The 72089-nt window shown below is 40.0% G+C and overlaps 4 protein-coding genes, 1 non-coding gene and 2 pseudogenes across 5 annotated transcripts; all 7 read left to right on the top strand.

Annotated features, from left to right (window-relative positions):
* The first annotated feature begins 1646 nt into the window (after positions 1-1646).
* Positions 1647-2600, top strand: LOC118986884 (olfactory receptor-like protein OLF3). Its single transcript, XM_037045947.1, has one exon. It carries the CDS (start codon positions 1647-1649, stop codon positions 2598-2600), a length of 954 nt encoding a protein of 317 aa, XP_036901842.1.
* Positions 2601-13323: 10723 nt separating this feature from the next.
* LOC118986872 (olfactory receptor-like protein OLF3) lies at positions 13324-17295 on the top strand (annotated as a pseudogene).
* A 13460-nt stretch (positions 17296-30755) lies between these two features.
* On the top strand, positions 30756-31691 carry LOC118986871 (olfactory receptor-like protein OLF3). The gene has a single exon (XM_037045936.1). It carries the CDS (start codon positions 30756-30758, stop codon positions 31689-31691), a length of 936 nt encoding a protein of 311 aa, XP_036901831.1.
* A 10526-nt stretch (positions 31692-42217) lies between these two features.
* OR6B1 (olfactory receptor family 6 subfamily B member 1) lies at positions 42218-43901 on the top strand. The gene has a single exon (XM_037045946.1). It carries the CDS (start codon positions 42236-42238, stop codon positions 43187-43189), a length of 954 nt encoding a protein of 317 aa, XP_036901841.1. The 5' UTR covers positions 42218-42235; the 3' UTR covers positions 43190-43901.
* A 9217-nt stretch (positions 43902-53118) lies between these two features.
* Positions 53119-54048, top strand: LOC118986870 (olfactory receptor 2A25-like; annotated as a pseudogene).
* A 633-nt stretch (positions 54049-54681) lies between these two features.
* On the top strand, positions 54682-54788 carry LOC118986888 (U6 spliceosomal RNA). The gene has a single exon (XR_005066477.1). It is a non-coding gene; the product is annotated as a U6 spliceosomal RNA (small nuclear RNA).
* Positions 54789-68615: 13827 nt separating this feature from the next.
* On the top strand, positions 68616-69569 carry LOC118986869 (olfactory receptor 13-like). The gene has a single exon (XM_037045935.1). The coding sequence runs from the start codon at positions 68616-68618 to the stop codon at positions 69567-69569; it is 954 nt and encodes a 317-aa protein (XP_036901830.1).
* Positions 69570-72089: the final 2520 nt, after the last annotated feature.

Genomic DNA, 72089 nt, shown 5'->3' with positions numbered 1-72089 from the left:
CCTCTCCTCATTTTTTTTTGAATTCTTGTTTCTTCATTCTTTTCTGATTGGTCATTTTTTTTCTTCCTTCTGGTCCACTCGATTGATTTTAGTCCCAGTTTCCTTCCTATCACTGTTGGTTCCCTGTGCATTTTCCTTCATTTCACTTAGTTTAGCCTTATTTGTTCATCTAATTTGTGACTAAAATCAACCAGTTCTGTGAGCATCTTGATCACCAGTGCTTTGAACTGTGCATCTGATAGGTTGGCTATCTATTGGTTGCTTAAAAGTATTCGCTCCGGGGCTTTGAGCTGTTCTTCTTGAGCTGTTATATTTTGGTTTTTTTCGCTCCTATTAGGCATGAAGGGGTAGCCTTAGGTGTTCACTGGGGTGGGGCAACCCAGTCGCTGGGTTGTGACACTGTATGTGGGGGCAAGATCAGAGGGAGGCAAGGGCACTTTTTTCATGCTCTCAGATTTTGGTCCCCTCTGCCACTTCTGGCAAGCAAATCAGGCCCTTCTGGTGCTGGTTCCCAGATGTGTGGGCTTGTGCACCCTCCAGGACCCTGTGGGTCTCTCCAACAAACTGTTTGTGAGCCTGGGAGCTTCTCCCGGCACCTCGACCCTCGAAAGTTTTTCTAGTTGGTGCTTTTAGGCTTTAATTCCTGGTGCTGGCGCCCTAGTTTGCACGGTCTGTCTCACTGCTCATTTCTTTGCCTGGTTTATCTGCATGCGAAAGTGTGAACTTCCTTAGTCAGTCAGCAACCTTGCACCCTCACTGGGTCTGCCTGTTGCCACCCCATGCCTGGAATCGGCCAACAACCCCCTAAGCGCCTGGGTCTGTCTGGCCAGTTTTCCTGCTTGACAGTTTTCTGGGAGCCACTGACTCTGCCCCTCTTATCTGTCTTGCTGAATGGTTTGTTGTTATCAGACTCATACAGTTCAATTTTTGTCTGTTTTGGTTGTGTTTTTGTTACTAAAACTTTGTTGTCTTTAAACTTGGTTGTGCAAGGAGGCACAGTTTTTCCACCTATACCTCCTTTTTGGCCCCCTCATAAGTTTTTTTATTGTGCATTTGAGCCTAAATATATTTGTGAGTTATAAAATATTATCTTCTTTCACTTATAAAAGTTTGTCACTAAACCAGAATCACATAACTATTAAATAAAATGAGGTTTCAAACTTAGGCGCTCTGATTCTAGAACTTGTCACAAGCCTGACCCCTTCCCAATCTCTTCTTTTCTAATGGATTTATCCATTTCATTATGATAAGTCTACTTGATATATTGAAGGCAGCTTTTATACCTTTCCAACAGGGTTTACTTCATTGTTTATCATGTACATGCCATTGTCACTACCAGGCTCTCTACACCTGAAACCTGATGTAAGTTGATGAAGATGTTGAGCTCCTGAAGTTGGGCTGCATGGTCTCCAGGCTGAGCTGGTCTTCCAGAGGCCACATCATGTCCTCATCTAGGTTCTGGCCTGTCTCTGATGCATATCAGGATACAGCTTGTGGTGGTGGCCCATAAGTGATCTGAAACACCTGGCTGAGGCTGACCAGTGACATACAGTAGGTATTCATAGAAAGTTGTTTTTACTGTTCTCTCATTCAACAGCTTCTGTTCTTTCTGACTCTCTGCAGATTCATAATCCTGACATTTTTTAATGGGAACAGACAACCAGACGTGGGTGAGAGAGTTTATTCTCCTTGGCCTGTCCAGAGACTGGAACACTCAGGTGTCTCTCTTTGTCCTGTTTGTGGTCATGTACCTGGTGACAGTGCTGGGGAACTTCCTCATTGTCCTTCTGATCAGACTGGACAGCCGACTCCACACTCCCATGTACTTCTTTCTCACCAACCTCTCCCTCGTTGACGTCTCTTATGCCACAAGCATCGTCCCTCAGATGTTGGTTCATTTTCTTTCTGAACAGAAAGTGATCCCCTATGTGAGCTGTGCAGCACAGTTATTTTTCTCCCTGGGACTGGGTGGCATCGAGTTTGTTCTACTGGCGGTGATGGCCTATGACCGCTATGTGGCTGTGTGTGACCCCCTGAGGTACTCAGTCATCATGCATGGAGGGCTCTGTACTAGACTGGCCATCACCTCCTGGGTCAGTGGCTCTGTCAACTCTCTTGTGCATACTGTCATCACCTTTCAGCTGCCCATGTGCTCAAATAAGTTTATTGATCACATATCCTGTGAAATCCTAGCTGTGATAAGACTGGCTTGTGTGGATATCTCCTCCAATGAGATCGTAATCATGGTTTCTAGCATTGTCCTGCTAATGTCCCCATTCTGCCTGGTTCTCTTGTCCTACATCAAGATCATTGCCACCATCCTAAAGATCAGGTCCACAGAGGGCAGGAAGAAAGCCTTTCACACCTGTGCCTCTCACCTCTCAGTGGTGGTCCTGTGCTATGGCATGGCCATTGTCACTTACATCCGTCCCCGCTCTGGCCCCTCTGTCCTCCAAGAGAAGTTGATCTCTCTCTTTTATGCCATTTTGACACCCATGCTGAACCCCATGATTTACAGTGTAAGGAATAAGGAGGTGAAGGGGGCCTGGCAGAAACTCTTAGGACAATTATCTGGATTAATGTCAAAACTGGCAACTTGATGAATCATGAACATCAGTTAGAGAGAAAGACTTTAACTGTGTGTTCTCCCATTTAACGCAGACATGACAGGCATCAACTGCATCGCCCTGGCAACCAGGAAGAAGATGCTGTAATGTGTACTGGTGATGTGGGTAGGAGGCTGAATGGTTGGGTGTGGTGTGAAATAGTTGGGGGGCATTTTTAGGTCCCAGTGGCATGTTCAGTGGAGTTAAGCACTGCTGTTCTGGAGCTCACACTTACTCAATTTTCATTCATATGGCCTGTGAGGAATGAAGAAAATACCATTTTCTGTTTTGACTCATCACATTGTTTATTACCATGGACCTAGTCATGGATTTAATTTGCACCACTATTTATTGTTCATCCAAATTTTGTACAAGGTTACCATTTTGTGTTGGGAACCATTGATTTTCATATGTGGAGACTCACTTAAGATAATGTGTGGCATATGTAGCCATATCCAATAGTTGTATAAGTTACTATTGTTAGGAGAATGTTGCTATCAAGGTTGACTAAAATGAACATACCTTCCTCTGTCTGATAATGAAAATAATTGACTGGAGAAACATCAACTAATTTACTCTGATAAGGATGTAACCAAAGGTCATTTGTACACAATGAAATTATTGGGTAAGGAAAATATGAAATTCAGTTACCACTAAAAATATATGAATAATTTAACAAGAAAGTTACTGCATATACATGGGGTTTTATTCAAAGGAAATAACTAATTTCTGAAAATCCAGCAAAGCTATTCTCTGAAACTTTGGAAACAAAATAAGCAATTAAACAATGCAGTATATATACAAACTATCAGAGGCATAGTTAATTAAATGAAGGAATTTCCTTACAGCTTTAATATGGATTTTGGGTTATCAGAATAGGTCACTCTGTCATGTAGGTGCTACTCTCAAGTGTCCACTAAGAGCTTCGTAACTCCCCTCCCCCCAAGCCCCTACTCAACCTTTGTGAATCTAGTGAGCTGGCATCGCCTGTGCCAGCAAAACTAGATAAGGTGAAGTGGAGAAGACAAGATTAAACAAGGAATAGGTATGAGAGAGAAGAGAAAGACTATGATGGTAGTATGTCTTCACACTCTTTTTTAAAAGTCTCAGGGTGGGTCCCTCCCTCCTTTCCCTTGCCTCTTCATTTAGGTGGTTGATTTGGTTGATTTGCATCTGGGAGTTGGGCAACGGGAGTCGAATGGTGTCTGGTGGCCCCTATTTTTTCTGTGAAAGGAGATGCAGTGCCCATTGCTCTGAGTCCAGAGGAGGAAGTGCAGGAATAAGAGATTTGGAAATGACAAAGGTTATAAGTTCATGAGTTATAGAAAACATGTCCCCTTAAGCTGTGTGCACCACTCTCCACAAAAGTGTCTCAAGTTTCCTCCTGGTATCTTCAACTGCAAGGCCACAATGGTCAAATTTTTCCTTTAAAGAGACTAACTTTATCTGTATTCACAGCCTTTTCTAACAAAGTTACGGATGATCAGTTTTTGGGCATCCACTTTGGTGAAGACACTGCTATAGGCACTGTGGAAGTGTCAGAGTTGTGTTTAGATACAGCCATTACCTCAGGAAATTGACAGTCTTCTGGGGCAGGGATTGGAACACCATTTTTGAAGGGGCCAAATAGTAAATATTTTAGGCTTTGTGGGCCATACAGTCTGTTACAGCTACTCTACTCAGCCACTGTAGCGCGAAAATGGCCAGAGGCAGCATAGAAATGAAAGAGTGTGCCTAGCACCATTCATCTGTCTGTGGACACAGAAATTTGACATTTATATCATTTTCACAAGTCATCAAATATTACTCTTCTTTTGATTTTTGTCAACCATTCAAAAAATGAAAAGCATTCTTTTCTTGTGTGGCATACAAAAACAGATGGTGAGTAAAATGACTTGTGGGGTATAGTTTACTATACAATTTTAGGGCAAATAGGGCAAAATGCAGAATTATAACACAAGATATACACAGAAAGAACTCAGGGAATTCAAAAGAAGAGTTTGCTTTTCTTTTTTTTCCCCCTGGATGTAGACTAAAGGTTGTATTGGTGAACTGTTCTAAGAGAATATGCAGCTATTCTCACTCCAGTTTGCATTTCAGAAAGCATCTCATTTATCACAGTCATTTAGGTTCAATTGCCCAGGATCTAAGCACTCCATACTAATGGGTAAATCATGCATTGAACATCTTGAGATATGGGTATCAACACTACTTTTATTATTGTTAATTTGAGCAATATTATTTTACATTAGAATAGTTTTGATTTTTAGAGTGTTTTGATATCTGTTGTCTCACTTCTTTTGCTTTGTTGATTCACTGCAAGGGCTTCCAGAACAAAATACTACAGACTGGATGGCTTAAGCAATGGAACTCTATTTTCTCACAATTCTCGAGACTAGATGCTTGAGGTCAAGGTGTCGGCAGAGTTGCTTTCTCCTGAGACTTGTCTCCTTGCCTGGTGATGAGCATCTTCATATGGTTTTCCCTCTTCATGTCTGTGTCTTAATCTCCTCTTTTAAAAAATATTTTATTTTATTTATCTTTAGAGGGGAAGGGAAGGAGAGAAGGAGAGAAATCTCAATGTATGGTTGCCTCTCGTGAGTCCCCTGCTGGGAACTGGCCTGCATCCCAGGCATGTGCCCTGACTGGGAATTGAACCATGATCCTGTGGTTCACAGGCCCGCGCTCAATCCACTGAGCCACACCAGCCAGGGCTTAATCTCCTCTTTTAAGGACACCAGTCATATTGGATTTGGGCCCAACCTAATGACTTCATTTTAATTTAAGTATCTCTGAAGACCATTGGGTCAGGCACACACCATTCACATATTTAGTAGAGATATTGCTGTTACTGGTATAGCCCTTTCATTTATCCTTAATCCAGTAAGGTCAAGAGAACTGGCATTGGCATTCCCAAAATACGAGGAAAACAACATGAGAAGAGAATTTGGAATAGCTAGAAAGGATTTAACTTGCTTTATATTTTATTTTCTTCAAATTACTGAGGGTCATTCTAAGGCAAGTAAAGGTCTTTAAAATAAATTTTCATTGCAGACAACTTTAAAGAGGTGCAAGGCTTCCAAGGGCTGTCATGAGTACTAAGTGCTATTTAATTCCTACTTAAGTATTTCATAAGTATTATGTAAGACCTCTGTGTGAATTCACTAATGCTAAGTCCTATCTACTATTACTAGAGGTCAAGTGAAAGGCAAATTTGTGGTTATCTGAGAGCACTGAGAAAGTCCTAGGAAGGCACATAAGAGGAAGGAGACAGTGTAACTTGGAACAATTCTTTGCACTTTACTGATTTTTCTTATATTTTTGAAATATAAAGACATGATCGGATGGCACATTTACATTGAAATTAGAAAGAAGAGCCAGTTTACGGCAAGACGATGATTTTGCTTTAAGATAGATTGACTATGTGATGTAGACAGGGGGTAAATGTATACATCATGTGACTCAGCCCTCTACTGTCAGTAGAGGGCTGGCAACTGGGCTGACAGCTCAAGTAAAATCGCATGTCTTGGTCCATTGACACCAAGGCACCCCTTCAGGGTAACGTCCCATGTCAGGGCCCATCCCCTGCCAAGTCAATCATGATTCTATTGTCTTACTTACTACCTCATCTCTCTACCTTTGTGTATCACACAGCTACACACTTTAGCTCCACACTCTAGCTACACACTAGAGCTACACACTTCAGCATCACACTCTAGGTAAGATGCAAATGATTCTATTTTGTGAAAATTTGATGGAAAGCACCCAACTAGCTATCTTTATAGAAACACTTTTAATACAAGTTCCATATCTTTAATGTTTGTTAGATTTTTTTCCATGATATCTTATATTCTATCAGTTTTTGGTAAGTTATATTTTATCAGAAATTTACCTGTTTTGTTTAACTTTTCAAATTGTTGACATAAATTTATTCATAGTTTTGCTTTTTGTCCTTTGAGTTTGTAGTTATACATTTTTTTTTCATTTTGACATTGTTTATTTGTCCTTTACCACTTTTGTTTCTTAAACTCATGTTTATTGATGCAAAGTTTATGTGCAGAAAAATTAATCATTTTAAAGTGTACAGTTGTATGAGTTTTGACAAATGTTTACAACCAACATAAACAAGATATAGCATATTTCCAAAAGTTCCTTCATCCCAATTTGTGATCAATACCCTCTTCTCCCTGCAGCCATTGCCACTGCTAATCTCATTACTGTGCCTTCAATTTTACCTTTTCCAGCACATTAAAATAATGTCACCATATTGATTGCAAGCATTTGTGTCTGTCTTCTTTCACTTGTAATAATACTGGTGTGACTCATGCATACTGTTGTACATATCAGTGGTTTGTTTATTTTTATTGCTGAGTTGGTGCCCCATTGTATGGATGTACCACAATTAGTTTAGATATTCACCGGCTGATGGATATTAGGCAATTATAAATTAAGTTGATATATTCATCAGTTACAAGTCTTTTTGTGGACACATATTTTTGGTTTGTCAGACTATAAGGCAAGCATGTGTTTAACATTATACAGATTCACCAAACTCTTTTGCTAAGTGGCTGTGCAATTTTGCATTTTCACCAGACATGCGTGAGAGTCTTACATGCTCCATATCATCACAAAGACCTGGTATTGGTAATTCTTTAAGTTTAAGCATTCTAATAGATGTGTAGTGGCATCTTAATGATTTTGCTTGCAAGTTCCTAATAACTACTGATGTTGAGCACCTTTCAGTTACATTTTTGCCATTTAGACTCTTCTTTTATTTCTTTTTCTTTCCTTATTACAGTGACTAGAACCTCCAGTACAGTGTTGAATAGGAGTGCTGAGAGTGAACATCCTTGATTGTTTTTGACCTTCACCATTAAGAATGATGTTGTTTATTAGAACTTTGTTAATGTCTTTTTTATAGGCTGATGAAATTCTTTTTCATTTATGGATCCTTAGTTATTATCATTAACGAATATTGAGTTTTGTCAAACATTAATGAATTTTGAGTCTTGCATACACTGAGTGTTTACAAGTGTGCATGTGTGTGTATAGATATAAAAATCTCTATGGTAAATTACGTTGGTTGGTTGATTTTTTTTTAAAAAAGGTTTTATTTCGAACTCATTTTAGACTTAAAGAGATTCTACAAATATAGCATAAGAAGTTTTCCCAAAGTTAACATCTTACATAACTGTAGAATAGTACAATAACAGACCAGGAAATTAACATTGGTAGAACTGTTAGCTATTTTCATTTTTAGCTCAATTATAATGCTTGATGTAATTTTATCAATTTTCTCACTAATTGCTTTTTGAAATGGATCTTTTTTCTTGAAGATGCTATCCAAGATCTGCTGCATTCGCTTGTTACTTATCTTTAGCCTTCATTCTGTAATAGTTTCATTTTTTCCTTGTCTTTCACATATTGGCACTTGGGGACTATTGGTTAATTGAATGCTGTATTAACTTGCATTCCTGGAAAAACTCCAGTTGGAAATAATAGATTTAATTTTTATACACCTGGAGTCACTTTACTAATATTTTAAAAGCATTTTGTATCTATAATCATGAGAGATTTTTATCTGTAGTTTAACAAAATTATGATGGTTTTGTCTAGTATTTTTACATTATTTTTTATTGTATTTTTCCATTGCCATTTATCCCCCCATCCCCTTTTTCCCCTTCATTCATACCCACCCTCCTGCAATCACCACCCTGTTCATGGTCATGAGTTCTTTCTTTCTTTTTTTATTAATTCCTCCATTCTCCCTGACCCCTGAGTTGTCAGCCTGCTTTCTGTTTTTGTCTAGTTTTGATGTCAGGGTAATACTTAAATAAAAAAAATTGGGGAAAGCTATTTCTTCTTCAACTTTATAGAAGACTATATATAGATGGAATTTGTTAATATTTCTTTCTTTAATGTTTGGTACAATTCACTAGTGAAGTTATTTCTACCATTATTTACATTGTGAGAAGATTGTAAACTATGAATTCAATAACTTTTATACATGAAGATAGAGGACTATTCAGGTTATATATTTATTCTTATGTGAGTTTTGGCAGCAAAATCTATAATTTTTTTTCCATTCCATCTAAGTAGTCAGAGTATTGACTTGAAATATATTCAAGAGGTTTTGTTTTTATCCTTTTGACATCTGTATGCTCAATGGTGATGTCATCCTTTTCATTTTTAATATTGATCATTTATATCTTCTCTTGTCCTTAATCAGCCTGGATACAAGTTTATCAATTTTATTGATATTATTAAAGAATAAGGTTTTGATTTCCTTAATTTTCTCTATTTTTCTACTTTTCATTTCACTGATTTCTGTTCTCATTTTTATTGTTTTTTTCCCCTTTAGCTCATGTCCTTAACTTTGCTTGTAATTCTTTTTTTCTGCCAATAATGAATACTTTTATCATTTGCACAACTGAATATATCTTTATTTATATAGTTTTTCTCTTTTGCAGTGTCTAATCTTCTATTGAGTCCATCTAGTTTATTTTTCATTTTAGATATTGTGTTTTTCATCCTTATAGTTTGAATTGGGGTTTTTACATCTTTGGTTTCTTTCCTCATCATTCTTCATCTTTCCATTATCTTCTTCAACATGTGAGTATACTTATAACAGTTATTTTAATGTGCTTATATTCTAATTATGTCATTTGTGTTATTTCTGTGTATGTTCCTATTGATTGCTATTTTTTCCTTGTGGCTTGTTTGAGTTTCCTTGCTTTGTACTGTGGCCTGGAAGCTCTCCTGCCTCTTAGCATGCATGGAAAGATTTTTATGAAATTGCAGATATTGTGAGTTTTATGTTTTTGTGTGCTAGATATTTTTGCTTTCCTTTAAGTATTTCTGCACTTTTTTTGATGTTTTGGGGCTTTCTTTTAATGGTCTTAAAGACTGGATCTAGAACAGGCCTAAGTGTGGGGTCATCTTGTACCATGACTAAGGTCATTGTTTTCTGAGTGCTCTGCTCAATGGCATGGGTGTTACAGGCCTTTCCTTTCTGACTGATATGACCATGAGCTGTCTTGGGCCCCACATTCCCCCTAAAGATAATTCCATCTGCTGTTTTCTGGTGGGTCTTTTCTTGGCCTTGGAAGGTCCCTCACAACAAGTAAAAATTAGTTGTCAGCAAAAGACTTAAGACAACCAGTATTCAGGTATTAAATGTCCTGTTTCTTTGCAGCTGCCTCCTTTTTGGTACTCTGTCCCAGACTGGGAATTCTGTCTTTGCAACTTAGGGTGACCACAAGCTCTGTCTGGGTTTCCTTTCTTCATCCTGGGGCCTGGAGCGGGGCGTTTATGCCTCACCTCACTTGTTTCCCACCTCTCAGGGGATCACTGTCTTGCACTGACTGTTGTCCAACATATGAAAACCATTGCTTTGTGAATTTTATTTAATTTTCTAAATGGGTAGGTAGGAGGATAAATACCATCTGTGTTGTTCCATTATGGCTCATAACAATTCACAATGACTTTGGGTATTGATTTATGTAATCCATCAGGATTTTCTAAAATCCCTAGAAATGGGTTTGCTATAATAGCTCTGGTCCTTTCAGCATCCTAGGGCCCTGATTCTCTGGTTCTATCCTGGAGATAGCTTAAAGGAGCTATGTATTATCTTGTTCTGTTCACATGTATTTTAGGATGTTTGATTTCTTTTGTGGTTTTTAATATTTTTCTTTTTTTAATGGAAATTTTATTTTTTTGTCTTTTAACTTTATTTTTATTGTTTTTTTAATTTTTAATATAATTTTTATTTAATTCTTGTTCAAGTACAGGTTTCTGTCTTATATTCCCAACCCTGCCCGCCCCCCGCCCCATGCTCCCCGCCTCCCTCCGCTTTCCACCCCCCACGCTTAGTTATTGTCCATGTGTCCTTTACACTTGTTCATGTGAGTCCATTCCCTTTTCCCCTATGATTCTCTCCCCTCTCCCCTCTGAGAGATGCAAATTAAAACCACAATGAGATACCACTTAACACCAGTCAGATTGGCTATCATAAACAAAGAAACAAACAACAAGTGCTGGAGAGGTTGTGGGGAAAAGGGGACCTTAGTTCACCGTTGGTGGGATTGCAGACTGGTACAACCACTATGGAAAACAGTATGGAATTTTCTAAGAAAACTAAAAATGGACGTGCCTTTTGACCCAGCAATTCCACTCTTAGGAGTATATCCTAAGAATCCTGAAACACCAATCCAAAAGAACCTATGCACCCCAATGTTCATAGCAGCACAATTCACGATAGCCAAGAGTTGGAAGCAACCTAGATGCCCATCGGTCAATGACTGGATCACAAAACTATGGTACATTTACACAGTGGAATTCTATGCTGCAGAAAGGAAGAAGGAACTAATACCCCTTGCAACGTCATGGATGGGACTGGAAAGCATTATGCTGAGTGAAATAAGCCAGGCAGTGAAAGACAAATATCATATAATATTTTTCTTTTAAGGAAGGACTTTTTTTCTTGCTGTTACCTATGAAATGGTATCTGCTAAGGGATGAGATCACCCTGTCATTTGCTCTCCTTTCACCAAATTATATTTAAAATTTGTTATAGTACACCAAAATCCATTGCCAAGACTAATGAAAAAGAGAGAGAAATGGAAGAAATAAACAATATTAGGAAAGAGAAAGAGACATTACTACAGGGTCTATGTACATTCAAATTTTATAGAAAAGTATTAAATTTAGGCTAATAAATTTGGAAAGTTAGATGAAACAAATTCCTAGAAAAATAAGCTTACCAAAATGAACACATGAAGAAATAGAATACTCCTTTATACTAAGATATTTGAGTCCATATTTAAGAATTTTCTATCAAATAGAACTTCAGGTCAGGTAGCTTCACCAGTGAATTCTGCCAAAAAATGTAAAGAAATGACACCAGTCATCCACAAAAGTCATTTCATGTATACATACTTAATATATAAAAGCCAATTATATTTTATATAATGTAAAAGATACTATTTAAAACAGCATGGCAAGGCATCACACCTAGGAACAAATCTAATGAGAGACAGAGAACATTTGCACATTGAGAAAAAAGAACAGATATTAAATAAATGGAAGAATATATGTTTTCAAAGGACTGGAATGCTCAAAAGCACAGAAATGTGACTTTTCCCAAAATCGATTTTTAGAAAAAATCCCAATTAATATATATTCAGCAAGTTTTGTTTTACTGGAAATATTTGAGCTAATTTTAGAATCAGATAAAAAATTCAAATGGCCATAAATAGCTAAAACAATTTGAAAATATGGAATCAAGTTGAAGGATTTATACTATAGTACAAGGTTTATTATAAAACTATACAGTAATTAAGAAAATGTATTTTGCAACAATAGATAAGCCAGTGTGATAGAAATAAAAATGTCAAAACTTACCCACAAATATAAATTGAAATTTTATTTATGGCAACACAAAGAATAGCAGGAAAAGAGTGGACTCTCAATAAATTTGGATATTCACATAGGAAACAAGTGAATGTGGGTTCCTGTCTCACATTATACACAGCAATAAATTCCAGATATATTGTTGACCTAAATCTGGAAAAGAAAACATCAAAGCTCCCAGAAGATAACATTGAATAATATAATTTCATGACTTGGGGTAGACAAAAGTTTCTGAAGACACAAAAGAACAAGAACTATGTGAAAAACAATTGATAAGTAGCACGATGTTGGAATGAAAAACATCTTTTCATTAGGGACACCATTTAGGGAATGAAAAGTTAAGCCACAGTGTAGTATAAAATATCTGTGATACACATAAATGACAAATGACCCATATTCAAAATATTAGAATAACTAAAATCAGTAAGAAAAGGAGGGGTAACCCAATGGAAAATGGACAAGAAGTTGAACACTTCAGAAAATGGAATCTCCAAGTCACCAATAAATATTTTTAAAAAGCACAACCTTACTAATCATCAGAGAAATGTAAAATGTAGTAACAATGAGTTATCACTATACAGACCCATGAGAATGGCTAAAATGAATAGGACTTACAATCCAAGGATAGAGAGAGCTTAGAGCTGTTTTCTTTTTTTTTTTCCCTCACCTAAGGACACACTTATTAATTTTAGAGAGAGTGGAAGGAAGGAAGAGAGAGAGAAAGGGAAACATCAATGTGAAAGAGAAACATTGGTTGCCTCTCCTACATATCCCAACAGGGATTGACCCTGCAACCCAGGCGTGTTTCCTGACTAGGAGTCAAACCTGTGACCTTTTGGTTTATGGGATGATGCTCCAACCAACTGAGCCACTCTGGCCAGGGCTGCTACAACTGTTTTGACAAAACTGACAATATTAGCTGAAACTGGACATGCACATAAACTGTGATGGGCCAATGCTACTATAGGGCAATAGAAGTCAATATATATTGGACAAAAGATGAGTGTGTGTATATGAATGTTCCTAGCAGTGTTGTTTGCAATAGCCACAAACTGGAAATAACCTAAATGTCTACCAGTAGAATGGATATATAATTTGAGATGCTTAAAGTGGGTAGTAATTTTCTGTAATAGATGCAGAATATGAGGGCAGACATTTAGAAAGAAAAGTGGTCAAATAATTTGACAATACCCAGTTAAAAGGAGCCTTCTAACAGTGACCCATAATGGAGAGAAAGCTCATGGACAACTTAAGCATCACATTACAGAAGATACTGTTTGAAGGTCTCAGACATGGCCCATGAATAATGGAGGACTTTAGGTCAGATAAGCCAATCGTGAGTACATGGATAGAAAGTCATAAGCAAGTTATAACTTCCTCCAAGTGAGAGTTCAGCAAAGATTTAGTAGATATCTCCAGTGAAATCAGGGCTTTCTTTCTGGATCTGGAAAATGAAATTCCATTAAATGCAGGTGAGAGTTTCAGGTGAGGGAATCACCATACATAGAAGTAACTGAAGTCTAACAAGCACAACATAATTGGTCTGCAGAGATTTTCTCTCTGAGGGAAAAGAAAGCTACTTCTTCCAAATGGCACATCCTGCTCAGCTCTGCTCTTCCTGGACAATGCCAGTCTTCTGTCCTGAAGATGAGGCTGTCCCACTCAGAGACCCTCCAGTGGGTTCTGAGACCTCAAGCCAGGAAACCAGGGTCTCCTTACCATACAGCTGCTTCCTAGTCTCGTGTGACAACTGTACTGAATTTGGTTACTGGAGAGAAAAATGTCCCATTTTGGCAATTGGTCTTAAGGAAGCTCATTGTGAGTAGCCAAACTGAGGAGAGAGTTCTTTCCGATAGCTCTGAGAAATGAAGCACCTAGTACAGGTCTTTGACCTCATTCATAGGAGTCCCCAGACTTAGCTGCAACAGGTCATGTTCCCTGCTCTGCATGGTGCCCTCAGTGCCTGCCCACTGGAAATCTGGACCTGGAGGACAGGTCTGTGCTGACCAGCTCATTCTGAAAGGGTACTGGTCCAAGCAATATAGGTATGGAGAAGGAAGTTGGGTTGGGCTGGGGAGAACAACTTTGCCAATTAACATTTTGGGGAAATCTCGAGGTTTCCAGGTGGCTTTCTATTTCAAGAAGGACACTTGTGATTTTTAACTTCAAGAAGCTTGAATAAGCCAGGCGGTGAAAGACAAATACCATATGATATCACCATTAACAGGGATCTAAACAAAACAAACAAGCAAGCAAAATATGACCAAAGACACTGAAATAGGGAACAGGCTGACAGGGTCCAGAGGGGAGAGGGGAGAGAATCATAGGGGAAAAGGGGATGGACTCACATGAACAAGTATAAAGGCCACATGGACAATAACTAAGGGTGGGGGGTGGAAATGGGAGGGAGGTGGGGAGCATGGGGCGGGGAGTGGGCAGGGTTGGGAATATAAGACAGAAAGCTGTAATTGAACAAGAATTAAATAAAAAAATTATTTAAAAAAAGAAGCTTGAATCATGATTCCAAGAAGATAGGGTGGGAGAGGATGCTGTTTGTCTTTACTGTCATTGTCAGATACTACACCTCCACCTTACTCCTGAAAATCTGTTGTAGCTTGTGTTTATATGCCAAGTGTTCAAAAAGTGTTTTAAACATTTTCTTCTACTTCTTAATTTTTTTTTGTTAAAAAGTCATTCTTTTCACCATTTGTGTTACATCCTTATTCCAACTTTTCTGTCTCCAATGAATTAAGTCAGACCTAAAATTATGTTTCCTTTGCCCAGAAGAAGAAATTAGGTCTGGGTAAAGGAAACAAAATTGAGAGTTGAACTGGGAAATTCAAGTTCATTGGCAAAGAAGTTCATTCAGTCCCAGGGAGAGGCACTTTACAAAACATGATGATGATACAGAAACATGATATCCTAACCATAGGTATTTATATTTGTAACCAATCCCTAGGTGAGCTTTTAAGGGAAATTACTGACCAAGGATCAGGGATTACATTCTCTTTGTCAAACCCTTAACTAATTATTAGTTTTTACAACAAAGCTGTGCATGGATCTCACTTTTTCTGCCCAAAGGACAGGGAAATTAGAGGGATGGTATGTGGAAAATCAAAAGTGGGATTTCTTGAGTCCTTGAGATTTTTGGAAATCACTTGTGACTCAAATAAGGTGCAAGCAGGATTACCAAGAGTTCCCAAGAGAATTCTAGAATGCCTGAGCTTTCTGACTAGTAAGCTATCAGCAGGATTAGAGAGCCTGGGGGTGGAATTGAGCAGACCAGCTATTTCTCTGTTGTGTGAATCATAGTATAGGGAGCATAGCTCAAGGATGAGAAAAAACAGTTTTCTGGTGGGTGGTGGGTGTAGTCAAGAATTTTGGATAGGGATTAAAGTAAGGGTAAGAGGGAACATCAATAGTCATTTCACTGAGTTAATTCCAGCTACCTTCCCTCACTTTATAGTCTCCAAACCACAACTATCACTATGCAGGATACATACCAATTGAACCAGCAAAAATGGCAGCCAGCTTTCATGATTTCTTCATTAATAGGATAATGTACACAGCAAGTATTTGAGTTCTCTTCATTTATTAGGGAAGATAGTTCACGTATCCTTGACTGATTTGTTTCTTGACAGCCATCCCCTCTGTCGACCATGCTCTGTGGCTCTTCTGAAGGAAGAGGAAATAATAGATTCTTTCCTCCCATCCTCTCATCCAGATAAAAGACAAGCAGGTGAAGATCTTTCGAGATGAAGCCTGTTGGCCCAGGTCTTTGTTCTTCATGTCACTGACTTTGAAATGTGACTTTGACGATTTTCTTTGCTACCTAAAATATCTACTTTATATTTGCCACCTTCTAACTTGTAACCCCAAGTTTCTGATTTTAAAAGGGTGGAAACTGAGTGTTTCATTTTCAAAGAGAATCCAGAGGTTTAAAAAAGTCCATTTTAAAAGCTGTTTCTGTCTGTTAGGTTCCACTCCCTACGGAATTTGAGAGAGTCAGGAGGGGGAAACCAGTTTCCAACAGAGAAGTAAACAAACTTCAGGGTTTGGAATTGGCTCTAAAGAAGAGAAGTGTGTATTAAGTTTTTAGCTCTACTGTCTAAACATCTTAATCAAGCTTTTCATACTTAAGGAAGGAGAAAAGCAGAATTTTGTTTTCTCCTTGACCCTGAACCACAATGATGGTCCCAAAACCTTGAAGGAAACAATCTAGCAAACCTCACCATTTAATATTAGGTGGTTCTTTGGTCTGAATGATTTCATCTGGTCCTCTGCTACTATCAGTGTCCAGTGTTGATTGATTTATAATTTGGGTTTTTTGTCTTCAAGCTCATAGGCAGGGAAAACCAGACGTCGGTGAGGGAGTTCATCCTTCGGCGCCTGTCCAGCTGCTGGGAGCCTCAGCTGTCTCTCTTTTTCCTTTTCCTGGCTGTGTGTCGGGTGATGTGCTGGGGAACTTCATCATCATCCTCCTTATCACACTGGACGGCAGCCTACAAACACCCATGTACTTTTTCCTCAGCGTCCTGTCCTTTGTGGACATCTGTTATACCAACAGCACTCTCCCACAGATGCTGGTTCACTTCCTGTCGGCCCAGAAGTCCATCCCATTCCACAGCTGTGCGCTCCAGCTCTGTGTGTCCCTGACGATGGGCAGCTCTGAGTTCTTCCTGTTGGGAGCCATGGCCTATGGGAGCCATACCACTATATGGCAGTGTGCCACCCCGCTGCACTACACCATTATCATGCATGGGGGCGCTGTGCCTGGGGCTGGCTGCTGGCAGCTTGGTGGCTGGTTCCATGAATTCTCTGATACAGACAACCATCATCTTTCAGCTGCCTTTGTGCCATAATGTCATTAATCACTTTGCTTGTGAGATGTTGGCCGTGCTGAGGCTGGCCTGTACCAACATCTGATTGAACAGGGTCATGGTGGCCATCTCAGGGTTTCTGGTCATCATGCTTCCTTGTTCCCTGGTCCTATTCTCCTATGGTCATATAGTCTCTGCACATTCGCTCTGCTCAGGGATGTAGCAAAGCCTTTGGGACCTGTGCCTTTCACTTCACAGTGGTGGTCATGTGCTTTGGAATGGCCATCTCCACATACATGAGACCCACAGCCAGCTCCTCAGCAGAACAGGAAAAGATGGTGGCTCTCTTGTACGCTGTGACAACACCAACACTGAATCCCTTAATCTACAGCTTGAGGAACAAGGAGGTGATGAATACCCTAAGGAGAGTACTGTGAAAACTTAGTGAAAACAGGTAAAGATTTATAGAACTTCTATTTCCTCCAGCAGCCCAGAGAACATTGCAAACAAAAAGGGAATGATTGACAGACCCTTTCTTCTTAGATTTGCCGAGAAGGTGGCTCATGGTGAGCCCATTTTTTTAATTGACTTTTCACGTTAGTCCACATTTTGACTATATATCATCGCCCTATTATATACATGGCAAAAAATGCCTTCAGTTATTAAACAGGGGTCTGCTGGGTAATCCTTCTTCCTGGAAGTCACATTCTACTTGCCATTCCTGTTTCTTCCACATATTCCCTCACAGCATACAATGCAGAAAATGACAACTTTCAGACTGAGAACACCCCCCCTTCACATCTTGACCCAACCTTCACCAGCAATGCAAAAAGTAAGCTTGATATCTCTACCTCCAATTTCATCAACTACAAAGAGTACTATCTAGTATCTGTTATCATCTTGAAGAATATGGGTAATCCATGTAAAATACCATGTAGTAGAGGGGTGGCATACAGTAAATATTCAACTATTTTGAAACAGTTTTTAGGACACAGTTACAGGACTAAGCATCATGCGGCTTTCTCTTTTTATACAATTATTCAAAATGAGGTTTTTTTCCCTATTGCTTTGGATGTAGTTGATCACTATTCTATGTCTGCTCTGGGTGCTTTTACCCAGAGCCATGGCATTTGCCCATCCATCCATCCATCCATCCATCCGTCTATCTGATCTATTTACCCTCTATTTATCAGTCAAGGCTAAAGTTCTTATTGTCCTTATCTCCAATCCAGACAAGACCTTTCTCATGAGCTCCAAACACACTTGTCCAAGGGGTTGCTTAATAACTTCACGTGGAGCATAGGAATCTCATTTCTAACATACTTAAACTAGAACTAATGCTCTTGCTTTCTCCAGCCCAAGCTATTCCTTTTCCTCTTGTTCCAAGATACTTCGACTGTATTAATAAAAGGAACCATCATACACTCAGACTAATTCTTGATTCTATTCTTTCATATCTAATTCATCAATTGATTCCGTGAGCTTTGTTAACATAATACATGATCGGTGTTCTCCGTCTCCACCTCTTCCTTCTGCATTTTATTCTTTATGCTGCAGCTTCCACTTTTTAATTATTATTAGTTCTCACTTTATGTTGTAAAATAAAACACAGAGGCAGAAACCACACTAAACATATGAGTAACTTAGTGAATTATATAAGACAATGCCCCTTGTAACAACCACTCAAGTCAGAAAACAGAACTGGCAGCCACTACAGAAGCCTCTCCATGTGTTTGTGCTAATCAGAACTCCCTTTCCCCCCAAATGACTGCTACCTCGACCCTTGTAGCAAGGGCCCCTTTCTTGTACTTCTTTATGCCTTTATTACCCAAACAAACATTCCTAGTCATTGTAATTGTCTTGCCTAACTTTCAACTTGTTATGTCCTTGAACTTTCCATCTATAGTTTCCCTCCAACTCTTTATTTTCCCTACAACTTATTTTCATGGCCTGGGCCATTTCACCTGCAGAAGGCACCTTTACCTTAGAAAATAAACCAGGTCACCCCTTTCTCCTGCTTTGAATAAAATGCAAACTACACACACACAGGGTTATCTGCCAAGGGAAGAAAACACATACATCTGTGTAAAAGGAAAATTCATATTTCTACAAGTCACACCTATTCATGGGCAAAACAGTCAGTAACATGTCATTTTCTTGTGCATGAAATCTGAGACTTATACAACGTCTCAATGTACTACTACATACTAATAACTTCTTCATAAATAGTGACTTTCATGGGAAATTCTGAGTCCTATTCATTAGCACCATGAACAATCGTGCTCACATTTCTGAATAATGTCTCCAAAGCAAAGGCATTTTTGATCTCCCACTTTTCAGAAAGAAGAAAATTCAAGCTTCTCCCTCGGGAAAGGCTGTCCTGTGCTCAGCAGCCTGTGAGCTCCTTGAGAGAAAGGACTTCATAAGCACGCCTACAGGCCCAGTGCCTGCACAGTGCAAACAGTTCTTGCTCATTGAATAGGTTATTGACGGAAACTTTCTTTACTGTTTGTTGCAGGAGCTGACTTTCCTGAAGTATATAAAGACCATATAGGTTGTAATTTATAATATTAGTAAATAAGACTTTAAAAAAATCTCAGGTGCAGAGTTGAGTTAATTGATTGATAATACTCCTCAGTACATGGAACATTCACCAATTGTGCAAGGCCTCTCTTATTAGGGCTTAAAATTAATTCTTTTATCCCATTTTCTCTTATTTTTTCTTGCTTATGGCTCTCTGTTCTACTTTGTTTAAGGCATTTAGTTGTGTTGAGGTACATTTATGTATTTTTAAAAAGTGCATTATATTGTTAACTACTCATCCTGTGTCTATATTATAGAACACTATATTTAAAAACCCATACATGTCTTTAAGAGCCATACATGTTGCTGATCTGTTACTTCTAGCTATTCATAGTAATCTATGGTGTTCGCCACATTTTAGCTGTCACTCTTTGTCATGGAACCCAACTCCCCGGCACCACTGATAACTCCATATTGCACATCATAATATCACAGGTAAGGACCCAAGTGAGAATTTATTTAGAGAATATACACAGCAGCTCAGTTGCTAGGTCATGGATAATTCTCTCCAGAATAGCTTTAAAAGTCTACACTCCTACTTTAGTGTGTAAGCGTTCTTATCTGCACACTGCCAGCATGCTTTTAATTTCTTCTATCCTAAAAGATATAAACTTGCTTTATTTTTTATTACTTGGTAAGTAATTGATATGAACATGTCCTCACATGCTGATCTGATTCCCACCTCAGTTCACCATAAATCCATCACTGCTGTGATTAGGCCATTGACCACTCTTTCTCTCACAAACGGTACAAACGTAGAAGAACAGCATCCTATCATCTCTACTTTCAAAATATACACAGATCACACTCACTTCTGGTCTTCTTCACTCTTCCACCCTGGTGTGTTCTTGCAAAGGCCTATAGCTATTTTTATGCTTCTGTTCTTCTATTCCAGCACACAGAACAATTCCTGTACATAACTCAGATGCTGCCATTCCTCTTGTGAGTTTTAATATTTTCTCCACAGGTGTTGGACAAAGATTTGTGAAGTACATATTATGTGCTAGACACTCTTCTAGCTGTTACAGATACAACAATAAAAAGCAAACAAAGCTGTGGCAGGGTAGCTCAGTTGGTTAGAGTGTTGTCCTTATATGCCAAGGTTGTGGGTTTGATCCCCGGTCAACCCATGAATGCATAAGTGGGACAACAAAAATTGACCTTTCTCTATTCCCCCCCTCTCTCTTTCTCTCTCTCTCCCCCTATTTTTCTCCTTTCCTTTCTACTTCTCTAAAATCAGTCAATAAAAACATTTTTAAAGCAAACAAAAATCTCTACTTTCATGGAGATTACATTCTAGTTAAATGAGATAGACAATACATACAATAAATAAGTAGTATATGTAGCCTGTGTGTGGTGTTCATTGCTATAGAGAAAAGCAAAATAGGAAGGTAGCTAGAGAAGACGGGGACGACTGGAGGCTTTGGCAGAGCCCTGTGTAGAGCACATGCGCGCTCTCCATTAAGGAATTCCTAATATTGCAGAGTTTGTGTTGCTGTTATAATTGGCATTTTATTTCATTTTATTTAGATTTATTTAGTTATTGTTCAGGTACAGTTTTCTGTCTTATATTCCCAACCCTGCCCCCCACCCCCCAGTGCTCCCCACCTCCCTCCCATTCCCCGCCCCCCACACCTTAGTTATTGTCCATATGTCCTTTATACTTGTTCCTGTGAATCCTTCCCCTTTCCCCCTGTGATTCTCTCCCCTCTGGTCCCTGTCAGCCTGTTCTGAATTTCAGTGTCTTTGGTCATATTTTGCTTGCTTGCTTGTTTTGTTGTTTAGGTTCCTGTTAAAGGTGAGATCATATGGTATTTGTCTTTCACCGCCTGGCTTATTTCACTCAGCATAATGCTTTCCAGTTCCATCCATGCTGTTGCAAAGGGTAGGAGCTCCTTCTTTCTTTCTGGTGCATAGAATTCCATTGTGTAAATGTACCATAGTTTTTTTGATCCATTCATTTCCTGATGGGCATCTAGGTGGCTTCCAATTGTGTTGCAATGAACATTGGTGTGCATAGGTTCTTTTGGATTGGTGTTTCAGAATTCTTAGGATATACTCCTAACAGTGGAATTGCTGGGTCAAAAGGCATGTTCATTTTTAGTTTTCTTAGAAAATTCCATGCTGTTTTCCATAATAGTTGTTCCAGTCTGCAATCCCACCAACAGTGAGTGAACTAGGGTCCCCTTTTCCCCACAAACTTTTAATTGGTTATTGCTAATATGCAGAAATGTTCTTGGTTTCTCCAAGGTGGTCTTGTATCCGGTTCTCTCTCATTAAGTCTAATAGACTGTTGTTGTCTATAGACTGTTTCCCTAGCTATATAAGCATATCACCTGTAAGTGGTGGTAGTTTTCCTTATATTTTGGAACATCTTCATTTGTTCTCTTATTCACAGGCCAGGACCTCTAGTGTCGGACAGTGGCTGTGATGGCAGGTGTCCTTTCTTGTGCCTGATCTGAGGCAAGTCTATATGTTGTCCATTACATGTACTGTTTGCTGTGGGTTGAGGGCATTGAACTTTTACTAAGTTAAGTTTCTGAGAACAAAGTGTAATAAAGTGAGGGAGTACCTGCCTTTGTATATAATAAAACATATTATAAAGTAATTATAATTAGAACTGTGGTATTGGTATAGAAAAAGACATGCATCAATAAATCACAATACAACCCCTCAAAGAAACTTTTGTAGTTGAGAATTTAGTTTGTCATAAGAGCATAGTTACAAATCAATTTAGGAAAATATTTCTACTAAATAAATGATTGTGGGACAAATGCTATAGTATCAGTAAAAAGAAATGTCATCTATCCTATTGTATGGCATAAGAATTAATTTATAATATATCTAAAGTTAGGAAACACATTTTACAAATGAGTTTCAGTCTGTTCTCTTCCCTTCTAAAACAGTAAATAACGGTAAAAAGATTTTAAAAAATGAGATACTAAGTCCACAAAGTAAAGAGGACAATAAGTAAGAAAGGGCTTAAGAAGAAGAAACAGGTAGTTGGAGAATGGTCACGGGATGTAAAGCACAGCACGGAGAACATAGTCAACAACATTGTGATAACTATGGATGGGGCCAGGTGGGTACTGGATTTATCAAGGGAATCACTTTGTGAATTATATAAGTACCTAACCACTGTGCTACACCCCAGAAATTACTATAAAATAATATTGAAAGTCACCTGTAGTTGATGAAAAACCCAGTATTTTATGAGGAATTAGAGGCTAGAAAGCAACTTTTGGGGTATCTTCTGCCTTCTGAAGGTCCAAAGCTAACATAGCCGCTATTACACTTCCCCTTCCCACTGCAGCCCTCACACAGGTAGCCTTCTGTCTCCTTTGTTCAGAAAGTGGGCTGGGAGGAGATGCTGTGGCCACCAGCTCCCAGAAAAAGCCAGGGAGAGGCTATCACAAGCCCTTTCCTGGGACAACACCAGGTGGACNTAGTTGATGAAAAACCCAGTATTTTATGAGGAATTAGAGGCTAGAAAGCAACTTTTGGGGTATCTTCTGCCTTCTGAAGGTCCAAAGCTAACATAGCCGCTATTACACTTCCCTTCCCACTGCAGCCCTCACACAGGTAGCCTTCTGTCTCCTTTGTTCAGAAAGTGGGCTGGGAGGAGATGCTGTGGCCACCAGCTCCCAGAAAAAGTCAGGGAGAGGCTATCACAAGCCCTTTCCTGGGACAACACCAGGTGGATCAGGTCCTTGAGGGGAAATCGTCACTCTCCATTGTGGGGAAAGAAGGGAGGTAATCCCTGGGCCTCCCCACACTTCACTGCATAGTGCTTAACACACTCAGTGTGTTCTTTCACACGGGATGACTGGAGTGCATTGACAGTTCTGAACACTGAAAATCCCTCAGTACATACCAGGGTAGGGAAGGATGTCTTCCTTAAAGTGAAAGGAAAGGCCAAGTTCCAAAAGGTTACAAGATGCGGCGGTGGGATTGCTGAGATGGGGAGCAGCATCTGTCTAGGGACTGGCACGTAAAGGTCTCTCTGCCTGTGCTCAGATAAGACAGTGTCCCCTAGGGCGCCCCAGGGATGTCCTGGCCCATGAAGTTATTGCTCAAAGGAATGTGGAAATGGGCAAGTTGGAATGAAGGTGTCAAGATGGAATCACGGCTTCATGCTTGTGAAGTGGGATAAAGTCCCCACCATTTTCATGTTGATGACTCAGACATGCCCCCCCCCCCTTGAGAAATTAAAGTTTGGTGAGCTCCTTCCCACACTCCAGGGACAAGGCAACGAAACTTTCATTGGCAAAGTTGAAATCTAGGTTAGAGTATTAGGTGCAGAAGTGACTGGATGGGGGGGGGAAATAAAATAAATTTAATAAACAAAACATAATTGGCCCCTTGAGACATCATCACTAAAGTTAAAGAAAGTTACCTTATCCGACTGCACTTGCTTCAAATGATACAGGTGTCCTGGCCTCACACAGGACTGCTGCCTCCTCTCTACGAAGGTGGGTCTGGCATTTTTCAGTCTTTCTGCAGCACCTATTTAGGAGCATGAATTACAAAACTGTGTCCTGTAATCCATGGCACCTTCAAGCTAAGCCATTTGGTGGTTCCATATAATTGTTCTCTAATAACAATGTGCCTTCAGAAAAATGTTCCGACTCTTGAAGTCAGGAAGCCAGGGTCGTTCAAGTGCTTTATGTTTAAGGTCTCCTCACTTGTGGTCAGCCTGAGAATGACTCAGGGCAAGATTCAGTCTTTATTTTATAGGCAACACTATTACAGGTGTCCCCCATTTGCCCCCACTGTGTCCCCCTCCACCCAGCCTCCCCTGCCTTTACCATGTGGTTGTTTGTGTCCATGGGCTATGCATACATGCATGTATGTTTTTTGGCTAATCTCTCCCAGTTTCCCTCTCTCCTCTGACAGCAGACAGTCTGTCCCATATCTCCACGCCTCTGTTTCCATTTTGCCTGTTTATTTCGTACACTAGATTCCACACATAAGTGAAATCAGACGGTATTTGCTTTTCTCTGACCAGTGGCTTATTTTGCTTCACAGCATAATCTCTGCCTTTCATCGTCTCCTGGAAACAGTGGTCCAGCACCAGGTCTTCGTGGATGGGCCTTTGCTCTGCTGATGCCAGTAGAAAGGTGACCTGCAGAGACTAGCTCTTTTCCCTCCATACAGAAGTTCTGTTTAGGGGACACATTTTTAAAGTAACATCCCCATCTGACTGCCCATCTGGGGATAGGAAGAAATATAACGTAGCTTCTCTAGGGCCCAGTGTCCACACTCGTATGCTAAATAGGTCACTTTGCTGGTGCATGTTTTTAAAACAGTATTATAGTTTCAAGTTTCATTCTCTTGTACATCAACCAATTTTTTAATTGTATTTATTTATGTAATTTTTGTTAGTTTTGTTACTGGTAGGTAACTATATGTATTTTCTTCTGGGCCAGGGATTATTTATGCCTCATAAATTAGGAGAATGTTTGCTTTTTTTTGGTAAAGCATCGGTCCAATGGAAAGGGTCTTTCAAAATGAAAATAAAATGTTTGAGTTGCATAAAAAATACAAAGAAACCAGTCTGTTATTGGTGATGATAAATGCAGGTATTCTACTTGAAACAAAAATTGGTATGGGCTACTCACCGGGACTGGCTCTAGCTCAATGCTCATTCACCAACTACTTTGGGGCAAAGACTAGAAAGCAGCCCAATAATGGCAAAGGGCTGAAAAAGGGCTGAGCAGCAGGGAGGGGAGACCGTGCCCCGGGGAGGCAGGCTGGCCCAGATGCCCTTGTTTCTTCTCCACCCCAAATCTGTGCCATCTGCCCCACTTTTATGCTTCTCTCCTTGAATTTTACTTGGTCTCATCTTCTTCATCCTGTATCAGTCTTCTCTCAAAACTGTTCTAGAAACTCTGGGTAAAGGGAGATGGGTCTGCGCGGCACAGCCATACTGTACTTTGACAACACAAAGATGATTCTGGTGGAGTACTTGTTCCTGTTTTACAAAGCAGATTATCATAATGGGGCTGAACAACAGAAATGAAGCTTGTGTGGAAGTAAGTCAGTAACGCCAAGAATGTACCTTAGCTAAGTGTTTCTCAGTCTTCTATCTTTTGGTGGGGAATTTTTTAAATGTAACTGAGAAAAAAATTGTCCTGAAGATTTGTGTATGTGTGTGTGGTGGGGGGGAAATTGTCTTGAAAATTATCACTTTTCAAAATTTCTAGGGACTCACTCATTTCCTCAGTAAATATATTTTGATCGAGATTTCCACCATGATAGAACCAAATTCTAGAAAAATCCCACTGCAAGGAAGGACTAAACACCACACTCCAGGACTGAATACCAGGATAAATAAAATGTTAGAATCCCTGATGTATAAAATATTAGATAACTAGCAATGTATAAATTGACTAAATGTCAAAAAATGGTATTTATAAATGTTAGTTTTAATTTTATTTCCTTTCATTTTCATGATTTCCACTTCTTCCTCACTTGGTTTTATTTTTATTGCCTTGGTTTCTTCATTGTATTCTTTTTTTCTTTGTCTTCCTCTCTGGTTTTCTTTTTTCCTTTCTTACCACTCATTCTGTCTCTAGCTTTTAATTTTGTTCCCCAATTAGCTTTTCATAACTTCTCTCATTTATTTATTCTTTTTTACATCTCAACATCCTCTTATTTTCTTTCTGTTACCCATTTTACACAGCTTTCCCTTTCAGATACTTATTTATCTATCTAGTATTTATTCATTTAAGTTTGGGCTAGTTTTCATTTTTTTTTGAGGAAGATGTTTAGAAAGTATATATCACCACTCTGTGAAGATATTTTTAAACATTGAGGTGAAATTCACATAACACAAAATTGACCATTTTACAGCACACAATTCAGTGACACACAGTGTGCTTACAATACTGTTTTGTTTTATATTTGTGAGTGTACAGCTAAGTAGGTATAGAAGGATTCTTCACACAGCTTGGGCACATGTGAGTGTGCTTGTGTGTGGGACCCAAAGGGGACACCGGGAAGAAGACATTCCTATGACCACTGAAAGAACCCCTGGCTCTCTTCTCCACCTCCACGGTGCTTTTGGCTTCACTACAGGGTTGCTCAACATTTTACCTCTGCCTTTGATGCGGTTGCCAAATGACCCAGAAACATCTCTTTTTATGTTAATGTGACAATAACTATTTTCACAACAGTGAGGGACATGGAAACACTAATTATAAGCACACACCTCTACGGAGAATAGATTCCAAGTTCCTCGGGTTGGGGGGAACAGCTCAGAAGGGACAAGTCTTCTCAACGAGGCAGGACTGGTCCCCACAGTCCAAGGTCCTTTGTCATGCCTCACCTTCCACCTGTGAGGGATATTCTTTGAGTGAGACAAAAATATCCTTAGGTTTGGATCTTGCTTGCAAGCTGATCTTTAGAAATAAGCACTCAATTTATCTGTTTCTGATATTGTGCATAATCAAAGCCCTCCTTTTTTCTTAGAGGAAGAAAAGATCTACTCTAAGCTGCTGTATCCAACACAAAGTAGAAGCATGATCACCTTTTCAAGTTCACGAAAGAGGCCAGTTAATCAAATACTACAAGAAGAGAATTCCTAATGGGGACACATGCTGCATTCCTCTCCCTTCTGGTCATGTTGGTGATGTGGCTGAAAAGCCAGACTTCAAGTTCACTGGTGAGTGGGAGGGGCCTACTCTGGGCCACGATGGCTCTGAAGTGAAAGGGGTCAAAAGTAGGAACTCAGTCCTCTTGATGTGTCTCCTAATCTTTGTGTTTGGTGAACCCACAGCCTTCAAATGACAGCTACCTCTGTGCCGTACACACACAGGGCCATGTTGTGCATAGGAGCAGCATAGGGACGGCCCCAGGTTATCAGACAGTTGGTTTACCAGCTGCCTCCCCCACTGTTCTCTCACTCCACCTCTTTTCTCCATTGGCAAAATAGAGATACTAAGCAAAAGTTCAGTGTTGTGAAGGCCATTATACTACATTACATTATGTCATATTATATAAATAGATATGTGAAGTATTTAATAGAATGCCTGATACAGAATAGGTATTCAGCAAATAAAGTGTTTATATTGACTTGATATAGAAAAAGTACAGTTATGGTATTAAGTTCTGAACATTCTTCCCGCCCCAACAAACTTTTGTACTTTGGCTTAGGGAGAGTACTTCAGGAGCTGGTTTGTTTTCTTCCCACTATCTGCCACCAAAATAATAGACAAGACCAAGAAGATTTTCTGAAATTGAACCTAACCTTTCAGTAATTCACAGGGCAATCAAGTTGGGTAAGTTATCTGAAACAGTTTTACAAAGAGACATATTTTACTTTGACTTTAACAGATCACTTTTTAAAAACATCATATGTATTTTATTTTAAAAATTGCTTTCACAGGTAACGTGTCACTTGAAGTACACCTGTATGACGATATAAGTGAGCAAAGACAATGTGGCTTTAAGCACAAATAGTCTCCTTTGGATATGTTTTTGGAAATAGGTAGGAAACGCCACTTGGTGTTTGATTGATTTTTAAAAACTGACCTTTCTTTAAGTCCTGGTTATAGAACTGGTATACACAGTGTGAACAAATCCACCAATAACCAACCCCTTCACACCCACACCACCTGTGTGCACATACGTACCTGCTGATACGCCTGGAGGAGTTGCTGCATCACGGTTCCATCTGAGCCCCGGGCAGGCAGGACTGGAGAAAGGTTGTTTGGAATAAGTCTCACATACAATGCTGGACAAATCACCGGTGATTTGTCTGACATACAAATCACTGGTATACCTTAAGGAACAGGTCACAGTAGAAATACTTCTTCGAAACAATTTATCCCCCTTTGGTATATTTAGGTTTCATGATTTGCATAGTCCTTTAATTTATTTCATGAAATCCTAACACAAAGTAGGAAGTACAACATAACTGTTGATTTCTTCAACACCTATGTTGTCAGCAAGTTTTGAAATATGTGTGTATACATGTTTCTGTGCCAACTGTAGCCACCAGGATATTAAGTTGGAAGGAGAAAATAAAGGGAAAGGTAAACATATGTGGAGAAAATACAGTTCAAATATTTAGATTTAAAATGATATCCCTAGGGAAAATAGTTATAATGAATTTTCCAGAAAACTTTGTTGCCTATCAACAAGGACCTCATGACCCTGCAATCCAAATATTCTGAAAACCATTAAGTATAGGGAGTCATATCTTGGGAACAAAGCAGTTGGATGGGTGGGTCTTGCTTTTAGCTGTATTTTGTAGTGTGTTCCCTTTAGCTTTTGGTAGATCTCTAAAAAGCATTAGGGTGTCTGTAGTCCATTTACATAAGGCTAAGAAAGCACTGTAAACATTACTTGTCCATATTTTTTTTAAAAGATTTTATTTATTTATTTATTTTTAGAGGGGAAGGAGAGAGGGAGAGAAACATCAATGTATGGTTGCCTTTTGTGCATCCCCTGCTGGTAGTTAGCCTGCATGGAACCCGCCTGCAACCCAGGCATGTTCCCTGACTGGGAATCGAACCATGATCATCTGGTTCGCAGGCCTGTGCTCAATCCACTGAGCTATGCCAGCCAGGGCACTTGTCCATACTTTTATCGAGCTCTCACAACAAGGAAATGTTCCATGAAGTACAATGACAATATTTCCTATTCCAATGTACAAAGTAGCATAACAAAAAGAACTTGATATGCAACTAGGTGTGATGCAAAATAAAACTACAAGGGAAGGACAATAAAAAATTAAGACCACACCATTGATTTTTAGCCATGAGGCTGAACAACCTATTAATACAGAACCTTCTAGAAAAATATCATTCTTGATTATAAACTACCTATTTGTCATGAAGATTTTGAATTCTTTATTTTATCTTTCCCCACAGTGAAGAATCTTGCTGACATGTGTAAGCATGTCTTTGCCAGTCTCGTAGTTCAGTATCACATTACAGCTCATTTCGGTGTGAGTGACAGGGGACGCCAGGGCAGGGCCTTCAATGTGGTGTCTGACATTGTTTGATCACTTTTACTGTGTGACACTCACCTTCTGAAAGCTCTGTGTTTAATAAATTTCTTGAAATTTTGGACCTTATTCAACACAATACTAAATTTTCAATATTTTATGACTAACCATCTGAATATTGCTATCTTTACAAGAATGAACTATAATCTTAAGTCCCCCAAACCACCTGTGTCATTAGTGACTTGATATCTAACAATCACTCTAAAGATGGAAACTGGAAGCTTTTAGTAATAGTGACTAGTCTGGGGTTCATCTCTGATCATAGCATGAATAGTCTAGAAGCCATTCCAATAATGATCTTACAAGTATTGTCACAGAATCATCTCCCAGACCTCAGACTCCCACCTGTATCCTTTAGTTGTGGATCACTCATTTCCTTCTGTGGGTGAGCAAACATAAAGAAATTGTTTGGGGGTCAAAGAACTACTATAGTTTATGACCGTGGGTTCTATAATTGTGTCCTGAACTTCTATCCTTCTGTCTTCACTGGTGAGGACATATCGATGTTACACTGTGAAGGAATGAGCTCTCCTCTCCTTAAGAGAATACAGTTATTAGGTAATTACCTGACACCAATAAACATGACATTAAATTCCTTGTGGGAGCATAAGAGATGAATTTTAGAAGCTGTGTATACACCTTTTCTATGCAACACCTGATTCTTGACTTAGATAGACCCTCCTGGTTTGGTCTTGCCTGACCTGGTCACCTGTGTGATGTAGATGGAGAAGGGGTCTCCCATTTGACACTATGAAAGTAAAAAAGCAAGTTACAGATGATAATCAAAACCAGTTAGTGAAAAAAAATGTCCTGTAAGAATATTTTATTTAAAACACTTAGGATTTCATAGAGACATTCCACGGTGGAGAGGTAAGTAGGGTTGTGTCAGAGATGTTTAGAGAGGAAACCCAGGAAACAAAAAGTGGTGAAATGGTACTGCTGAACCTTTTTCAGAATTCTATCTTTCATGTGGACAAACACTTCTTCACTAGGAGGACAGGGATTTCCCTGCCGCAACTACTAAATGGAGTAGAGATGTAAGGCTGAAAATGTCATATTCTCCTCCTGTTTAAGAGCCAGTGTTTGGGGGAAATTATGTCCCAATAAACTGAATTCCAAGAATGTAACCTCTTCTCCTTGCTCCCCAGCTGCACAGCTGACCCTGTTGTGTTTTTCGTCTGTGGATGTGTTCGGGCACAGTTTGGCTGAGATGTTGTAGGGAAATGTTAAGTTCAGATGGGTTCCAAAAAGTTCTATAAGCCTATCCCAAGTTTCCCTGACTTGTTACATTAGCATCTTTAGTTTGGTTCTCAGAAGCTCATGAACCAGGAAAATAAAACCAAGACTTGGGTGAGAGAGTTCATTCTGCTGGGGCTGGCCAGGGACCTGGGAGCTCAGGTCTTGCTCTTTGTCTTGTTCCTGACCATGTACTTGGTGACCATTGTGGGAAATGTCCTTATTCTTCTCCTGATCAGACTGGACAGCAGGCTTCACACCCCCATGTACTTCTTCCTCACCATTTTATCCTTTGTGGACCTTTGTTATGCAAACAGTATCGTCCCACAGATGCTTGCCCACTTCTTCTCAGTCCAGAAGTCCATTCCGTTCCACAGCTGTGTGCTCCAGCTCCATGTGTCCCTGGCGATGGGCAGCTCTGAGTTCTTCCTGCTGGGAGTCATGGCCTATGACCGCTATGTGGCCGTGTGCCACCCGCTACACTACACCGTCATTATGCATGGGGGTTTGTGCCAGGGGCTGGCTGCTGGCAGCTTGGTGGCTGGTTTCATGAATTCCCTGATGGAAACGATCATCACCTTTCGGCTTCCCCTGTGTCACAATATCATTAATCATTTTGCCTGTGAGACCCTGGCCATACTGAGGCTGGCCTGTGTGGATATCTCATTCAACATGGTCATGGTGGCCATCTCAGGGTTTCTGGTGATCATGCTTCCCTGTTCCCTAGTTCTATTCTCCTATGGTCACATAGTCTCTGCCATTCTGCGCATTCGCTCTGCTCAGGGACGTAGCAAAGCCTTTGGGACCTGTGCCTCCCACCTCACTGTGGTTTGCATGTGCTTTGGGGCTACCATCTTCACCTACCTGGGGCCACGCTCGGCTTCCTCAGTGGAAGAGGAGAAGACGGTCGCTCTGTTCTATGCTGTGGTGGCACCTATGCTGAACCCCTTAATCTACAGCTTGAGAAATAAGGATGTTATGGCTGCACTCCAAAAACTCTTAAGAGAAATTCAGAGATAATAGGTAAAAGTTGTAAGACCTTCTCATTATCTATCATCAAAACAAGATGGAGATCACATCTTGTTTGTGTGGATGGGACTTCCATGTTTACACTGAAGAAGACTGTTATGGTCAAAAGCTTGAAGTGTTCCTCCATCTCATTAATGAATTGTCTTCCACAGGTCGATACAGGGTGGTTTATGTCAGTGAGCCACGAGAGAGCCTCGTTGTAGATCTCTTGTCTTGGGTGTCCACTGGTATTTCGACTTCATCTGACCCTTTTGGTTTTACTGGTGTATCAACATCGGAAGGAATGATCTGTGGCTCCATCAGACAGGCCTGGTATTTGGCATCAAAAGATAAATGACTTCCACAGATTAGGGCTTCTTCTACCTTGTGGAACAGAGTGGATAATGTCCGTCCCTCTTCCACTGGACAATACTCCTTATCTGTAGAATAACCTTATTTCCACCACAATAATCAGAAATAGTTTCTCCAACTCTTTCTTAAATGACAGCAATTTTTTAACTTCCATCACCATTTGTGTCTTCATCTAGAATGTGATGTCATATCCTGCAATAAATAATACATGAACACAATACTTGTTCAGACCAGCATATTGGATCTTATTTGCGTTTCAAGAAGCAGTTTTGCTTTTAATATGCAAAATACCTGTGGTTTTACTATGACCTTTTTTGTTGTGGTAAAATATATGTAACATAAAAGTTGCCACATTAGCCACCTTTTAAGAGTACAATTCAGTTGCATTAATTGCATTCAAAAGTGTTGTGTAAACATCACCAAATCTATTTTCAAAATTATTCATGATCATAGTCTTTTATTTAACTAATTTTCTAAGATCTATTTTCTATAAACTGGATACAAAGTCTCCACACCTACTGCAGTCTTTTTTTAAAAACTTAAATGTAGGTGCATATATTTAGCTCTGCTAATTGTTGTTACTGATTTTCACATATCAAACCAACCCACCAAGATTATTTTGAAGTTTGATCCTCTAATTTATTCTACTTAATTTACTTTCTTTTTCTGTTCCATAAGTATAATAAGCAGAAAAAGTTGTAAAAAAAGAAATACCCAATAGTACATGTCAATTGTATCTCACTGCAAACCTACCTTTAGGTGGCAAAAAGGTAGATGACTCTCTCTTTAGGGTCCAGATATTATATAATTGACATCATAGAGTATGTAGTCTTTTCAGATTGGCTTCTTTGTCTTAGTATTGTACATTTAAGTTTCCTACATGTCTTTTCATGGCTTAAAAATTCATTTCTTTTTGGAACCACATAATGTTCCATTATCTGTATGTTCCCCAATTTATCCATCCACCTCCCGAAGGACATCTTGTTTGTTTTAAGCTTTGGTAATTATGAATAAAGCTGCTGGGCTTTGTGTAAACATACTTTTGACTTCTTTGGGTAAATACCAAACACATAATTGTTGGATCATATGAAAAATATATGTTCGGTTTTATAAAAACCACCAACTGCCTTTCAAAGTGGCTGTACCATTGGGCATACCCACACACGAGGAATGAAAGTTTCTATTGCTCCATCTTTCACCAGAAGTTGGTGTTGTCAGTGTTCTCAATTTTGGCTACTCTAACAGGTGTGCAGTAGTATTAAATTATTGTTTTAATTTGCATTTTCCTGATGATATATGATGTGGAACATATTTTCATATATTTATTTCCATCTGTGTATCTTTGATGAGGTGTCTGTTTAGGCATTGGACCATTTATAAATCAGGTTCTTTTCTTATTGTGAAATTTTAAGAGTTCTTTGTATATTTTGGGTAATATATTTATCAAATGGGTCTTTTACAAAAACTTTCTTCCAGTGTGTAGCTTGTTTTTTCATTCTTTTGACATCATTTGCTTTGAATAATGACATAAATGCATAGGCAAGAATTTAATAAAATTATTACTCATTTATCCTTTAAAAGATGATTACAATTATAACAAAAAATGTAAGAAGAACTATAGGCACCAAAAATGGCTTAAAGTAGAAAACTGGCAGCATAAAAACTAAGATGTGATAGGACAGGCAACAAGCTAAACCCTTCTAAACTGAAGCTTTAAAAGCTATACATTGTCATGTGTTGAAGGTGAAGAAATCAAAGCCAGAGTGATAAGTACAAAATAAAGCTTCCCTTCCTACAGGTTATGAGGACTTGGATAGTGCCCAGTTGAGAAAGTGGGTTTAATTAGATCTGGTTAATCGCCTTCCCTTAAGAGACTATCCCAGGCAATTTTGTCATGCCTCACAGCCTGGCTTCTGTGAGGCCTGGCATGAAGTCCACACTTCACAAGTTGTCCTTCCTCACCTGGACTTTTCTCTCACTTTGGCCTAATGCTAACTTCCTGTGATACCACAATCACTCTTAATTGTCACCTGAAACTTCCTCTCTGTTTTCAACAAATGGCTCTCTCTTTTGAGTGTCTTCCTTGAAGGCAGTCTTCCCTTTCTTGTTCTATTTGAGCCTGACTGAGCACACTGAGTCCCCTCCGCCCTCTTGAACACAGACGCTCTGCCTCCCGTATTTCCTCTTCTGACAGTGGGTGGAGTGGGGAAGAGTGTGCCTCTCCTGCTCCTCTGCTCTTTCCGGACCTTTCTACTTTTGTCTGAATAACCCCAGGTCCTTTGATGTATATGCCATCAAACTACAGCACTATCGCACCCTCTTTTTCTCATCTCTTACCATCTGTCCTCTTCATTTTATTGGGTTGGCCAAAAAGTTTATTTAGCTTATTCTGTAAAATAAAAGACACATTATTCATTTTCACCAATAACTTTATGGATTTGGATATTTTGAGTATGTCAGCTATCTCCTGCTAGTGACTTCTAGTGGATAGAGGCTAGTGGTGCTGCTAAACATCTTCCAATGCAAAAGACAGTCCCACAGCAAAGAAGTATTTGGCCAAAATGTCAATAGAACCAAGAAACTTCTCAAACCACTTTTGACATGTTTGATTAGTCACAGCACCTTCCCCATCTGTGCCATTTGACATGGCACAAATTGTTTTTTGCTTTTCAGTTGTATTTTTACATTTCTTGAAATAATACAGGATAATATGCTAAAAGTGTTATCTGTTTTCTTCCATCTTCAACATTAAAGTGGCTGCACAAAAATTCACCAATTTTGGTAAGTTTTTTAATGTATGCTAATATGACAGCTGTCACAATACAATCTAACAAAATTATTTCGAATGAAGCTAAAGACAATTAAGTGCTATTACAGCCATTTTCTACATCTATGCAGATCCATTTGGCATCCTGGCCTCTCAGTTGGTTGACTTCTTATCTCTTTCCAGTGTCTGGACCTCTAACCCATTCTTGGTCATCTATTTCTGTGATTATACCCTACGAGCCATGTCCAACCTTTTGGTGTCTCTGGGCCACACTGGAAGAAGAAAAGCTGTCTTGGGCCACACATTAAATACACAAACACTAATAAAAACTAATAAGGGAAAATATTATAAGTAAATTTATGATTTTGTGTTGAGCTGCATTCATAGCCATCCTGGGCCTCGAGTTGGGCACCCTGCCTAGACCTTTCTATGTCAATCATTGTACTACCTTTGGCTTTTTCCTGTCAAGTTCCCCACTCTGGCCACTCACCCTGATTCCCCTCTTTCCAGTTAACTCCATACGGTATGACTCCAACACATTTTACTTCTACTTTATTCACCCTAGCACACCTCTCTCATCTGTTACCAGCCCCCCATACCTTGTCTTGTTATCCCTCTTCCCCATACAAATGTGTGTGGTCACTCCTTCCGTGTACTCTGTGGTCACTTCATGGACATTGCATCTACAGTTAGCTAGTTCTCCTCTCCTACATCTGGAAGCAGATTTGCCATCAAGCTAATGACCTGGAGCTTCAGGACTCCTTACTTGGCCAAATGGTGACTAGATAACAAACTGTGATAATGCTCTGCTCAGCAATAAAAATGAATAAATTTCCCCTTATGATTGAAAATCCTGGCCATAATACAAAAACAGAGAAAAAACTGCGGGGGCGGGGGGGGCGGGAAGCTGACAACCAGAGACCAGCCTGGACCTGAGGGACAATGCAACAGTGATTTCTCAGAGTTTCTTGATTTCCTCCCATGTATCCTGGACAGGGATCTGAAAAATTCTCCAGTTATAACTATCAACAGGCATAGACAGAAATAGCTTCCAGATAAGCCTGTGAATCCTGGAATAAGATAGTGTCAGTGCATCATGGACAATAGCCAATCTGTACCTGTTGACCATCTCTAACCTATTTGAGATTATTTGTATGAAATTCTGACCCCAGCCATCTCGTATAAAGGGTCACAGTCACAGTAACACACAGAATCCTCTCACAATGGATGGGTATACTTTGGGGAAGTGTACTCCCCAGTCCCATTTCCTCCCACTTGTCATGTCAGCACAGAGGTGACCACACATGGTTAATGCAACTATCCTTTGGTGGACACTGTCATTTCCATTTCTATTAGTGACCACCACATCACAATATATTTAAGATCCATGTTGCAAAATTGTGGATACCAAATTGTACATTCCAGAAGCTGTCAGAGTTTTCCAGGATTTTGAGATAAATCGAAGCTGATGTTTTGAAAGAATTGCCTTATTTTTATTTGCTGCAGTTTGGTTGTGACATTGCAGTTTGCAAGAGAAACTATATTAAAGGCTGTTTATGCCATTAACAAGAGCGGCAGATTGAATTGATTAGGACTGTTCATATCCACATTTCCATCGTGGAACCACAGTGAACATGACAACTTTCCTTCCTGTGAGGGCGGCTTTGCAGTCCACCAGGTTACAGTGAGGTGATGTTTGGTAAACGAGAGTTTTGTCCTGGAACATGCAGTACTGCTCAAGTGGCTGCCAAAGGCAGTTGATACAGTCAGTGCTGATCTCCTCACATGATAAGTTTATTTACACTCAATTATGGCACAAACATTTATAACAAAACCTTTAATCCAAAATGTACTAAAGTGTAGCAGTATAAGTCTACTTTGGGTGTCAATATCTCCCTTAGAACACTGATAAGACCTTGAATAATAATTGACAATCTGCAAATAGATTTAAAAGTAGTTTTTTTTTTCATGTTTCAGTGAGAAATAAATTCAAATGTGGTTCTTTTCAAAGCATGTAGCTATAGGTAGGTTTTCCCCCATGGATCTAATACCACGTAAAACAAGTCAGACTGTCACAGCAGGCCCTTGGAAATTGTTCGTGTCTCCCACAGAGACCTCAGCTGCCACCATCCAGGTTCTTTTCTCTTGGGTCTCCACAGAGCCAGGGAAAGTCCTGATACCACATAAGGCCCTCAGAATCCAAAGGTCTTCACAGCTGGAGAGGTCTAAGACCTCATTGCAGCTTCCCGGGGATGGTGATGGGTGCTCTGGCCCCCGGGTGCTCAGAAAGCCAGCCCAGGGCCACACCAGGCACCACTGTGGTGGTGGAACCCTGGGCTCCCCTCTCATCTAGCCCTGCCTGTTCATTTGGCAGCAGCTGGGTAACCTGTGCCCACTCGCTGCTAGGTGTAGAGAGTGGGTTCCTCACATTCGTTCAATACGTGACTCTTTCTTTTCTACTTGTTCCTATTTTAGCATCAGTGAAGAATTTCTCGAATTCTACCCGGCCAGAGCCTGCTGGGCGAAGGTAAGTGTCCCCTCCCAGAGAATTACTTTTTAACAACTGATTACTTTTTAACGCAGGCAGCTCTGTGGCTCAGCAGCATTTAAATCCAGAGTATTTAATCCTATTGCCACGCACCTTTCTTCGACCCAAACTCAGTTCCCCGCAGTCAACTGAGAGTCTCGTCTTTTGGATGCTTATTGCAGCCTGGTATGTAGTGAGTGGAGGGAACAGACTCCCCTATACCCTGGAGGGGCATCTCTTGGTGGTGGACCAGAACAGTAAGTGCCCCAGATTCTGATCCCAGCCGGCAGCTCTTCTCACGCGGTCTGGCATCCTGTCCTGCTGGCTGCTGTGTCTTCCTGGTAAATCACTTGTGCTTGTGGCCACAACAGCTGTTGCTGCCTTGGCAGGGACGAAGGTGAGATTTTCCTCAAATTTAAATTACTTGAAACCTGTGCTCATGCACAACCCAGACAAAATTAAGGGAGGTGCATACACAACTAGCGTAAGAATGGAGAGAAGGAGCTAAGATATTGGATTATGGATCAATGATATAAATCTGCTAGAAGGGGAAACAAGTTTAAGTAACACATTGTAATGGAGTAGAAACTGTTGTAAGTGAAATGGTCTATACACTTTACAGTAAAAATAATACACTGACAATAAATATGGTCAATTCCTCCTGTTAGTATGCAATAATTAGTGCTGGGCATTCTTCATTTAATTAGGATGAGGGAAATGTTGTTTTATTAAGCTTCCTTTAGGAGTACAAAGTTACTGCTGTAATTTCTGACCAGGTACATTCACATATGCCTCTTTAACCAACATTGTTTGTGTGTATCTTTAAGAGTCTGCTCTGAGAGTCTCTCAGCCTCTCAGTCTCTGGTTTGGCGTTGTGATCCATTCTGATTCATCCCCAATTTCAAAAGCCAGGGTGAAATATGAGGATGTTAGATTCTGCTGAAAACCATCCAGTTCTTACTTGTTGTCTATACTATAGAGTAATTCTTTTTAAAAAATATTTTATTTACTTTTAGAGAGAGGGGAAAGGAAGCAGAAAGAAAGGGAGAGAAATATCAGAGTGTGGTTGCCTCTCACACATCCCCTACTGGGAACTTGGTCAACAACCCAGGAACTGACTGAAAATTGAACCAGCGAGCCTTTGATTCACAGCCCAGGCTCAATCCACTGAGCTGCACCAGGCAGGGTTACTATAGAGTAATTCTTAAATGCCTTAGTATTGCATACAAAACTCTCCATGATGTAGCCATTGACACAATTTATGGTCCCTTCCTCTCTCTCTTGCTCACTCACTCTTGCTCTCTCTCTCTGTCTGTCCTTTCTCACTTTTTCATTCATTCATACTTTGCCCACTCACACAGACAGCAACCAGGCCATACTGAGTTGCTTCCAGAAAATGGCAGGCTGTTTCCTAGCTCTATTCATGGGCCTATGAGTCTTTGCTCTCTGATTTATTTATATTTTAAGACTTGGTTCAATAATTGTCTTGTCTCTGATACATTTACCAAGCATTTTTATATGTTCATTTCTGTTTTCCTTGTCTGATGGACTACATACCTCTGTTGCATACATTAGGTTGGCTAAAAAGTTCTTTTTGTCTTTTTTGTACAGTGGCTCTAGTGGTGCTGAGTTGTCATTCATCCTAATGAATTTTCTTAGATTGTATTGTGACAGCTGTCATATCAGTGTGAATTTTTTAAAAAAATGTATCAAAATTGGTGAATTTTTGTGCAGCCATTTTGATATTGAAGATGGAAGAAGGTATGTGACATTTTTGGTGTATTTTACTTTATTATTTGAAGAAAGGTAAAAGTGCAACTGAAATGCTAAAAAAGATTTGTGCTGTGTATGGAGAAGGTGCTGTGACTGATCAAATACATCAAACGTGGTTTGCAAAGTGTCTCGGTGCTATTTGGCCAAATAATCCTTTGCTGTGGGGCTGTCTTAGGCATGAGCAGCACCCCTGGCTTCTACCCACTAGAAGCCAATAGCAGGAGATAGCTGACACACTCAAAATATCCAAATCAGTAACATTATTGGTGAAAATAAAAAATGTGTCTTTTATTTTATGGAAAATAACTAAGTGGACTTTTTGGCCAACTGAACATTTTATATGTATAATATACAGTATATACATTTATATAAAGATATTATATATTTACATAAATATAGTTTTATATCTGTGATTAAATTAAATATTATACAAATACATTAATATATAATTAAATAAATATAATAAACATGCAATAAATTATATAAATAAATGTGTGAATATATAAATATATACATAAGTTATATTCTATAAATATAGAATATAATATATAATTAAAGTATACTATATTATAGGAGTAACTATGTCTATATATTTATATATTAAAATATATTTTAAATATGTATTCATAAATACACATTGTATATATTTATATACATCATATAATTATATAATATATGTATGGTATAATATATAACATACAATAAATGTATAAGTTATATATAGATATCTGGATATATGAATAAATATATATTTATAACTATATACACATATGTGAATACACACAAATATGTATGATCTCAAGTTAATTTGGGATTATCCATAACAGCATGTGCCTAAGATGAAATTTCAATAGGATTAGATAATATTTCCCAAAATAGTCCGACATTTTAAATGTGTAAAAAGGGGATGAGTCCCAAGCCTGGCTCCCATCACCTCCGTGTGGCGTGCTGTAGCTAAGGGTGCACTTGCCCAGACAGACAGCTCTCAGCTTTGCTGTAATTCTGACCTCATCACTCTCTCACTTAGAAGTGCAGTCGAAATCACAGCGTCTTCTGTGAAACTGGGGCAACGATTCCTCATTAGTAGTGTTGTGTGGATTTAATGGGACATTGCGTGAAAGGCACTTGGCAAACTTCCCAGCACTGAGTAAGTAATCAATACATTAATGTTGGAGAATTTTCTGGACTGATTGCTTACGCTTCATGTCAAAACCAGTTGAACTGCAACCCTACCAAATTCTTGCCCTTTACCATGTCCTCAACTATAAGGGAAATGCCTGGAAACCTCCCAAGTTTTCCCCATCTTAGCACATGGCATCATATCCGTGTCATAAGCACATATATGAGATTCCTGTTTGATTTCTCTTTTTTTACCCCCATATTTCACCCATTGATTATTGTGAGAGATTCTCCTAAGACACACCTTAAATCCACCCACATCTCTGCAACCACGCTTGTGGTCAGGGTTACTGTCACCTCCTCTGATTAGCTTCCAGCCAGTCTTTTGTGATGACAGAGCCGCCTGTCCAGAGCATGAATCATACTGTGCCCCTCTTCCGCTTCCATCCCTCACTTGCCTCGCATTCTATGCAAACCCTTTCCAGATTCCTCATTACAACCCAGGGCGCCGTTATACGTGCTGGTGGGGGACCGTCAAACTGTGCCTCTCAGCCCAGCCCAGCCCAGCCTGGCTCTGCTCTTCTAAGGGCCAGGAACCTCGTACCTTCCCTGCCCAATGCCACTGCCTCATTGGTCGGAGGCCTTTGCTGATCACACTAGTATCGTTTTCTGTTTTTCAATCTTCATAGAAAATGTCTCAAATTTCATTATGTAGTTCTGTCTTTGTTTGCTTATTTTAAAAAAATCTCCGCCCAGTGACTCTTGCCCCATGGGCCAGGGCTGAAAGCTTCCTGAGGAGAAACCCCTCCTTCTTTTGCTCACTACTCGGCTGGGTGCCCAGTGTTATTCTCTTCCTTCTTCCAGTCCAAACCTAGCTTCTTAATGCCTGTGTTGGGGTACGAGTCCCTTTTACCCTGATTGTTAATTATCATTCACACAATATACAATTGCATTTACACGATTTCCCTTGGGTTTGATCCACAATGACATAAGTTGAATGAATATTAATATTTCTATTTGCAGAAGAGGAAATGGGATTTCAGAGAGAACCATGTTTCAAGGTCACATAGGCTGGGGCAGAAGTAGGCTTACAGTTATGAGTACACAAAACAGTTTGTTCTTGTATGGTTATTTATTAATTGTTATATTATTTTCCATGCAAACAGTGGTAAAACTAACTTGCCCTGGCCTGTGTAGCAGATGAGGGGCAGATGTGGTCCAGATGCTCCACACGCCCCTTGCAGATGTGGACAGCTGTAGTCCCTCTCCGCAGACGGAGCAGGAAAAGGGGGTCTAGTCAGTGAGGGGTGATGGGCTGTAAGGTAGAACTTACAGAACTCTGGGTAGATAATAAGCAAGGACATTCATGTATGTTCTTTGGGACTGGCGATGGGAACATAATGTGGTTGTGAAGGACAACATAGGATATTAGGCAGAACATGGACTTTTGACTTAGGTGTGAATGTAATTTCTGCCCTGCTACCAGTGGGAACTCCATAAGTTACTTAATATATACCTCTCCAGGACTCTGTGCCTTCATCACGAGAGTGGGTATAATAACATATGCAAAGAGGCTCNCATGTATGTTCTTTGGGACTGGCGATGGGAACATAGGTGTGGAGGCCTGGTACTGTTTAATGTGGTTGTGAAGGACAACATAGGATATTAGGCAGAACATGGACTTTTGACTTAGGTGTGAATGTAATTTCTGCCCTGCTACCAGTGGGAACTCCATAAGTTACTTAATATATACCTCTCCAGGACTCTGTGCCTTCATCACGAGAGTGGGTATAATAACATATGCAAAGAGGCTCTGTGAGAATTAAATTGCATTAGGCACATAATGTACCCAGCGTATGGTCTAGCTTATAATATGTTTTCACTAAATGATACCTCTTATGGTCATGGCTAGTGAGAGAAGGCAAAGGATGGAAGATTTTGACGTTGGTGTCTGACTGTGATTTCTCCCCCAGTAGAGCTAAGCCCTGTGTCTCCAACATGGAAGTGCAGAACCAGACACGGGTCAGCCAGTTCATTCTGGTGGGGTTCCCGGGGAACTGGGGCACACGTGCAGCCATGTTCCTGATGTTCCTCGTGGCCTATATGTTGACAGTGGCTGAAAACACCATCATCATCCTGCTGGTGCAGCAGAACCGGCCACTGCACAAGCCTATGTACTTCTTTCTGGCCAATCTGTCCTTCCTGGAGACCTGGTACATCTCTGTGACTGTGCCCAAGTTGCTGTTTAGTTTCTGGTCTGTGCGCAACAGCATCTCCTTCACGCACTGCATGATACAGCTTTACTTTTTTATCGCGCTCATGTGCACAGAGTGTGTGCTGCTGGCTGCCATGGCCTATGACCGTTATGTGGCCATCTGCCGCCCGCTGCACTACCACACTGCTATGAGCCACGGGCTCTGCTTCCGCCTGGCTCTTGCCTCCTGGGCCATAGGTTTTGGCATCTCCTTGGCTAAGATCTACTTCATCTCTCGCCTCGACTTCTGCGGCCCCAATGTCATTAATCACTTCTTCTGTGACATCTCTCCAGTGCTCAACCTCTCCTGCACTGACATGTCCCTGGCTGAGTTGGTAGACTTCATCCTGGCTCTGGTCATCTTCCTCTTCCCCCTGTCTGTCACTGTCCTGTCTTATGGCTGCATCCTGGCCACCGTTCTACGCATGCCCACGGGAAAGCAGAAAGCCTTCTCTACGTGCGCCTCCCACCTCGTGGTGGTCACCGTCTTCTACTCAGCCACAATTTTCATGTACGCCCGGCCCCGAGCCATCCACGCCTTCAACATGAACAAAGTTATTTCCATCTTCTATGCCATTGTCACCCCTGCTCTCAACCCTTTCATTTATTGCCTAAGGAACCGAGAGGTCAAGGAGGCTCTGAAGAAACTGGTCTACTGCCCGGCCATCTGCTCTGAGTCGTCTGTTACAAATGACTAGACGGAAAGACGGGATTTGGTTTGCGACCTGCCCTTCCATCCTCCGTCCTTTCTCCTTTAATGTCTCAGCTGGGTGGGGCTCCTGTGAACAGGGCATCTCCACATCCACATCAACCACAGGCTCTTGCTCATCTCCTGAGGCCTGCCTCTGAGCATGTGTGCTGTGCTCCATGGAAACAGTCCTTGTGTAGAGAATTCTCTTTGGTTGGGACCCCCAAATGAGGTTTCTAGGCTGTGAGTAAATACCAAACTGAGTTAGGTGGGGACACAGGTGGCAGCCTATAGGTTAGCTTTACAGGGGGATGTAGCACATATTATGGGCTTCGAGACCCAAAGATTGGGGCTGGCTTCCTGAGCTCCCAGCTTCCTGACTGAGACTGGGGGAGCGGCTTCCCCACAATTCCATTCTGAATGGTGAGCTGGGGGCAGTCTCAGTGGCAGAGAGTGCAGACTGCTCCCTGAAGCCTTCCACCATGTTTTGTCAGCACCTGGTTCCTTGTATTGGACACCTTCCTGCTTCCAATAGTGATGGTGCTTTCTGTTATCTGTACATGATGTGTACCTTATACAATTGCATCCTGTCTTCTGACAGAACTGATACGGTTGCTTTGTATTTGGCTTCCACCGTTCCCTTCTAGATGTCACAACAGGTTTGTTGGTATCCTCTAGTGGATGAGCACAAAATAGATGACAAATAAAGTCATCAAATGTACTGTGTGCTGAATAAAACTTGCCCTCCTCAGTCATCTTTCTTCTGACCTCAGTGTTCTCATTCCTTGTCAGTCTTCTTTCCCTTCCCCAGCCTCCCCTCTCTCACCATGTACAGCACACGCAAGCAATGAGGTCATTTTCGGATTTGACAGATTTTCATCCTATGCCACCGTGACTCTTGATTCTCCTCCTTGTTTATCTGACACCCTCCTGCGCACACTAGTCCTGTCAGATCATAGGTGCCCACACACTCCAAGAAGGGCACACAGATAGGCCTACACTCTCCTGGTTCATACTTTTGCCAAGGTCCAAGGGAGCTGTGCTTTGCACTGTATCCCCTATAACAAGCCCTTGTCGGTAGGATTTTAAATCTCTCATTAGAAGAGTCTAAAATAAGACAGCGTTTGGCATTCACAACTCTTTTTTAAGCTAAGAACAAATAATACTTTCAAAAATATTTTCTATTTCTTTTGGAGTAAGAGGCTTTTGGTGGGATTCTTTGCTACATTTTACAAACTTCCAGCATGGAAACTTAGGGAAGTTCATGATGTCCAATCACAGACAGTGGGGAGCAGTGTCCAAAGCCTGGGTCTCCTGACTCCGAACCGGGGTTCTCTCTTAGCTCATGGATCTCCTTAGAGACCAAACATGCTTCTTCCTCAAGCCGAATGTGGAAACTAACTGGGCAAGGGCTATGGCTGGAGTCCTCAGTGACTGCGCCTGGAGAACTGTTGCTTAAATAAACACGGACAAATGTGAAGTACAGTCCTCAGGGAAGAAAAGAAACAAAGGTAAAATGCAAGCCTACCTCACTTTAGAGAATAAATATTTTAAAAGGTTATAAATATATTACCATTTAAAACCTGCACATATAAAGAAAAGTGATTATTTTCTGAGAAAATTCATGTGAATCAAAACAATAGCAAAGCCATATAAGCCTATGCAATGTGTGCATGGGATGCAGGCAAGTCATCTTCCGCAGGAATAAGGCCTAAAAGCAACCAACTGGTTGTTGACAATCTGAGTCTCAGTCCCAGATGTATTTTTATCATGTGGCACGGGACAAACTATGTGAACATGCTGAAACACTGATTCTTCTTAAGCAAAATGGGAATAAAAGTGTGTGCTCTGCTTCCCTCACACAATGGTTATCCAGGCCAAGAGATGAGATGCAAAGCACCTTGATTGTTGCCGAGACCTGGGCTAGTGCAAGGTCAAAGCAGGCTGAACCTCAGCGCCTGTCTGGGGGAGCCAGCTGGGAAGGGTCCAGGTCTGTCTGCAACCAGCCCACACCGACTGAGCTCCACAGAGGTAACCTGGGAGACTCCACATATAGGGGCTGTTTGTCTCTTGATTCTTTCCCATAAGTGTCTAGGTGAGGGAGTGTGTGGAAGTAATATTTCTCCATAAATTATAGTAAATTGTGTTTCAAAGAGCAGAAGGGAACCAGTAATGTCACCTTGGCCTCTTTGTGAGAGAGGCCAATGCCTATACCGTGGGCTAAAGCAGAGGGCACAGGTCAAATCCATGTGGCAATCTGCAGAGAGGAGACTGGAGGCATTGTGATGGGTACACACACATAGAAGAGAGCTCCTTGTCAGGCAAGATGTTTTGAGCCAGGGCAGAGGTTTTGAGCCAGCCTCTTTAGCGTTAGTTAGGCATGATATAGGTTCTGGTAGTCAGTTTTAGCAGACTATTCAGAGAGTAAGCCTTCTAAATTTAGTTATCACCAAACTCAAAGAAGCTAATAAAATAACATAAAAATATATTAATTATACACATAGTATGTTTTTTTGAGTGGCCATATTAACCAATTCATGCAGCTGATATTTATTGAGTATGTAGTACACATTGGGCACTGTTTTCAGTGGTAGGGAGATATCAATAACACAAGTCAAAGACTTTCACCCTCATAGGTAGGAACAGATAGAAGAGAATGTATTTATACATGCCTAGTACATACATACATACATGCTTAATATGGTGGGTTGCATGGTGGCTCCCAAAAGGCTGGGTCTACATCCTCCACTTGGAACCTGTGGTTGTGAAGTTATTTGATATGTGATTAAGTTAATGATCTTGGAAATGAGACTGTCTTGGATTATCTCAGTGGGCGTTAAATCCAATGACAAGTTCCTTAGGAGTAAGACAAGGCGGGCATTGGGAAGGTGTTCTGATTTTGTAGCCTAGTTAGGAAAGTTGAACCAAAGTCGATATGGCTTACTGGACTGTAAGAAGTTCACCAGGCCTATACAAAACTCAGGTATCTTATTTGGTACTCCTTTCCTGACTAGCTACATAAATTTCTGTTCCTGAGTGGTGTTGGAGCAATCTCTTCTGTTTTCCTGCTGTTTCTCTTACTAGCAGGTTAGATAAATATTGGCAGGTGTTCATTCTTTATTTGTCAGAGACTAGACAGGGCAGTGGGCAGAGCGGGAGGGGCAGTGGGTGGGGCCGGGCAGGTGTTGCAGAAGCACTGTGGTGAAGGCTCCTCGCTGGGGTGTGCTTACTAACAGGGGTGGCCAGGCCTGAAACAGCAGCACATCACACAGAGCCTGGGGGACAGGAGGCAGCTGGACTGTTACAGTGTAGTGACGGAACAACGCAGGCTCTGGGGCTGAGTACCAGGGGCCAAGTTTAACCTTTCTGTGCCTCTGTTTCCTCATATGTAAAACGAGGCTATTAGTGTACCTACCCGACTGTATTGCTTTGAGGATTAGATAAGTAAACACAGGTAAACTACTTAGATTATTGCTTGGAAAAATTTCGAATTTCATCTCTGTCTTTATTTTAAATACTATAGCACAGAAGATCACTTTGAAAAGCCACTCAACTCTTACTTAGCTCCTGTGGGGAGCAGAGCTCCCTGAATATGGTCAGATGGGCTCTAAGGAGAGCAGGTAGTATTTGTTGGTCCCTCACCCAGTGCTGTGCACTACACATCGATAACACTTAACATGCAACATCTCATCCAGCCATCCTAACCAGTCCAGGAAAAACATCCCCTTATCAGTCTGTTTTATGAGTGTAGTTAACAGAAAGTAGCAAATGTCCGACTTTTACTGATTCGCTGTCACTGCTGAGCCCTCCTTCCCTCTGGTCGTCCACCACTGGGGGGCAGCACACCTTCTCCTCTGAGTCTAAGCTGTCAGTGTGACATAGACTGGACCTCAGAGGGAAGGCCTGTGGCTCACAGTGCTGCTTGTGAGTAGCTAGCACGTTCACTTCAACGTAAGGAATCAGCAAACACCTTTGTGCATCACATCTAAACCTCACCTTCCCATTAGTGTTTTAAAGTAATTCTTGTGTCTGTCCCTTAACGAACTCTCAGTATGAGTGATGTGGAGGTTGTTCTTTATTAATGAACTTGAGAGCCCGGCATCTGGTGTCTAGTTTGCAACTTTTCTTAAGTGAATTGGGACATTTGGACTATTGATTTTTATTTTTAATCCTTGTGAAAGGACATGCTTATTGAATTTTTAGAGACGGGGGATGGGAGGGACAGAGGCAGAGAAACAAATGAGAAACATCTGTTGGTTGCCTCCTATATGTGTGCCAACTGGGACCAAACCCACTACCGAAATACGATATGGGTCCTGTTCAGACAAAATGAACAGGAACCGAACCCAGGAACTTTCTGCTTATAGGCCAACACTACAGCCTACTGGGACACACCGGCCAGGGTGGGCTACTGCTTTTGGTGGTTTCCAATTGCTTATGTTGTGTAGGTAGGGAGCTCTAAAGCAGACTGGGATCCTGGAGCAGGGAAAAGGACCTAGCTTCTTCCTGTCTGCCTGCTGCTCTTGTCAGCCTTGCCCAATAGCTCTTGGCAGTGGCAGTGAAGTCCCTCTGCCCAGCCTTATTTACTCAGCTTCCCAGAGCCAGCCTGGTGATTCCCCATAGGGGGCACAGTGCTGCTTGCTCACCCCTTCTTCTCATAGGGTCAAGTCTGAACCCCGACTCCTCTGACCTTCTGGATTCTAATCACCCACCTTCTGCTCTGTGCCCTTGAACCCTAGGGATGGCAGCTTCACACACTTCTGCTTGTTCATCCGAGAGCTTTGTATTTACTGTTGTAGTTACCCAGTATCCTTGTAACCATTGTGTTGTATGAAAGTCTCTCTACTATTGTACCACACCAGCACGGTATCAGTTCACTGTAGGGTTCCCATCTGATTCAAAGAGAACTGAGAAAAAACTCTGAAGTTAAGACATTTACACAAATGATTGCGAACAAACATGTCTGAACAGGTGTGAGAAAGGAAGAATGGAAAGTAGTGTAAAATATTCCTAAAGTTGCCTGGTGCTTTTCAGAGTGATCCCATTATTGTGGTGTATGCATCTGTATTACTTGTACCCTGAGTGAAGATACCCAAGAAATTCACAACTTTGGTCTCCAACAGAGGGCAAAACACTGGAGGTAAAATTAAGGGGGAGCCAGGCCAGACAATGCACAATAGCCTTTGTTATAAAGCTGCCAGAGGAAAGAAGCATAAAAGCCAAGGAAAGGACTCTACCCAGAAAACCCAAGTGCTAAGAGGTGTAAATGTCTCAATATTTATGTTAAGTACAAATAGATTAGATCCTTTTATTTTCACATTGATTATTTTTAACCCACAAAATGTAGCCATATACAGTTGATAAGAGCAATGAAAACACAATTGCAAAGACAGGCTGGAGTAATGGCAATGAAGAACATAGCCTCTGCAAATATGTAAGAGTAGTTGACGCAACAATAGAATAAGAGGCAGATTTTGTGTGTATGTTTATATAAGGCAAAAGAATTGGTATAATGAGAGATACTAGATAATAATAAAGGTAACAGCCTACAAAGAAGATCTAACAGTTGTTAATATGTATAGCTGTAACAATATAGAAACAATATAGAATTAGAAAAAAGAACACAAGAGAAATTTATTGAAAGGATTTGTAAAACTAACTTTATAGTGGGGAATTGAGCAAAATACTTTCAGAAAAAATTGATAATACTGAAAAAAAGGATATCCAAAATCTGAATAGCAAGATTAACAAGCTTGCCATAATAAATACATAAATAATCCTATGCCTGAGAAATAGAGAATATGTTATGTTGAAATTAATATAAAAATTGCAAAGTTGACTATATGCAAAGCAATAAAAGTCCTCAGATTTTTCAAAGAATCAATATCTCAAGGATTCATTATTTTACACCACAGTGATTAAAAATTAAAAATAAACAATAAAGATAATAAAAATATTTGGAAACCTAAAAATGCACTGCTACATAATTTGTATTTTACTGATGGTGTTAATGGTGAGAATTCTGAGTATCAAACTTGAGATGTGCAGCCAAAGTGCTCAATAAAAAACAAGTTTAGAGTCCAAATTATATTTATTAACAAAACAAGACAAACTTAAAAAGTAAAATATTTAACTCAGGAAGATACCATGATCAAGAATGAAAATAGAGATATGATATGATTTATATAAGAGCAAATTTTATTGCCAAAAATTTAGAAATGAAGATTATTAAAATATAAACCTAGGTCTTTTTACAAACACCAGTAAAATAGATATGACTGATGAGAAGAAAAGGGGAAAGGTATATATGAAATAATGTTAGAGACAAGAAGTTATATGACCAAAAAGTAGAGATTTTAAAATACAGTATCAGTATCAGGGCACCGTATCTCTGCAATATGTGAGGGTGGTGTCTGGACTCTCGTCACCAATGAACCTCTCACTGGACAGGTTTAACGACAGAAAGCCCATCTCAGACCCACAGCAGGTGATGCTCTGGCAGTCGAAATAGTCCCTCTATTGTTTCCTTATAGGTTGGCATGAACATTGAAATAACTTTGGGAAATGATCTTCCACCATCTTTGTATTCCAGTATAAGGATAGAGGTAGATAAGAGAATAAAAGAGAAATTTATGTCACCAAGACACCACCAGATTGTCTCAGTTGCATTGGCCAGACCTCAAAGAGGAGGTCAGTTTCCATTTTAGGGAGGAGAGGAAAGAATAGTAGTTAAAGTCTGAGGGGAAACCTGTCTCTTTCCCCCTTGACTCAGAGTCTCTGGAGGTGATGGGATAGAGATTGTTTCCTGGTGAGAGTTTTCCTTCCCTTTTGTCACTGCAGTTAAATCCTACCAAACAGGATTTAACAAGTCCCCTTGGGATGCCTTCTCCTCTTCCTGACCCCTTCTACGGGTCCTGCTACCTGGTCTCTGGTCTCTGGTCTTACTTTGTGAGTTGTGTTCCTTGTGGAGACTTGATGAAAAAATACAGAGGATACATGTTGAGGTCAGGTGTGAGATAAAACTCAGCCAAGACTGAGGATGGGAAAAACCTATGGGCCCCAGCTTCCCTGTGTAGCACCTACTCTATTTGGAGGGTTAGTAGGTGGGGAAATTGAGTTCTTGGGCCATAGTGAATGCAAGGTGTGGTGATTGTAATGTGTGAAGGAGTCCCAGAAATCATTCTAGAGCTTCTAAATGAATGAACATGCACCCCACAGTGAGTGAAGGATTCATCATAGCCAGTGTCTTGTCACAAGTGTCCCTGTGGAGAACACCAGAGATTAGTCCCTGGAGAGCCCCTTTCCCCTGGAAGGAGCTGATGGCAGCATGCCTGGCAGGTCTTTATCCCTCTCTACACCAAACACTCAGAAGTATATTGAGAGGCGGTGGAGTGGAGCAGAGAATAAATTTTCTGTTCTGGTTCGGGCACCTTTTCTCCTAAGAGATCCTTATGAGACGGCAATTTGAACACTAACTCACAGACACTTTTCTCTTCATTAGTGTGTTTATGCTTAACCCAAGTCACATTCAGCTGGTCTTCTTGTGTGTAGCTGTAAGTCTGTGGTAAATTTCGTATGTTGTCCAGTCTTTGTTCACTATTCAATTTCAGACAGGCTGTGATGAAAAATCTCAGTGCAGAATGGAATTATTATTGTCTATCAGTGTCAGATGTTTGCTAATTATAGACTCAGCTAATAGAATCATTTAAGTCACCATCTCATTTATATACACCTAGTATGGATCATTTACTTTGATACATTTAGTATAAAATTCCTTGTTTAAATGATAAGATACATTAGCTGTTTGAGAGAGTTGCTTGAAAGTCAGTTCATTGTCCCATGAAATTCAGTCATGTTTCCATGAAATAATGGACCACATCGACCACAATAGGAGTTTTTTAGCAAAGAGCATCCTGAAGCTTTTGTTTTTAAAAGTGAGCTTCCATTTGGTGAGTTATTTGAATGTGAGAATTATTATCTTTAGAGTCCTTTTAACAGACCTGTCACTCCAAGCAGGTTCTATACACCAGCAGATAGGAATTGTCTTGTATGTCCTCAGCCAAGACGTGTGGATGAACATGCAATATATTTAGTACATGCCTGTGGGTTTTTGTTTTGTGCTTGGCTACTTGCAGCAGGTAGGAGCACAATGAGATAACAGTCACTGGTCCTTCTGCTTCAGTTTATTGTGTCCTTCATCATAGGACATTTTAGAAATAGCACTGCTGTCTTCTTTCTCCCCAAATGTGGCAACAAACTGAAACAAAAATGGCTGATGGTTTTCTATACCCCTAGGGCCAGTGAATCCTGTACTTGGAAGAGACTTGTGCATTTTTCTTGCTTGCCTTCTCCCATAACATGGGAATCCAAATCTCTCCCATCCAAGTACTAACCAGGCCTGATCTTGCTTAGCTTCCGAGATCAGACGAGATCGGGCGCGTTCAGGGTGGTATGACCATAGACGGAATCCAAATCTCTGAGTTAAAGCCCTCACTGACATAGAGCTCGGTCCTACTAAAACAACCAGCTTTCTTCACGAAGGTGATTCCAACTTTTATGACGTCATTTCTGGGACAAAGACAATATCATCTCCTGGTGTTCTGCTGTGAATTCTGATTCTTCCTTTGAAGCAGGGTGAAACCTTCACACTTTTGCTTATCAAACCTTGCAAATATTAACTTATGAGGAAACTTGAATGGAGAATTGCTATAGGACCACAGTTGTGAATTTTTGTGAGAATCTTATTTTAGTGAAATTCAGGTGGATGCCGGGCTGAAGAAGGATATAGAGTCAGACAGACAAGGAAACAGAAGCAGTGGTTTAATGGTTACAAGTCAACCTCAAAATACCAACTCTGGTAGAAATATTTTTCTAAAGATTGATACACCACAGAAAGTAAAGGTCCATGATGAATAATATTTTCCTGTTAGAGTTAAGCTGTAAAATATGTTAAAGGTTCTAAGGATATGAGTGTATAGTTAGAGCTTAGGCTCTAGCCTTGGCTATTGATCAGTAGTTTTAAATCTCAGGACAACACCCATCAAGAAATGATTCAACCAGCATTTTACTGGTGAATTAGAGTCAAAAATAACATAGAAAGTAACAAGTACTGTGGACACTTGCACGTAATAATAGTATAAGTATATGTGTGTGCACATACCTGTATATAACTGTATATATACCATATACTTTATCCGCACATACAGGCATAGAGTACGAATACTCATATAGGCATGAATGTGTAACGGATAATATCTCACCATGAAACAGCGTGATGAGAGTAGTACATCTGTGGGTACAAAAGTGAAAAGACAAATATCTCCCCCTTAAATGCAGCTAAAGTTGTGGCAGTCTGCCTGCCATTCCCTCAAGTCAATTCAAGATGATGCTGCAAGTAAAAATTACAAGGCTGACCAATAAGTCATGTAATGAGGCATGAATCTGTGAGATTCCCTGATAGGAGGATCTCCCACAGGCTCCTGGTCTTCCTTCCCACCCTTGTATGTGGGTGCAGATGCAGGCCCATGGCCCCTTCCTCACAGTGGCTGCGTGTGCACTGGGGGTCTGGACTCCTCTCAGGAAGGTCTCTGAAGCAGTTGTGCTGACTGAGGAAAGTGTCCACTGAAAGTGTCCACTCTGAAAGTGTCCAGGCCAGGCATGATAATGTGTTAGGAACTGTGGTGGAACTTTGGAAATAAAGGTAAGATTCACTGAACAGTGTAACAGAACACTGGCATTTAATTTATCAGGGTGAAAAAAATTCTTTCTGTGTCATTTGCAGTGCATAGGATTCACAGAGTAACTAACGAACGGGACAGAAGTGTCACTGAAGATGTTTTCTTAGGGAAGAAACAGTTACACACACAGGTCTCCCATGTTAAACGTGCCCTCAGGCACTCATACTTGGTGAGATAGCTCCTTTGTCTCTTTCCCAGGACAATGGGGGGCAACCACACTTCTGTCACAGAGTTCCTCCTAGTGGGATTCCAGCTCAGCCCAAAGATGCAGGTGCTCCTGTTTGGGCTCTTCTCCCTGTTCTATGCCTTCACCCTGCTGGGCAACGGGGTCATCCTGGGGCTCAGCTCACTTGACTTCTGACTGCACACCCTCATGTACTTCTTCCTCTCCAACCTGGCCGCTGTCGACATAGCCTATGCCTGCAACATGGTGTCCAAGTTGCTGGCCAACCTCCTGAACCCAGTCTAGCCCAGCCCATCTCCTTTGCTGGCTGCATGACATAGACCCTTCTCTTCTTGATTTTTGCTCACACGGAATGTCTTCTCCTGATGGTGATGTCCTATGACAGGTACGTGGCCATCTGCCTGCCCCTTCGGTATTCGACCATCATGAGCTGGAGAGTTTGTGTCACCCTGGCAGTGACTTCCTGGATGGCAGGGGTCCTCCTGTCCCTAGTACACTTGGTGTTACTCTTACCATTGCCCTTCTGTGGGCCCCAGAAAGTAAATCACTTCTTCTGTGAGCTTCTAGCTCTTCTCAAACTCGCCTGTACAGATACCAACTTAATAAGGTTATGGTTTCGACTGGGGCAGTGTCAGTGCTGGTGAGACCAGTGTGTGCAATTGTGGTATCCTACAGTCACATTCTACGTGCTGTCCTGAAGATCAAGTCAGTGGAGGGACGCCAGAAAGCTTTCTCCACCTGCTTCTCTCACCTCTGCGTGGTAGGACTTTTTTATGGCGCAGCCATTATCATGTATGTTGGACCCCAACATGGGGACCCCCAGGAGAAGAAGAAATACTTCCTCCTTTTTCACAGCCTTTTCAATCCCATGCTGAATCCCCTGATCTTAGGAACAGAGAAGTCAGTGGTGCTCTGAGAAGGAGGCTGGAAATGGAGAGACCTTCATGAGAGCCTCGCTGATAAAAGATAACTGAGTGTAGAGGGACCCAAGAAAATACTTCACCTGAGATATGCATGGGATATAGAGACGTACTGGCATGGGTGTCAGATCCACAACCAAGGGCTGGATACAGCCGGGGATGGCTATGAACAGGGCCTGGCACAAAATCATACATTTACTTAATACCTTTTTCCTTTGCTTTTTAGGTTTTGTTACTGTTTGTGTATTTATTGTGTTTCTCAAGTAGAGTCTATTTGTTCTAGTATGGTCCACATTGCCAAAACATTAGACATGCCTGCCTAGGGGATCGTTTTTATGTTTTTGAACTTGTCCTGTGACTACTTCCTGAAAAAGCCCATTTTGCTCCCTTCTCTGAGAATGCTGCACAAGGAAATGAGCCCCTTTTCCCATCTCTGTGTGGTGCAAGCACTTGTAATATGGTCTTGAGGGATATTGAATACAGGAAATTAACTCATATATTCCATAGTCAGGACTTGTAGACAAAATTTTATTGAAGAAAAAAAGATATTGGAAGAATATTTAAAATATTGGAGTTGAGACTTATTACGTAGTAATTGTTGAAATATTTTAAATTTGGCAACTGTCATCTTCAAAAACTGGCTCTATATTTAAAACATTTGGTGCTCGCTTTGGCAGCACATATACTAAAATTGGAACGATACAGAGAAGATTAGCATGGCCCCTGCACAAGGATGACACGCAAATTCGTGAAGCGTTCCATATTTTTAAATGGACAAATTTCTAGAAAAATATAATCTTCCAAAACCCAATGAAGAAGAAGTAGAAAGCCTGAACAGACCAATAACAGCAAATGAAATTGAAGCAATAATCAAAAAACTCCCATCGCACAAAAACCCTGGAGCAGATGGTTTCACAGGAGAATTCTACAAAGCATTTAAGGAAGAGCTAACCCCGATTCTTCACAGACTATTCCAAAAAATCCAAAATGATGGGAAACTCCCAAACTCTTTTTATGAAGCCAGCATCATCCTAATTCCAAAACCAGATAGAGACACAACAAAGAAAGAAAACTTTAGGCCAATATCGCTGATGAACATAGATGCTAAAATCCTCAACAAAATATTGGCAAATCGCATCCAACAATATATCAAAATGATCATACACCACGACCAAGTGGGATTCATCCCAGGGGTGCAAGGATGGTTCAATATCCGCAAATCAGTAAATGTAATACACCACATAAACAAAAGCAAAGACAAAAACCACATGGTCATATCAATAGATATGGAAAAAGCTTTTGATAAGGTACAATGCCCATTGATGATAAAGGTACTTAGCAAAGTGGGAATAGAGGGAGCATTCCTCAGTATAATAAAGGCCATATATGAAAGACCTACAGCCAACATCATACTCAATGGGCAAAAACTAAAAGCTTTTCCACTAAGATCAGGAACAAGACAAGGTTGTCCACTTTCACCACTTCTATTTAATATAGTATTGGAAGTTCTAGCCACAGCAATCAGACAAGAAAAGGAAATAAAAGGCATCCAAATTGGAAAGGAGGAAACAAAACTGTCACTGTTTGCAGATGACATGATAGTGTACATGGAAAATCCTATAGACTCTACCAAAAAACTGCTGGAACTAATAAATGAATTTGGCAAAACAGCGGGATACAAAGTCAATATCCAGAAATCAAAGGCATTTCTGTATACTAACAATGAATCAGCAGAAGCAGAAATCAAGAAAAAAATCCCATTCGATATAGCAAAAAGAAAAATAAAATATCTGGGAATAAATCTAACCAAGGAGGTTAAAGACCTGTATGCAGAAAATTACACAACACTGAAGACAGAAATCAAGGAAGACACAAACAAATGGAGACGTATACCGTGTTCATGGATTGGAAGAATTAACATCATCAAAATGTCCATACTACCCAAAGCAATTTACAGATTCAATGCAATACCTATTAAAGTACCAATGGCATATTTCACAGACATAGAACAAACACTTCAAAAATTTATATGGAACCATAAAAGACCCCGAATAGCAGCTGCAATGTTAAGAAAGAAGAACAAAGTAGGAGGGATCACAATACCTGATATCAAACTGTATTACAAGGCCACTGTAATCAAAACAGCCTGGTACTGGCATAAAAACAGGCACATAGACCAATGGAACAGAATAGAGAACCCAGAAATAAACCCAAATCTCTACAGTCAATTAATATTCGACAAAGGGGGCAGTATCATAAAATGGGGTAAAGATAGCCTCTTCAACAAATGGTGTTGGGAGAACTGGACAGCTACATGCAAAAAAATGAAACTCGAGCACCAACTTACATCATACACCAAAATAAATTCAAGGTGGATAAAAGACTTAAATATAAGCCATGACACCATTAAAGTCCTAGAGGAGAACATTGGCAGGAAAATCTCAGATATTTCACGCAGCAACATTTTTACTGATATGTCCCCTAGAGCAAGGACTATAAAGGAAAGAATAAACAAATGGGATCTCATCAAAATAAAAAGCTTCTGCGCAGCTAAAGAAAACAGCATTAAAATAAAAAGACAACCAACTGTATGGGAAAACATATTTGCCAATGATACCTCAGACAAAGGTTTAATCTCCAAAATATACAAAGAACTCACACGACTTCACTCTAAGAAGACAACTAACCCAATTAAAAAATGGGGAAAGGACTTGAACAGACACTTCTGCAAGGAGGACATACAGAGGATCCAGAGACACATGAAAAGATGCTCAATATCACTAGCTATCAGAGAGATGCAAATTAAAACTACAATGAGATACCACTTTACACCGGTGAGAATGGCTATCATAAACAAAGCAATAAACAACAAATGTTGGAGAGGGTGTGGGGAAAAGGGGACTCTGGTCCACTGTTGGTGGGATTGCAGACTGGTACAACCATTATGGAAAACAGTATGGATTTTTCTCAGAAAACTAAAATTGGACTTGCCTTTTGACCCAGCAATTCCACCACTAGGATTATATCCTAAGAACCCCAAAACACCAATCCCAGAGAACCTATGCACCTCAGTGTTCATAGCAGCACAACTTACAATAGCTAAGAGTTGGAAGCAACCTAAGTGCCCATCAGTAAATGAATGGATCAAAAAACTATGGTACATATACACAATGGAATTCTATGCAGCAGAAAGAAAGGAGCTCCTACCTTTTGCAACATCATGGATGGAACTGGAAAGCATTATGCTGAGTGAAATAAGCCAGATGTTGAAGGACAAATACCATATGATCTCACCTTTAACAGGAAGCTAAACAACAAAACAAACAAGCAAGCAAAATATAACCAAAGACACTGAAATAGAGAACAGGCTGACAGTGACCAGGGGGGAGAGGGGAGGGAATTTCAGGGGAAATAAGGGAGGGATTTAGAGGAACCTATATAAAGGATACATGGACAACAGCTGAGAAGGGTGGAAATGGGAGGGAGGGGGGAGGATGGGGGGTGGGATGGGATGGGAGTAATAGACAGAAAACTGTACTTGAAAACTAATTAAATAAAAAAATTGGAGAAAAAATAAAATAAAACATTTGGTTATTTTCCTGCATATTTCTATGGCAGTTATGTTTTTCAAGGCATTAGCCATATAAATTAGGAAGAGTAGGAGCCAGGACTTCAAGGGAAAGAAGATTAAGGGTGTAACTCTGATGGAACTAATAGCAAAAAGATTACCCTGAAGGATGTCAGGTGAAACACCCAGACACATTGGAACTTTCTCTGCTGCTGTGTTTCTCTGCCTCTGCAGTGTAGGTGGAGATCCGGGATGGTGGGGACGAGAGAAAGGAGGCAGAATGGACGTAGCTGAGAGTCCAACATTTTCTCTCATTGGTTTGGTCACTTGACTCCTATGGGAAATGACCAAAACTTAGAACATTCTCAGAAGTAAAAACAGACTGTGTAATTGCTGTAATGACTGTTTGACCAATGATATGAGACTATAACTTATCAGTAACATTGGGTCAACATTGGGCTATTAGTAATGAAGTTTTTGTAAGTCAAATTTGTACACATATATTTGAGTGCATGTTGGATCAATTCCCCTAGCTTCTGCATATAGGTGGTTCCCCTAACCCCTTCATTGTCCATGGTCAACTGTGTGTGAAATTTGTACTTGAAGTGTTATGACTTGTATATAGGTGTGCATCCAGAAACTCCATGTTACCTGTCAGAAGCAGATAGAATGATTGAGAGAGTCTCCTTCAGGCTGGTCAGTTTTTTTTAAAAATAGAAGATACTTGAGTATTTAGATATGAAATTGAAATGACTCAATATAAAGTATGTTGATTTATTTATCAACCTTAGAACTTTTGAGAGGAATTTGTATTCATTTTCCAAATCAGTTGCACAAACAGTTCTCTAGTCATGAGGAAGGGATCACTCTAAGGTGTGAGTACGGTGATTTGGGAGTCACAGTAGATGCAGTTATGCAGGTTAGCTCATTCACTTATTGATGCACTGTGCATATTGGTCCATGTACATGTAAGTAGGTATGCTGTATAACACACAGAAAGTCAGCACCAGCTCCAGCAGCACATCAGCTCTCTAAGGGCACCTGGTGATGTATTCACAGTGGGGAACTGGAAGAGAGACCTTTCTGAGAAAGAAGACTGCTAGTCCAGTCACCGGTCAGTATTCTTTATTAAGCCTCCAGTTTCTAACTGGAGGACGTCTCCTCTGAATAAAGTATTTTAACAACTTAGTTTCTTTCCCAAAGCGTTTTAAGCGTTTAAGAATATTTTTTAAAGATTTTATTATTTATTTATATTTAGAGAGTAAAGGAAGGAGAGAAGGAGAGAAATATCAATGTATGGTTGCCTCTCCTGAGTCCCCTGCTGGGAACCTGCCTGCAATGCAGGCATGTGCCCTCACTGGGAATTGAACCACGATCGTGTGGTTCACAGGCCAGCACTCAATCCGCTGAGCTACACCAGCCAGGATGTTTTAAGCATTTAAAGAAAAACAACAAAGACTAAGCATGATCAGAACACAAACTGTAAGTATTTTTTAAAGTATTTCCAGAATGCTAAAAATTTCCCAAATTATCAGGACAAATATAAAGAAAATATCAGAATAAAAAGAAGGTACAATTATCTGTAATTAAAGTTGATAACTTTTAAAATTTTATTATTTAAACATTTTTCATTTACTTGATTGGGTTGTATTGGTTAATAAATTCATAAAGATTTTAGCCCTGGCTGGTGTGGCTCAGAGGACTGAGTACTGGCCTGTGAACCAGAGGATCACCAGTTCAATTCCCAGTCAGGGCACATGGCTGAGTTGCAGACCAGGTCCACAGTAGGGGCCAGGTGAGAAGGAACTACACATAGGTGTTTCTCTCCCTCTCTTTCTCCCTCCCTTCCCCTCTGTCTAAAAACAAATAAATAAAATCTTCAAAAAATAAATAAAATTTAATAGGTTTCAGGTTTACATTTCTATATTACATCATCTGTATATTGTAGTGTGTGTTCACCATGTCAGTTCAAGTCCTTTTCATCACCATTTATCCCTCCCTTACCCTCTTCTACCTCTCCCCACACCCCTCTCCCTCTGGTAATTACCATACAGTTGTCTGTGTCTATGGCTTTGAACTCTTTATTTATATTTATTTAACCTCTTCAAATTTTTCACTTAGGCCTCTAACCCTCTCTCCTCTGACACCTGTCAATGTGTTCTCTATCTATGAGTAATCGTTCTATTTTATGGTAAAGGTTTGAGAAAATTGGTAATACCACACAGTGCTTATCTTGCCTAGGACACTTTGGTACACAATAGCGGAGATCAACACTTCAAATTAGTTTTGATCCAGTAATTCCCATTTAGAGAATTTACCCAAGGAAATAATTATGTGAGCAAAGGTTCCTCCCTGTACTGATAGTTTGTAGTAGCTAAATACTGAAAAAAACACAAGAATTCCAATACTAGGAAACAGGTAAAATACATATCTACATGAAACATGCATTTTAATGATCTTCATCAAAGTTGGGTTTGTTGTGGATTTACTGGCTTGCAATATATTTACAATTCATATTAAATGAAAAAAGTAAGACTCCTAATGCCATATGCATGATATGGAACTGTCGACAGAAGACTCACGGTTATGATAAGGAAAAACATTTTCTTCTATGTGCTTATTTGAATTTCAAATCCAACTATGATGAATTGTCTCTATAACAAATATACATATATAATGTATTGTCTATATAATACAAAAAATTGAACATTATAGTTTTAAAAGTGGAAAATCTGTGAAATCAGTAGAGGTTTATAAATCTGAGCATGTACAGATGAGAATATGCTATGGACTGGAATAAGGGAGAATACAAGAAAATAAGAATGGAGGAATGCATTAAAGAAAAAGACGAGACTTTTGGAAAAGGGAGGTGGTAAATGTCCCATGAAATAACACAAGCTGGGAAGTGGAACAGGAGGTAGGGGCAAGAATAAAGAACCTGAGTCCCAGGAATAACAGGTTTTTGTTGGCAGGTAATGAGAAGGGAGCTTCCATCCTTTTAGTGCAGTTCTGTTTGCATCAAGTACTCATTTGTGAAAGGAAAGAGCAGGTGTTTGACTCCCTCCCCAGGTAGGTTACTTCTGGGGTTTCTAGAATAGAAACAATAGTAATACAGCAGAGTGGCCATCCTGAAAATCATGTTAGGAGAAAGCACCTAAAACTATTGGACAGAATATTTAAAAATTCAAAGCTCTGAAATGTATAACTGAGCATGAAAGAGAGTAAGTAAAACTGTCAAAGGACAAAAATGAGGTAGAATCAGCAAGTGAATAGGGAGATCTGAAGCCAGCACTAGCTTAAAGTCACTTTCAATCCCTAAGGTCCCAGGTTGAAATGATGGCAATGGCCTATGAGACTAGCCTTCCCTTATGCAAAGCAGGGAGTTAGAGTACAGGTGCCTCCATGGAACTGGGTCCTCCTTGTAGTACCATGAGGGATACAGCAATAATAATTTCTGTCTGCTCAGAGGGAACTAAGGAGGTCAGAGGTCAATGAGCAGTATCTGAGAAGGGCTAAAAAAAGAACTGTCAATCCAAAAGTTTATATACAGGAAATTATGCTTCCAAAAATAAAATGAAATGAACATGTTTTCAAACAAACACAAGTCAAAAATAAAACAAGCAACCAAGACCAAATCTTCATTGCCAACAGAGACCCATGTAAAGGCACTACAGGATGTATCTTTTTCCAGCTAAAGCAATGATTTCTGTTGGTAATGGGTAATAAGTAAATATTTTTCTGAGTTTTGAGATTATTTACTTTATCAGAAATGTGGTTTTCAGAAATGTCACTATAATAATGTAGGATCCTGGCATTTTATGTAAATGTGTCCTGTTTGTGATTTGCTGAGATTTCTGTGCTAATGGGAGCATATCCTTCATCACAGCTGGGAAATTCTCAGAAATAACTTTCAAAAGTTGCTTTTTCCCCATTTATTTTTTTTCTTCTTGACTATATGTTAGGACACTTTTTAGCACTTTCAAAGATGTCTTTCTGACTCAACTCCAGTTTTTCCATTTTATGCCTGAATTTGATACTTTTCTCTTAATTTTCATTTGCGTTCATTGGTCCTGCTCTGTTTTGGGCGTAGCCATGTGTTGTATTTGATGTTTTCTTCATTGAAATCATTATATATTGCCATTTTAGAATGAATAATTGTTTTCTTGTAGATTATAATACTTCATTGAAATATTTTATTTTCATTCCTTATAATTTTGCTTTCCTCTCTGACATAAATTACAGTTATTTGAAGTCTCTTTTTTACTGGCGTTCTATTTCCCTGGTCTCAGTTTCCCCCATTGCTCCCATAGTCAATCCTCACCCTGTTGTGCATGTCCATGAGTTATTTATACTTGTTCCGTGACCTTCTTCTTCCTTCCCTCCTTACTGCCCTCCCACTTCCCCTGTAGTCCCTGTCAGTCTACTCCTTGTTTTCCCGCCTGTGGTTCTGTTTGCTTGCTTGTTGGTTTTGTTCATTAGGTTCCCTTTGGAGGTGACATCATATGGTATCTGCCTGTCACTGCCTGCCTTATTTCACTTAGCATAACACTCTTCAGTTCCACCCATGTTGTCATGAAAGGTAGGAGTTTGCTCTTTCTTTCTGTTGCATAGTATTCTGCTGTGTAAATGATGCAGTTTTTTGATCCAGTCATTGACTTATGGGCAATAGACTGTTTCAAGGCAGTAGGCTGTTGCTAGCACTTGGCTATTAAAATAATCCTGCTATGAACATTGGGGTATATAGGTTCTTTTGTATGGTGTTTCATGCCTCTTGGGGTATAATCCCAGCAGTGGAATCATGGGATCAAAAGATTGTTCCATTTTTAATTTTTTGAGGAATTTCCATAGTGTTTTCCACATGAGCTGCACAAGTTTGCGTTCCCACCAACAGTGCACTAGGGTTCTCTTTTCACCACATCTTCACCAGGACTTTCTATTTGTTGGTTTGTTAGTGATAGCCATTCTGAATCGTGTGAGGTGGTATCTCCTAGTGGTTATAATTTGCATGTGTCTGATGGCTAGTGATACTGAGCATCCTTTCATATGCCTATAGACCATGTGTTCTTGGAGAAGTGTCTGTTCAGATCCTTTGCCCATGTTTTAATTGGATTGTTTGCCTTCCTGGTGGTGAGTCCTGTGAGTTCTTCATATATTTTGGAGATCAAACCCTTGTCTCAGGTGTCAGTGACAAATACGTGTTCCCATATGGTTTGTTTCCTTTTCATTTTGATGATGTTTTCTTTAGCCATGCAGAAGCTTTTAAATTTGATGTAGTGCCATTTGCTTATTCTTTCCTTTATTTTTCTTGGCTAGAAGGATATATCATCAAAAATATTACTGCATGGATATGTGAAATTTTACTGCCTTTGTTTTCCTCTAGGACATTTGCAATGTCACAGCTTATGTTTTGAGTCTTTTGTCCATTATGAATTAATTCTGGTGTGTGTTTTTCATTAGTGATATAATTTCATTTTTTTTGCATGTAACATTCCAGTTTTCCCAACACTATTTTTTGAAGAGGCTATTTTCACTCCATTTTATGCTACTGCCCACTTTGTCCAGTATTGTTGACCATAGAGATGTGGATTTATTTGTGGGCTCTCTCTTCTGATTCACTGATCTATGTATCTGTTCTTATGCCAATGCCAGACTGTATTGATTACAGTGGCCATGTAATATAGTTTGATATGAAGTATTGTGATCCCTCCTACTTTGTTTTTCCTTGTCAAAATTGCTGAGCCTATTTGGGGTGGTTTTTGGTTCCTCATAAATTTTTGAATTATTTATTCTAAATCTCTGAAATATATCATTGGTATGTTTGTTAATAGAGATTACATTGAATCTATGGCTTGCTTTAGGTAGTGTGGACATTTTAATGATGTAAATTTTCCCTATCCATGAATACATATATTCTTCCATTTATTTGTATTTTCCTTAATTTCTTTCTTCAGTGTTGTGTAGTTTTCTGAGCACAGGTCCTTTACCTCCTTGGTTCTGTTTTTTCCTAAGTACTTTTACTTGTTGCTGTAGAAAAGGGAATTTTTTTTCCTAATTTCTGTTTCTGATATATTTCATTGTTGGTGGACACAAATGCTTTCAACCTGAATATTGACTTTGCCTCCCACTATTTTGCAATTTGACTTATTAGTCGAGTAGTTTTCTGTTGGAGCCTATAGGGTTTTCTATGTACACTATCATGTCATTTGCAAACAATGACAGTATTACTTCCTCCTTTCCAGTTTGGATGGATGCCTTTTATTTCTTTTTTCTTGTCTCATCACTGTGTCCAGAACTTCTGATACTATGTTGAATAAAAGTGGTGAAAGCGGACACCTTTGTCTTGTTCATGATCTTTAGGAAAAAAACTTGTAGATTTGTCCATTGAGTATGGTATTGGTTGTAAGTTTCTCATATATGGCTTTTATTATGTTGAGGTATTCTCTCTCTATTCCCGCTTTGCTGGATGTTTTTATCATAAATGGGTACTGTAGTTTATCAAATGCTTTTTCAGCATCTGTTGACATGATCATGTAATTTTTATCTTTCATTTTGTTTATGTTGAAATCTTTATTTGTTTCTTTGATTGCCTGTGTTATATCTGGGCTCACACTCTTTCCTATTATGTTATATTCTTCTAAATATTATTGAGGTTTTGTGCATCTCCCCTGAACAAGCACTTCGTATGGGACCTCATCACTCTCAGAGACTTAATGTATTTTATATGCTCCTTGCACATAACTTAATGTCTCATGCCAGATCTCTTTCCAAACTTCAATCAGTGGGAAATTAGTGTTTGAGATCAGTGTTTACTATTGCAGGTCAGTGTGAACAACAGTGGCCCCTGAATCCAACCTCAGGATAGCAAATTCAGTGTTTTTTGAAGTCACTGAAAGTACCCTAAGTATAAGGAAACAGGCTTCAATCTCCATGGGTTTCCATGTAAAAATAGCACTTTTCAGCAGACGAAGATGAGTCACTTCCTCAGGGGGAACCAGTCCTTGGAGGTGCTCACTTTAACAAGCTCCATGGAGGCCACACACACCACATCATGGAGCTTAAACCATTCTCCTCGCAGGTACAGAGGCAGATTCCACATCAGATCGACTGCTCAGAATCCAGATACTTAGGGATGTGGAGACTGTGCTGTGACACGTCCTGTAACATCTGACTTGTCTACCTGTTACATTCTCATGCCAAGACCCTGCTGAGTAGGACCACCCTGACATTCCTCCTGAGTTCTCACTTCTCTACTATTACCACAGACACAGTCAATCACACCCTCACATGCACTCACACCCTCAGATAACAAAGCTGGTGTTGAAAACAAAAGGTCAGGTTTGTTCTGCTCAGTAGGGAAGACATGGAATGGTGGGAAGACGCTTTGTAATTTGTTCCCTGGACTCCACAGGTATGTGTCTGGGAAATGGGTGGGCTTTAGGTGGTCAGAGTGTCAAGCCCTCTCATGTAGAAGCCTCCTGAGCTCGCCTGTGTCCTGTCATTGTGGTGTGGATGGAAAGGGCCTCTGTGACTCATCACCCTGGGAACCCACCTCAGATAGTAGGTGCTTTAACTCCAACCTCTCCTCTTCCTGTGCATTCAAACCCACTACAAGGAAAAGACTGTAATTAGTGCCCTCCTACATTAAAATCATTATATGTAAACTGGTTAATGACTAACAGAGGAGCAGGACAAATGGTTGGCCAAAGTCTTCAGGGTTAGAATGAAGAGAAAGACAGCTTTGTGAAGACCCTTTCCTTGCACTATGCTGTGTGTGTGTGTGTGGGCGGGGGGGCGGGGGTGCTCAGAGTAACATCTGCCGTCCATGTTGTCAAAGCCTAGGTTTCTCACTCCTCTTGGTTAAAACCCTTCCCTGGTCACATTTATGGGGGGGGGGGGGCCTGGTTCCACTACATGCCCCTGTCTCATGGTAGCAACCTGAGAGGGGCATAAAAACCATCTAATAGCCCTGGCTGGTGTAGCTCAGTGGATTGAGCGTGGGCCTGCGAATCACATGATCGTGGTTCGATTCCCAGTCAGGGCACATGCCTGGGTTGCAGGTCAATTCCCAGCAGGGGACTCATGAAAGGCAACCATACATTGATATTTCTCTCCTTCCCTTCCCTTCTAAAGATAAATAAAAAACAAACAAACAGACAAAAATCATCTAATAGTGTTGCCTCCTTTTGTAGTGGAAGGTGAAGCTGGAGCTGTTACACAATTTCTCCTTCATGTCTTCCTATGTGAGAACCATCTGCTTCCACCACCTCCTAGAAATATCCTTCTATTCTTTGCTGCCCAGTACAGAGGTGCTAACACGTGGCAAGAAGAATATCCTATAGGAATTTGATAAAACTTTCATTGTATATTTCTTGTGTCGGTGAAGCTAGTAGAGGCACCCGATTTGTTTTTCCTGGTTCAGTATTTCAGGCTTCCTGTCTATGGATGGCTGTCCTGATCCCAGGGATTCCCATTGTCAGATCCTAGAATGGGATTATGTTTTTGCCGTTGCCACTCATCAGAGGTTAGGAAAGGCAGTTGCTGGCAGAAGTGCTGTAAAACGGTTCCACTAGGAAGACAACTTTGCTGCTTCACTTTTGTACCTTGCATAGTAATCCATGAAAACATGTGCTCTGCAGAAAATTGTAAGTGTAAATGCATTCTTACTCTCTTTACTTTTTAAGTCACTTTGAGAAATGGTGTTAAAAACTAACCATGCTGAAGTGAAAATGGTGTTGTTCTTAACCTTTAAAAGTAGCAACACAAATGAGAGAGGAGCCAGCCTGTGCATGCAAGGTTGTCATGAGACAGCCTGTTCTGTTTTGATTTATTTGAGAAATGCTGCTACTCTGTGACTTCCTGGTTTGTATCCTGGAAAGTGTGTTTATCTTTCATATTTAGAATGAAAGCCCCCCCCCCCCTTAAATGTATCATGGGACTCATGTGTGGTGGCTAGGTTAGAGTTTTCTCCATGGGTAGCTGACAGACTGCGCAGTCTTCACTGGAAGCACAAGCAGCGCCTTTGTGTGACTGAACTTCGGAGTCACCAAGCTGCTGCATTGCTGTATTGGTTTATCTGTGCCCCAGTTGCCCAGTGATTTAATTATGTTGGTTTTTTAAATAAATGTTACTAGTCTGTAGCTTAAGTCTTCTTCCTTCATTCTTTCTTCTCAGGTCTTTTGGCAATCTTTGACTTTTTGCATTTTCCTATATTATATTTAGAAAAAAAAAGAATTTCCACATGATAAAAACAACTACTAGGATTCTGACTTGAATTTCGTTGAGTGTATAGGCCAATTTGGAGAGATTTTGAATCTTTACGTATTTCCCAATCTTTTGTCATAGATACATTTTTCATTCTGCTCATGGACTTTGAATTTAGATTTTTTATTTGCTTATGAATTTCAGTAGTGCACTTGGAGAAGCTTTTTCTATGTAGGCAATTGTGTTTTGTGAATAATGACACTTTATATTATCCATTTCAATTCTTTTGCCCTTTACTTTTTCTTTTTGTCTTCTTGCTGAGTATTTATTTATTTATTTATTTATTTATTTATTGGTTATCATAGGAAACATTTTATTTATTTATTTTTATTTAATTCTTGTTTAAGTACAGTTTTCTGTCTTATATTCCCAGCCCTGTCCACCACCCCCCAGTGCTCCCCGCCTCCGTCCCATTTCCTTCCCCTCACCCTTAGTGTGTCCTTTCTACTTGTTCATGTGGATCCTTCCCTTTTTCCCCTGTGATTCTCTCCGCTCTCCCCTCTGGTCCCCGTCAGCCTGTTCTGTATTTCAGTGTCTTTGGTTATATTTTGCTTGCTTGTTTGTTTTGTTGTTTAGGTTCCTGTTAAAGGTGAGATCATATGGTATTTGTCTTTCACTGCCTGGCTTATTTCACTCTTGCTGAGTAGTTATTGAGTCAACATTAAATAGATATTGTGTTAGCAGAGTATATTTTCTGACTCAGAGAAAAAGCTTTTAATACGGTGCCTTTAAAAACAATGTTCTGTTTTTTGCTTGCTTGTTTGCTTTGTTGTTTAGCTTCCTGTTAGAGGTGAGATCATATGGTATTTGTCCTTCAACACCTGGCTTATTTCACTCAGCATAATGCTTTCCAGTTCCATCCATGTTGTTGCAAAAGGTAGGAGCTCCTTCTTTCTTTCTGCAGCATAAAATTCCATTGTGTATATGTACCATAGTTTTTTGATCCATTCATTTACTGANTAAATAAAAAAATTGAAAAAAAATAAAATAAAAAAAACAAAAAAAACCAATGTTCTGAAGTTTCAGGGGACACTCTCTCAGATTAAAGAGTCAATTTATCTTTAAAAGGTGTCAGGGCTACATCCAGAATTTTCTTTTTGTAAGATTCTTCCTTTTATTATTATTGTGTAGTAGCTCTCATATGCCTAAAAATGCTTTGAAGTGATTTCAGTGATGCTAGTGCCAGTTTCTTTATGACTGGCCATGTTTTTTTTTGTAATTTCATCTCTAACGTTGGGTGTGTGTGTGCATGTGTGTGTGTGTGTGTGTGTGTGTGTGTGTGTGAGAGAGAGAGAGAGAGAGAGAGAGAGAGAGAGAGGGCTGGAGAGAAGGTGAGGAAGTGGGAATTTAGGCATTTTAGGAATCCTTTTTGTAAAGATGTTGTACCTTATGTCTGTGTTTTACTATCTCCAATTAGCGTGGTAATCAATTTACATAGATTTATCAATAGCAGATTTTTTTGTGTCATTTGATTATTGTAAAATTTAGTTCCTTCTTAATTTCTCCTTTGTTGCCTTGTGCCTGGTTTTGGCTCAATCACACTTTGAGTTTTTTCACTTGTCATGTATTCCATGTATGAGAAAAAATGCATTCTGTGTCATTTGCAGTGCATAGGATTTGCGTAGTAACTGAGGAAGAGGACAGAAGTGTCACCGAAGATGTTTTCTGAGGGAAGAAACCATGACACACACAGGTCTACCATATTAAACACATCTCTTGGGCACTCAGACGTGGTGAGCTAGCTCCCTTGTCTCTTTCCCAAAACAATGAGGGGCAACCAGACTTCTGTCACAGAGTTCCTCCTAGTGGGATTCCCACTCAGCCGAAAGATGCAGGTGCTCCTGTTTGGGCTCTTCTCCCTGTTCTATGCCTTCACCCTGCTGGGCAATGGGGTCATCCTGGGGCTCATCTCACTGGACTCCCGACTGCACACCCCCATGTACTTCTTCCTCTCCAACCTGGCCGCTGTTGACATAGCCTATGCCTGCAACACGGTGCCTCAGATGCTGGCCAATCTCCTGAACCCAGCCCTGCGCATTTCCTTTTCTGGCTGCCTGATGCAGACCTTTCTCTTCTTGATTTTTGCTCACACGGAATGTCTTCTCCTGGTGGTGATGTCCTACGACAGGTACGTGGCCATCTGCCGGCCCCTTCGGTATTCTATCATCATGAACTGGAGAGTCTGTGTCACCCTGGCAGTGACTTCCTGGATTATAGGAGTCCTTGTGACCCTAATACAAGTCGTGTTAGTCATGCCATTGCCCTTCTGTGGGCCCCAGAAAGTAAATCACTTCTTCTGTGAGATTCTAGCTATTCTCAAACTTGCCTGTGCAGATACCCACCTTAGTGAAGTTTTCGTTTTGGCTGGGGCAGTATCGGTGCTGGTGGGACCATTGTCTGCAATTGTGGTCTCCTACAGTCACATTTTACGTGCCGTCCTGAAGATCAAGTCAGTGGAGGGACGCCAGAAAGCTTTCTCCACCTGCTCCTCCCACCTTGGTGTGGTGGGACTCTTTTATGGCACAGCCATTATCATGTATGTTGGACCCCAACATGGGGACCCCCAGGAGAAGAAGAAATACCTCCTCCTTTTTCACAGCCTTTTCAATCCCATGCTGAATCCCTTGATCTACAGTCTGAGGAACAGAGAAGTCAATGCTGCTCTGAGAAGGAGGCTGAAAGGGAAAGACCTTCATGAAAGCCTCACTGATAAAAGATAACTGAGCATAGAGGGACTCAAGAAGTCACTTCACTCGAGACCTACACAGGATACAGAGATGTGCTGACAGGGGTGTCCAATCCATGGGCATGGGCTACAGTGTGGGATAGCTATGAACAGGGCCTGATAAAAAATCATATATTTACTTAAAACCTTTCTTTTTTTTGCTCTTCAGGTTTTGTTACTGTATGTGTATTTATTGTGTTGCTCAAGATAAGTCTATTTGTTCCAGTGTGGCCCACAGTTGTCCAAACATTATACATGCCTGCCTAGGGGATCTTTTTTATGTTTTTGAACTTGTCCTGTGACTACCTCCTGAGAAAGCCCATTGTGCTCCCTCCCTCTGAGGATGCTGCACAAAGAAATGAGCCCCTCTTCCTGTCTCTGCATGGTGTAAGCACTTGTAATATGGTCTTGAGGGATACTGAATACAGGAAATTAGCTCATATATTTTATAACCAGCACTTGTAGACAAAATTTTATTGAAGAAAATTAGGTATTAGAAGAATATTTAAAATATTTGGTTATTTTTCTTCATATGTCTATGACAGTGATGTTTTTTGAGGCATCAGCAATATAAATTAGGAAGAGCAGGATCCAGGACTTGAAGGGAAAGAGGATTAAGGGTGTAACTCTGGTGAAACTAACAGCAAGGAGAGAACCCTGAAGGATGTCAGGTGAAACACACAGGCACATTGGAACTTTCTCTGCTGCTGTGTTTCTTGCCTTTGCAGTGTAGGTGGAGATCTGGGATGGTGGGGACGAGCGGAAGAAGGCAGAATGGATGTAGCTGAGATTCCTTGGCAGAATTACCATTTTCTCTCATTGGTTTGGTCACTTGTCTCCTATGAGGAATGACCAAACTTAGAATGTTCTCACAAATAAGAGCAGACTGTGTAATTGCTATGATGACTGTTTGACCAATGATATGAGACTATAAATTATCAGTAATAATTTGCTCTTTAAAGTAAGAGATGTGAGCTGAGTTAAATAACCACGTTAGTCAAACATGAAATCCAACACAATTGTGGATAGAACGCAGTTTAAACAGTAGTCAGAAATGATGTATAAAGAAAACTGTTTGACCACTGTCCTTATACTATATACTAAATTAAACCTGAAGACTTAAACAGCATCATAGGGAAATATTTACTTTTAAAATAACATTCCTTTTGTGTGAGTGAAGAATTTTCAGAGAGGAAAAAATATGGATTTTTTCTTAAAAAGCATTTCTTTTAGAAGGAAGTCTGCTATGTAGATAGACATTACTCTACTTCCAGAAAAAGGTTAAAATCTATGATTTTGAATTTTCATAAAGCTGAGATTTTTACCAAGTTCTGCTAGTTGCTAGATGTGCAAAATTATACATTATGCTTAAATTCTTAGGAATTTACGTTTACTATGTGTAAAATAGTTTTATTAAGTGAGCTTTCAGGGTTGTAGGAGGAAATACTGCGTGCAAAATGTTTAGCAGAATACACGAATTTTAACAACAGGTCAGTAAATTGTAATTATTAGTATTATAGCCTAGATACATTTATCATTTTTTAAAAATGTGGAGTATGACTTAAAAATGACACAATTTAAAATGAAATTTGCTATTATACTAGAAAAAGCAGGGATACTACAATGTGTACCCCTTATGTGATGTAAAATGTCAAGATTTCAACTAATGTATGAAGTAAATGAGTCCCAGAGTCTTTCCAAGCAATCTCTGTTCTCTAAAGAAATAATATTTAAAAGTACGTGGATAAAACAATTCAGAATTGCAAAAATTTATATATGTATGTGTCTATACCCAAAATGTGCATTCTTTGTTACTTTCCTTTTTTGACTCCATACTGTTCATCAACTTCGTTCGGTTCCTACAGGTAGCTCTATTTCATTAACTTAATTATTTCATAGCATTACACTCTACAAATCTATCACAATTTATGGATGATACTTCTGATGGTACATATCTGGTTGTCTCCAATTCTGGCTGTAACACAGAATTAGTCCATGGATGTTATTATGCACCTGCTTTGGGGACCTCATGCAATCATATCTGTTGAAGATTTACTGAGGGAAATTCTGGGTCAGGAATGTGCTGGACTTGGATTTGCTTTGGCTTGAACACTCGATAGATAGGCTGTTGGTATCATGATTATTACCTGTTATTCAGCATTTACACTGTTGCTCACACTGAGCTGGACATCAGTGAGACAGTGATGAGTAAATACAGCTGACTCTTAACCAACACGGGGTTGAACTGCATGGGTTCACTTTTATGCAGATTTTAAAAATAAATACTGTAAATGTATTTTGTCTTCCTCATGATTTTCTTAACATTTTTCTTTCACTCACTTTATTGTGAAAGTACAGTGTATAGTACATACAAGAAATATGAAAGGGACCCCCAAAACCCTGAAATTTATTGATAAAAATTCTGCATTTATTCTTATGTGCTTAAACATCATCATGTTCGAAGTATTCTCTATTTGATGCAGTACATTTATCAAGACATTTTTTAATGTTCCAA

This window comes from Sturnira hondurensis, unplaced genomic scaffold, assembly GCF_014824575.4.
Source record: "Sturnira hondurensis isolate 20B ecotype Veracruz unplaced genomic scaffold, ASM1482457v3 Scaffold0004622, whole genome shotgun sequence".
NCBI lineage: Eukaryota > Metazoa > Chordata > Mammalia > Chiroptera > Phyllostomidae > Sturnira > Sturnira hondurensis.
This window is presented reverse-complemented; position numbering and strand designations above follow the sequence as displayed.

What these genes read in the sequence shown, in the direction of transcription:
- LOC118986884 (XM_037045947.1), top strand. Translation starts at nt 1,647, where the DNA reads ATGGGAACAGACAACCAGACGTGGGTGAGAGAGTTTATTCTCCTTGGC.
- LOC118986871 (XM_037045936.1), top strand. Translation starts at nt 30,756, where the DNA reads ATGAACCAGGAAAATAAAACCAAGACTTGGGTGAGAGAGTTCATTCTG.
- OR6B1 (XM_037045946.1), top strand. Translation starts at nt 42,236, where the DNA reads ATGGAAGTGCAGAACCAGACACGGGTCAGCCAGTTCATTCTGGTGGGG.
- LOC118986869 (XM_037045935.1), top strand. Translation starts at nt 68,616, where the DNA reads ATGAGGGGCAACCAGACTTCTGTCACAGAGTTCCTCCTAGTGGGATTC.